Genomic DNA, 72089 nt, shown 5'->3' on the forward strand with positions numbered 1-72089 from the left:
GACACCCACTCCCCAATAATGGGACTTATGTTTGTAATATGCTGTACTGCATGGCTCTTGTAAGGGGCATTGCAAGTTGCTCCGTCCTAATTTTTGGCAGCTTTTGCTTGGAAAGCATAAGCAAATACTATGGGAGACCCACTCCCCAATAATGGGACTTATGTTTGTAATATGCTGTACTGCATGGCTCTTGTAAGGGGCATTGCAAGTTGCTCCATCCTAATTTTTGGCAGCTTTTGCTTGCAAGGCATAAGCAAATACTATGGGACACCCACTCCCCAATAATGGGACTTATGTTTGTAATATGCTGTACTGCATGGCTCTTGTAAGGGGCATTGCAAGTTGCTCCGTCCTAATTTTTGGCAGCTTTTGCTTGCAAGGCATAAGCAAATACTATGGGACACCCACTCCCCAATAATGGGACTTATGTTTGTAATATGCTGTACTGCATGGCTCTTGTAAGGGGCATTGCAAGTTGCTCCGTCCTAATTTTTGGCAGCTTTTGCTTGCAAGGCATAAGCAAATACTATGGGAGACCCACTCCCCAATAATGGGACTTATGTTTGTAATATGCTGTACTGCATGGTTCTTGTAAGGGGCATTGCAAGTTGCTCCATCCTAATTTTTGGCAGCTTTTGCTTGCAAGGCATAAGCAAATACTATGGGAGACCCACTCCCCAATAATGGGACTTATGTTTGTAATATGCTGTACTGCATGTGACGCGCCCCCTGGGCCGTGTGTACACGTGTGTGGGATACCCGGTGCCGGGTCTCTGGGGTCTGTAGTCTCCGTGGCGGTGACCCGGTCCTGTGGCTCAGACTGGTCAAACCAGTGGCAGTCTTTCTTAGGTTTTGAGGTTAATTGTCCGACTGCGCCACCCGTGGATTGCGGTCAGGGAGTACCACCGCTGCAAGGCAGACCGCTGAGGCTGGTGTTGTGTGCACAGCAGAGAATGGGATAACTCCCCACGGGAGGAGTATAGCCTCAGGGCAGTGAGTGTGGATGATGTGGGTGATGGTGCACGAGCGCAGCAGGAACGACTCAGAGTCTTTGCAGTGCAGTTCAGGGTCTTTACTGATGATTATAAGGTAGACCCTCCCGGGAGTACTGGCTAGCATAAGAGACCTGGTCAGTCTGTGAGCAAGCAGGAGTTCCCCTGGCCAGGTGGAGTTGTAGGCCTCCCCGTCTGTCTGCACTCTTCCTGGCTACCTTGCTGTAAGCGGGTAGAAGTAGCCCACGTTCCTGAGTGTACCGTGTAGTGCTCACCCGTATGGCTGGTGACTTGGGGCCTTATGTTCGCCTCCGCTCCACGACGGCGGTGCTGGTCCCTTGCTTGTGACTTCTATGGCCAGAGGACCTGAAATCCCCTGCTGGCTAGTTTCTGCTGCTGGATATATAAGTCCTCACAGCCTCGGACTCCTGGGTCCGGTTCCTATTGTCTTCTGCCAGGGCGAGCTCTGCTCAGCTTCCAGCCCCTGGTCTTTAGCTCCTAGCTCCTACAGAGCTCCTTGCTGTTACTTTCCCTTGCTCTCACTCTGACTCTGACTGTTCTCTGTTCTCTGACTCACTCAACCCCGCCCCAGATCCAGTTTATAAGGGCAGAATTCTCCCCTCCCAGGACTGGGGCAGGAGGATGTTGCATGTTTAAGGGATCCTGACCAGGAAACCTCCCACTTGCTCTCCGACGTAATATCTCTATTACTGTGGTGACCAGACCCCTGGGGTGCCACACATGGCTCTTGTAAGGGGCATTGCAGTTCCTCATAATTTTTGGAAAGCCTTCCATTCACTGCTTAGGCCAACAGTGCACAGGAGACCCAGTTGCTATAAATGGAAAAAAAGGTTTAGTTAACGCCCTCTGACCTCCATGTCATTTCCAAGGGGCATTGGAGTGCCTCGAAATTTTTGGTAGGCATTGCACTCACTGTATACCCTATAACTGTGTAGCCGAACCGCTCCTTTTGTTACAGAAACATATCCTACAAGACATATCTGGTTGACTGGCCTGATATTGATGTGAATGGTCCCTGTTCCTCCTGCTCTTTCTCCTTTGCCACTACCTCATCCATCATTTATCACCTGAAGCTTTGTTTTAACGGGAGTCATAGAACTTGGATAGTAGCAGGAAAACATCCAGCAATCCTCGGAGGAGGTAGGATATGCGCCAAAACGCTGACCACCTCAGGCCTAGCCGCTACTACATACATGCGCTTGCATTACAACAAAACAAAGCAGATGCTAACTTCTATCATCCTCATCAAGCTCCTCACCTTGGCACTCTCAACTCCCCTGATGGAGAAGCCAGGGCCCAACGGAGGAGTCTGATAGTCCGGTGGGCTCGGCCAATGCTGCCCTAAAGCAGACCAGGCTAAGAAAAGTGTGGGAAAGGTTACTGGGACAAAAAGGGGTGGCTGGGGACCGAGTATGGACACCCGGCCACCCCCTGGAGGCTGGGGAGCAAGCGGGGACAACTGGCAAAAGGGGTGGCTGGGGACTGAGTATGGATACCAGGCCGCCGACACAGCCATGGCGTGGTGGCCAGATTCCGCCTCCACATGCCTAAAAGGCCCAATTTAAAGTGCAAGCAAGCAGTATGGTATTGCAGCCTGGGGGTGGGTGGGTGGGTGGCAGGCTGTATACTTGCGCTTGCATTGCAAGGAATGGGAGAGGTACAATTGAATACTGCCCTGGGACAAGGACTTGAATGGGGATAGTTGCAAGTCTGCAACGACAGGTGCAAGGTGGGAGGCATCTTCGCATGTACCATGAACAGGGGTTTGGCATGCACACACTACAGCAGAATAGGCTCTCCTTCCCACTAAATGCACTGGGGAGGGCACAGGTAATGTTTTGGTATACGCGCTTAATCTTATGTATAAGGCACACCAGGACAAATAGGTGCGGCTGGGGACTGAGTATGGATACCTCGCTGCCGAAGCAGCCATGAGGTAGTGGCCAGCTTCGGTCTCCTCCAAACTAAAAGGCCCCATTTCAAGTGCAAGCTAGCAGTATGGAATTGCAGTCTGGGGGTGGGTGGGTGGCAGGCTGCACACTTACACTTGCATTAAAAGAAAACATAGCAGATGTTAACATCTGTCATCATCATCATGCTCCTCACCTTGGCACTCTCAACTCCACCGATGGAGAAGTCAGGGCCCACCGGAGGAGTCTGGTTCTCTGGTGGGCTCGTCCAATGCTGCCTAAAGCAGGCCGGGCTAAGAAAAGTCTGGGGGGGGATGTTCCAAGGAGAAATAGGGGCCGCTGGGGACCGTTTATGGACACCCGGCTGCCCCCAGGCGGCTGGGGACCGTGTGTGGACACCCGGCCGCGGGGCGGCTGGGGACCAAGTATGGACACCTGGCCGCTGGGCGGCTGGGGACTGAGTATGGATTCCAGGCCGCCAACACAGCTATGACGTGGTGGCCAGATTCCGCCTCCACATGCTTAAAAGGCCCAATTTCAAGTTCAAGCAAGCAAGCAGTATGGTATTGCAGCCTGGGGGTGGGTGGTTGGCAGGCTGCATACTTACGCTTGTATTGCAAGGAATGGGGGAGGTACAATTGAACACTGCCCTGGGACTAGAACTTGCATGAGGATAGTTGCAAGTCTGCATCTTCTGATGCGGCAAGGATCACTTATGATGGGCACACTTTTAGACAGTGACCTGGGAGTCAGAGATGCTTCCAGTGGTCTTCCCCATGCTGTTCCCATGTCTTTTCAGCACTTTATGCATGTGTCACACAGCACATGGCCAGATAAGGTTGTAAAATGTTAAAATGACATTTCCCGGTCAATGCATTTGTCATAGTTGAAAGCAATACAAAAGTGCAAAAACGCATAAAAGATGCTACTTGTGAACATAGTGTAACGGGTCTGGGAGGCGGAACCTCTGAGCTACTATACAAGGGGGCGGCCCTTGTAAGGGAGCGGGCGGCAGTCTCTGGATGAACGGACAGGGAGATACGGCAAGTGATCAGGGCAGTCTCTGGGTAAAGGGTAGGTACGACCTGTGATGGCAGAGCCTCCGGGTAGGCTAGCAGGCAGATGGTAGATGTGTGCTCCCAGGTGAGCAAGCGAGAGTCTCTGGAATAACAGGTGGTCACGGCACGTGACGGCGGAACCTCCGGGCTGGCAAGCAGGCAGGTAATGGAGAAGCGCTCCCAGGTGAGCGGGCAAGAGTCTCTGAAGTAGCTGATGGTCACAGCACGTGACAACGGAGCCTCCGGGCTGGCAAGCAGGCAGGTAACGGAGAAGCGCTCCCAGGTGAGCGGACAAGAGTCTGAAGTAGCTGATGGTCACAGCACGTGACAACGGAGCCTCCGGGCTGGCAAGCAGGCAGGTAACGGAGAAGCGCTCCCAGGTGAGCGGACAAGAGTCTGAAGTAGCTGATGGTCACAGCACGTGACAACGAAGCCTCCGGGCTGGCAAGCAGGCAGGTAACGGAGAAGCGCTCCCAGGTGAGCGGGCAAGCTGGTCCATAGACAGACTGACCGGAGTTGTAAGGCAGACCGTCGGACCTCAGGAAAGTAGGCAGGTAGCTGATGTGCGCTCCCAGGTGAGCGGGCAGGCTGGTCCTTTAGACAGACTGACAGGAGTAGTAAGGCAGACCGTCGGACCTCAGACTGGCAGACAGGTAACAAGTATTCAGGCAGGAATCAGGCAGGTAACTGGCAGGAAACTGGCAGGTAACTGGCAGGTAACTGGCAACGGGACCTGAGGGCTGAAGCACAGGTGAGACACAGGTGCAAACAACATTGCTCGGGCACCTCCATTTTGGAGGAGGTGCCTTATATATGATGAAGTCCTCCGGCCATTGGCCGGGGACTCCTTAGGACGGCGCGCGCGGCCCCTTTAAGAGGAGAGGAGCGCGCGCGCGCGCGCCCTAAGCACAGGGGCCGGGAAGGAGCGCGCGCTGAGAGCAGAGCGGGAGGAGGACGCCGGGAAGGAGCGCGCGCTGACAGCAGAGCGGGGAGAGGACGCCGGGCACGGAGCAGAGCGGTGAGGGGAGCAGCGTCCCTGCCTAGCAGAGGGCAGGGACGCCAGCGCTACAGTACCCCCCCCTTTAGGCCCCCCCTTTTTTAGGCCAGACAGAAATTTAGCTAGGATGAGAGGGGCATGGATGTTCTCCCGGGGCTCCCACGTTCTCTCCTCAGGACCAAACCCCTTCCAATATACCAGAAAAAAGGTCTTTCCTCTTACCCTTTTGGTGGCAAGAATGTTCTCTACCTCAAACTCGTCCTCAGCAGAAACCGGAGCAGGAGGCGTACCTGTAGACTTGGAAAAAGAGTTAAGTACCACAGGTTTGAGGAGAGATACATGGAAGGAGTTAGGGATCCGTAAGTTGACCGGGAGTTTCAATTTATAGGCCACCGGGTTGATCTGACTGATGACCTCCAGTGGGCCGATGAACCGAGGCCCTAACTTATAGGAAGGGATCTTGAGCCGGACATATTTGGACGAGAGCCAGACTTTATCCCCAGGACGGAATTGAGGAGGGTCCAGACGTTTTTTGTCAGCGTGTCTTTTCATACGCTCGGAAGACTGAAGGAGTGCGGATCGGGTACTCTCCCAAATGGAGGAAAATTTGCTAACGAGAGATTCCGCAGCCGGGTTGTCCACCGAGGTGGAGACAGGAAAAGGAATCCGAGGATGCTGACCAAAGACTACAAAAAACGGGGATTTGGAGGAGGATTCGCTCTCGTGATTATTGTAAGAGAACTCGGCCCATGGTAGGAGATCCACCCAGTCAGAATGGTGGGCATTAACGAAGTGCCGGAGGTAACTGGTCAGGTTCTGATTGATCCGCTCCACTTGACCATTGGACTGTGGGTGGTAAGCGGAAGAGAAGTCCAGGGAGACGTCTAGTAGTTTACAAGTGGCTCTCCAGAAGCGTGAGGTGAACTGTACCCCACGATCCGACACGATGTGGAGGGGCAGGCCATGAAAACGGAAGATGTGACGAATAAAGTCTCTAGCTAGCTTGGGTGCAGACGGGAGGCCTGGCAGGGGAACGAAATGAGCCATCTTGGAGAAGCGGTCAGCGACCACCCAAATGACCGTACAACCGGCAGAGAGTGGGAGGTCAGTTATGAAGTCCATTGCAATATGCTGCCAGGGGGCAGCAGGTACTGGGAGCGGAAGGAGGCGACCGGCTGGCAGATGTCTCGGAACCTTGTTGCGGGCGCAGGACACACAGGCAGAAACAAAGTCTATTACATCCTTGTGCAGGGTAGGCCACCAGTAGTGCCGGGAAATAAGCTGGAGGGTCTTCTTCTGACCAGCGTGGCCAGCCAGTTTAGACGAGTGACCCCAGTGAAGGATCTTCTCCCGATCAGGTACTGATACGAACGTCTTTCCGGGAGGAAGACGATTTAGACTCACGGGAGCCACCTGCATTACTCTGGCGGGATCGATGATATGTTTCGGATATTCCTCGAGATCAGATACCAGAAAGGATCGAGACAAGGCGTCCGCCTTGACGTTTTTGTCAGCCGGGCGAAAATGAAGGACAAAATCAAAACGAGCAAAAAACAAGGACCACCGGGCTTGGCGCGGGTTAAGTCTCTGGGCATGCTGGAGATAAGCCAAGTTCTTGTGGTCAGTGTAAATTATTACCGGGTGAAGAGCCCCCTCAAGCAGGTAACGCCACTCCTCCAATGCCAGTTTGATGGCCAATAACTCTCGATCTCCTATGGAATAATTGCGCTCTGAGGAGGAGAAGAGTTTAGAGAAGAAGCCGCAAGTTACCATCCTCCCGGAAGAAGATTTTTGAGTAAGTACCGCTCCAGCTCCAGAGGAGGAGGCGTCCACTTCCAGGAAGAACTGCTTGTTGCCGTCCGGGCGATGCAGCACCGGGGCGGAAGAGAAGGCCTGTTTTAAGGAAAGAAAGGCTTCTTCTGCTTCGGGCGGCCACTCTTTGGGATTAGTACCCTTACGGGTGAGTGCGGAAATTGGGGCAGTCCGGGAAGAGAAGTGTGGTATGAAGAGGCGGTAGTAGTTGGCGAAGCCCAGGAACCGCTGAATGGCCTTCAGCCCCTCCGGTCGAGGCCATTTCTCGATGGCAGACAGTTTCTCTGGATCCATTCGTAGGCCGGTCTGAGAAATAATGTAGCCCAAAAACGGAAGCGAGGTCTGCTCAAAGAGGCACTTCTCGTATTTAGCGAAGAGGTGATTCTGCCTGAGCCTGAGCAGGACCTGACGAACGTCCCTCCGGTGAGTCTGGAGATCCGGAGAGAAGACCAAGATGTCGTCCAGGTACACCACTACGCAGGAGTAGAGAAGGTCCCGGAAGATGTCATTGACCAACTCTTGAAAGACGGCAGGAGCGTTACAGAGACCAAAGGGCATTACCAGGTATTCATAGTGGCCGTCCCGGGTGTTGAATGCCGTCTTCCATTCATCCCATTGACGGATACGAACCAGGTTGTACGCCCCACGGAGGTCTAGTTTGGTGAAGATTCTAGCCCCCCTCAGACGATCAAATAATTCTGGAATGAGCGGAAGGGGGTACTTATTCTTCACCGTGATCTGGTTTAGGCCTCTATAGTCTATACAGGGACGGAGAGAGCCGTCCTTCTTTTTAACGAAAAAGAAGCCTGCTCCCGCCGGGGAGGTAGATTTCCGGATGAATCCCCTGGCCAGATTCTCCTCAATATATTCGGACATCGACCGGGTCTCAGCAGCGGATAAAGGATAAATACGCCCACGGGGAGGAGTAGTACCGGGTAACAGGTCGATGGGACAATCGTATGGTCTATGAGGGGGTAATGTCTCTGCCTCCTTTTTATTAAAGACATCAGCATAAGACCAATAAGGAATTGGAAGTCCAGGTAGATTAGCTGGGGTAGGAGAGGGACGGACGGGATGGACGGGAACCAGGCAGGTCTTATGACAGTCTTGTCCCCAGCGAAGGACTTCTCCGGTTTGCCAGTCAAGCACGGGTGCATGTCTCTGGAGCCAAGGCAGACCTAGCAAGAGGGCGTGAGAGAGTCCAGGCAGAACATGAAAGGAGATATTCTCAGAATGCAGCATTCCCACCTGCAGAGTAATGGATTCGGTGATGAGTTGGATGGGGCGTGGTAAGAGCCCCCCATCCACGGCAGCCACAGACAAGGGTACAGCCAGAGGTTTGGTGGGGATGCGGTATCTCTCTACCAGGGACTGTGAAATAAGATTCCCGGCTGCTCCAGAGTCCAGTTGGGCTAGTTCGAAATAACGGTTCTCCCCGTAGATGATTGAAACTGACAACAGCAGGGATGGAGAGGATTTATTCTTGTCTAGGTGGACCTCTCTGAGCGAACCTAGACACAGGCGTTTCCCGACCTTTCCGGGCAGGCACGGATCTGGTGCTCCTTACTGCCACAGTAGAAGCAGGTCCCCTCGGCACGGCGTAAGTCCTGACGGGTCTTGACCATCTTGGTCTGGTCGACCTGCATAGGCTCAGGAGGGTGTACCTGGTTAGAGACAGAAGGAGTGACGGGTTTCTGAAAAGTAGGAGCTAGACGTGGTAACCTCCTCTCACGGGTGACCTCTCTGGCACGCTCCTGGAACCGTAGGTCAATCCGGGTGGCAAGAGTTATTAAGTCACCGAGAGTGGTAGGAGTGTCCCGACCGGCAAGTTCATCTTTAATACGGCCGGACAGACCCTCCCAGAAGACGGAAACCAGAGCGTCGTTATCCCAGGTCAGCTCCGAGGCAAGGGTACGGAACCGTATGGCATATTGGCCCACGGTGAGACTCCCCTGACGGAGGCGTAGCAACGATGATGCAGATGAGGTCTTCCGTCCGGGTTCGTCGAAGACTTTCCGGAAAGCCGTGAGAAAAGCAGGCAAGTTGGACACCAGGGGGTCTCCTCTCTCCCATAGAGGATTTAGCCAGGCCAGGGCCTCCCCGGTGAGATGGGACATGATGAAGGCAATTTTGGCCCGGTCGGAGTTAAACTGGTAGGACAAAAGTTCAAAATGCAGGGTGCACTGATTTAAGAAGCCCCGAGCCTGGACGGAGTCGCCTCCGAAGCGAGGAGGTGCAGAAAGCCGGGGTCCGGAGTAGGATACCATGGCACTAGTGGGCAGCGGAGCCGCCGGATTGCAAGATATGGCACTGGCGGAGGTTGTTGGTGGATCAGACAGAGTGTTCAGGCGAGTATTAACATTCCGCAGGTGACCCAGGATGGACTCCTGTTGGGACCTCTGACGGGACAGTTCAAGACAGAGGTCCGAGAGCGAGGGGGCTTGGGTGCCACCGGGTTCCATGGCCCGAGCAAACTGTAACGGGTCTGGGAGGCGGAACCTCTGAGCTACTATACAAGGGGGCGGCCCTTGTAAGGGAGCGGGCGGCAGTCTCTGGATGAACGGACAGGGAGATACGGCAAGTGATCAGGGCAGTCTCTGGGTAAAGGGTAGGTACGACCTGTGATGGCAGGCTAGCAGGCAGATGGTAGATGTGTGCTCCCAGGTGAGCAAGCGAGAGTCTCTGGAATAACAGGTGGTCACGGCACGTGACGGCGGAACCTCCGGGCTGGCAAGCAGGCAGGTAACGGAGAAGCGCTCCCAGGTGAGCGGGCAAGAGTCTCTGAAGTAGCTGATGGTCACAGCACGTGACAACGGAGCCTCCGGGCTGGCAAGCAGGCAGGTAACGGAGAAGCGCTCCCAGGTGAGCGGACAAGAGTCTGAAGTAGCTGATGGTCACAGCACGTGACAACGGAGCCTCCGGGCTGGCAAGCAGGCAGGTAACGGAGAAGCGCTCCCAGGTGAGCGGACAAGAGTCTGAAGTAGCTGATGGTCACAGCAAGCTGGTCCATAGACAGACTGACCGGAGTTGTAAGGCAGACCGTCGGACCTCAGGAAAGTAGGCAGGTAGCTGATGTGCGCTCCCAGGTGAGCGGGCAGGCTGGTCCTTTAGACAGACTGACAGGAGTAGTAAGGCAGACCGTCGGACCTCAGACTGGCAGACAGGTAACAAGTATTCAGGCAGGAATCAGGCAGGTAACTGGCAGGAAACTGGCAGGTAACTGGCAGGTAACTGGCAACGGGACCTGAGGGCTGAAGCACAGGTGAGACACAGGTGCAAACAACATTGCTCGGGCACCTCCATTTTGGAGGAGGTGCCTTATATATGATGAAGTCCTCCGGCCATTGGCCGGGGACTCCTTAGGACGGCGCGCGCGGCCCCTTTAAGAGGAGGGGAGCGCGCGCGCGCGCGCCCTAAGCACAGGGGCCGGGAAGGAGCGCGCGCTGAGAGCAGAGCGGGAGGAGGACGCCGGGAAGGAGCGCGCGCTGACAGCAGAGCGGGGAGAGGACGCCGGGCACGGAGCAGAGCGGTGAGGGGAGCAGCGTCCCTGCCTAGCAGAGGGCAGGGACGCCAGCGCTACACATAGCCGAAGGTGTGGAGGAGTATTTTTGTTTTTGGTCATTTATTTTAACTTATACACAAGTCTTTTCCCTGGAAAGGATGTTCCTTAACATATTTCACAGGAAAAAAGTTTCACTTTCGTTTTTGAACATTTTATTGTGAGCCCGTAAAAGTAGCTTAATACCTCTGACCACGTTGTTGACATCAGTGACCTGGGGGTCAGAAATGCTTCCTGGGGCGATCCCCATGCTGTCCCCATGTCATTTGAGCACTGTCACTATCGTTTTGGGCACTTGTTAGGCTTTTAAAAGACTGCCGGGGGTGCCACCGCAAAAATGCTCGAGTCTCCCATAGACTAACATTGGGCTCGTTGCTCGGGTCGAGCACCCGAGTATCACGGCAAGCTCGGCCCGAGCTTCGAGCACCCGAGCATTTTAGTGCTCGCTCAACACTAATCTTTATGTGTAATGTGATTTACTTGATGGTAATCTACACACATTCTCATGCTCCCATCCTTTTTCCTAACTAGCACTAGGGGAGCTGCCCAGGGACTACAACTATCCCTTATTACCCCCGCCTTTCTCATGTCCTGCAACATTTCCTTTGCCTTCTGGTAGTGAGCCGGTGGTATAGGCCTATAACGTTCTTTGATTGGGGAATGGTCACCTGTGGGGATATGGTGTTGAACCCCCTTAACCCTGCCGAAGTCAAGTGGATGTTTACTGAACACCTGAGAGTATTCTTGAACCATCCGGTGTACACCCTGTTTTTGATGGTCAGGAGTGGTGTCTGTCCCAACATGGAGCTGTTGACACCAGTTCTCCACCTGGGTTGCAGGGTCATTATCCTCCACTTCATCTGGTGAGGTTAAGGACTCCGCCTCGTGAATGCAGTTGTTATTGACAGCATGTCATTTGGCAACAGTGGCATAACGTGGCAATCTGACCTCATCTTCCCCAATGTTGAGAAGTCGGACGGGAACCCTCCCATTACGTACATCTACCACTCCTCTAGTGGTTAAGAACGTGGGTCTGTGCTCGGAGCAAAGGGGTTCTACTACTGCCTGGTAGCTCTGTCCTCTAAGACCTATAGCAGCTCTACACCAGATAAGCATTTCACTCATTGGGGGGATTACAATGGTATTGGGTCCGTCACCCGCACGTTACCGATTTCACCATCTGTTAACCTTACTTGCTGTTGATACATCAGGACTCGGATCTCCTTCTGCAGCACCCTCCTCTGTCTTGGTCTGGCAGTGTCGGCTATCTGTTGGAGCAAGAACACAACTTCTCCCAAACAGTTACCAACAATGTTAGTGCCTAGTACCATATACGGATTGGTGTAATCAGGATTAGTCTCTACTACAATTAGCCCCTGGTCCTTCAGCTCCACTCTCCCCACCTTTACAGTCACATTCTTAACCCCGATTAGGTTAAGGGGAAGTCTGTTTGAGGCATAAACAGAAAGATTTGGAGCCGGTGGACGTAGGTCGTCCATGGACCAGAACCTCTTGTAGAGGACATCAGGCATGATGGTTACCTGAGATCCTGTGTCCAGCAGGGCGTGCGTCGGGATCCCGTCCTGTACAATGGACAGGAAAAGTCTTCCTCCGACGAACCTGTTGTACCAGTCTGATGGGCCTGGTGAGTTTACTCCTGGGTGTCGGCCCTCGGACCCAGGGTTTTCTCGTTTAAAGGACAATTCTGGGCGATATGTCTGGTCTTGCGGCAGCGGTAGCAGGTAGGGTCCTTCGGTGGACGGCGCTGGTCACTGGTCCTCGGCGAGGGTGGTGTTGGTCTCCTCCTCCTCCTCATCCAGGGGACATACTCAGGGCTATCGGCTAACAGGATCTTCCCTCCTTCCTCGGGCTCCGTCCGCAGCTGCAGAGCACTCAGCACAGTGGTCAGGGTTTTGCTCAACTGACGCACTTCAGAGCGCAGACTGTCCAGTTCTCTAGGGGACGTTGCTGGAACCATAGCTTCAGCAGCCACTGGGGAAAAGGTGGGTGTAGCAGGTACTGGGGTAGCCCCACCCTGGTAACTTTGGATGGTATTTGTTTCCAGGGGCTGCAGTCCTTTTATAGCCATGTCCTTAAGATTGTCAAAGGTGGACCACCAGGGACCAGGGACCACCAACGCACAGTCCTGCTCTCCTCTGGAGACCTCAGTCGCCGGACAAACTGTTCCTTCAGCATTTTGTTCTCATTTTCTATGCTGGTTGGACTAACCTGGTTCAGAGCCCGCAGGGCCCCTTGTAGGCGCCAGGCTTAGTCCCGAACATTGTTCTCCGGTTGTTGGGAACAGCTGTAGAACCTCATCCGGAGGTCCGCCTCAGTAAGATCCTCAAAGACAGTCTGTAGTTTTTGAAAGATTGCGGACCCTGACTCCTGGTCTGCGGCTGACCATGTTTCCACTTCCCGTTCCGCAGCACCGGTCAGTTGTCCTAATACAACGGCGGCTCTTTGTTTGCCTGTCATAGAGTACATGTCTAAGATACCGCATATCTTCCGTTTGAATCCAGACAGGGTATCTGGTTTGCCGTTGTACTGAGGGAGCCACTTTACCCCAGGAATGTACGGTAAAGTCATAGGAATGACAGGTGTTACAGGCGCTGCTGGTGGAGCAGCCGCTTCAGCCTGCTCATCGTCGGGTGCGGGTTGAACTTCAGGGACGTTGGCCGGTATCCCGGCGTGCTGCTGTTCATCGGACATCTTGGCGCCCCCCTAGTTAACCGTGGCCTACCTTCTAGTTTTTCTTCCGGTAGGCCGCAGCTCCGCAGATGACGGTCGTCTTCAGGACCTTGCGTCGCTTGCGTCCTACGTCAGAGCATTCAGCGACGCTCCTTACAGGACCTGGCGCTTCCTGGTTTAATGTCGAACCGTGGGGCGTGTCCGGAGCTTAGCGCTCTATTGCAGGTACGCCCCTAATTTTCCCGCGGTTACGCCCTTCTTCTCTCTCGGCGGCCCAACAATGGCGGCAACCTTCACCACAACTTTACGTACACAGTTCAGAATAAAGGCGCACAGTACCCGGTGGCAACGGGCATAACACTCCGTCGTTGCAGTGGGCACGCGATCCTGTTCGTGACACCAGGAAAAGAGATGACTCGCCCAGGGGGATGGGGATGACTCGGTACACGGACCTGTACCTTTGGGATGTCGCGGTGGTCGGGTCCCGGGCCCGTACCCTGGGGTCCCTTTTTAAAAGCGTTGATAGATGGTTATACTGGGTTAATAGTTTTGTCAAAGTTCGTGATGCCACCTGTGGCTTCTGGTGAGAATCACCAGCGCTGTGCAGTCCACTGAGGCCGATGATAAGGCAGCTCGATGGTATAGCTCACCACAGGTGGAGCTAGGCCTCAGGGCAGTGTATGAATGGGGATGCAGGACAGGCGAGACCCAGCCGGGTCAGGGCAAGAACATGACAGACACGATAGTCACTTCAGTACCTTTTACTGATGGAAATTCAGGCTCATCCCGGAGCACTGTAGGGTGAAGGGTGCACGTCAGGATCCTCCCCAATGAGCAGGTGTAGGGCCTCCTGTTACTTGCCTCTGCGTAGTAAGTTTCTGACCTGCCTGGAGCTAGGCCTAACTTTGTCTCTGTCCTGCGCTGGCTGACCTTGTGGTAGGGCCTTTTCTTGGAATACACGCTCCTCGGCTTGCGGGGCCTATGTGTCTCCCAGCTCTGTTACGTATCAGCACTTTAGCGATCCTGGGACTTGTAGTTCTCCAGGGATTCCGGTTACGCCTTACTGGGTCATAGAGGTCCCGTGGGGTAAGCTTCGGACCCGGTGTCCGGTAAATTCTTCGGGGTGAGCTAGATAAGCTCCTCTGCCCCCTATGTACTAACTCTCCACTCGCCTTCGGCCTACTCGGGCCCTCACTAGGCTATACACACTAACGGCAGCTTGCCGTGCTTCACCGATCTTATGGCGCCGGCACACCTAAAGCTCACTATTCCGAGCTACAACTGAGTCTGGACTGTGCTCCACTGCAGGCTAACCTCTCTCAGGCTTCTCTACTGCAGGAAATCTCTCAACAGACTAACTAGACTCAACTGCTGAACCAGACTGACTGCTGCCTAGCTCCACCTTCCCTATTTATCTATCCCTAACAGGCTCCCTCTGGTGGTCTGAGGTGGAAGGTGGAGATATGTGAATGGTTATGGGGGCTTCTTGTGGAGGAATCCATCAATGCACTCTTCCAGGATCTGTGATACCAAGCACAGCTGGGCGTCACATAAATACAGTCATAGCCAAAACTTTTGGCAACCTTGAAATTGTTCCAGAAAATGTAGTAGTATTTCTCCTAGAAAATTATTGCAATTACCCATGTTTTGTTATGGACATGTTTATTTTCTTTGTGCATATTGGAACAACACGAGAGCAAAAGGCAAATTGGCACTTTCAAAGGTGTCAATACTATTGGTCATGACTGTGTCTCAGTTCTGCTGGCTCTGCAGGGAATGGTTATGAATCACAGCAATGGTTATGAATTACAACAGGTTCCAGCAAAAACAGAGCCCACATGAGTCAGTAATGGACAACTCCCTCTGAAACTAATAGTAGATCCTATGCTGCTGAGTTTTCTTGTTTGTTTGTTTGTTTGTTTTGGGGGGGGGGGCAGGCAGGCTCTTGCTAACCTTTTTAAAATGTTTTTTCCAGGAATTTTTTACATTCCCATCAGTTTTCCCTTTGTAAAAATAATTAAATCAGTGTTACTCTCTTTTTGGGTCCAGCGATGCCTCTTCGCTGCTGCTCCTGGTCTTTATTCACTGGCTGACATGATGATGTCACAACAATTGCAACAATGATGTCATGACTGCAGTCAGCCAATGGTCTCAGCAGTCTTGTGACCCAACTATTTCGGCATCACTGTTACGTGTTCTGTAGTTATTATGTCCGACCTGCAGCCTGTCAACAAAGTCCAGGAGTAACTCCAAAGAGGCATCACTGGAGCAGCAGAGGGTGAGTAATGCTAATTTTATTGTTTCTACCTAGAGCAAGCTGATGAAGATAACAGCATATTACTGGGAAGAGCCTGTAACATGTTGCATTCCTATTAGAACTGTCCTTCCTTATGACTAAAGGTAGAGGGCATTCAGTACTATGATCTATGATTTACTATTAAAAGTAGTGATAGAATTACACTGCTAGCTACTAATAACATACAACTGGTTGAGGTTCAATCCACATTTCTATAATTGACATATGAATTATTGAATGTTCCATCACACGATCCTGCATATCATTCAGTATCGGCATTTGAATCATTGGTCTTCGACATTTAGCTATATTTCTGTATTCATGGGTTTTTGAAGTTATATACAGGCAAGAGATGGAGCAAATATGTGTGCTGACTATTAATATAAATGATCTCTTTGCACGGCATGTAGACTCTCCGCACTCTGATCTCTGACCGTCTGCTTCCAGTTTGAATTATTAATTTGGCTTTGAAGAATTTCTTCCTATAACATTTCACACACTCAGCTTGTTAGGGAAAGGTTATTCAAAGGGCCCAAAGGGGATATTTTTGTTTTTTTGCATTTGAAGTACAATCATATGTTTACTGGGTGTAGAATTACTACTACATCCAATTAAAACCAGAGGTGCATGGATAATCCATGGCTTCACAAGCATTTTTTTGCTGTTCATTGAATTAGCTGAATCCATGTGATGTAACAATGCAGAGATTTGGTTCATGTCTTAGTTTTGTGAATCACACTTCACAAGTGAAAAAATAGCAGAATGCACCATAATGCTCAAAGTCTTTAATATCCCTTTAAGTTTTAATAAACATAATATATATTTATCAACTATACCACTGTCATCACATGGATTAACCATGCTTAGCCAGAAGATCAAAATACAAGCACATGAACAGTGACAAATCAATATTTGTATCTCAGATTATCAATACAATTGTAAAAACTGTTGTCTTTTTTTTTCATAAAATGCACAAAGTAACATTTGTTACTAAATTCATCAGCAACCCAGCAATTTTACCCACTAAATCCTTATAAAAATTTTAGATTTAAAGCGGATCTGTCACCAAATGTAACAATTCAAGCTGCATACATTAATAAATTGTTTTATTAGACCTGATGAGGCTGGTGTACTTACTTTGAAAATCCATGTCTGAATCATTATAGGTACATTGCTGAGTCCATTGTGCATTAAAAATGCTCTCCAAGAATGTGTTCAAAAGGCCCCTGTCACATAATTCAAAAGGCAGCATGTATTAGTCACATGTCAGGATGGACTGAAGCCTGAAGTAACACAGCGTCCAAGACCAGTGTTTCAACTGACAGAGGAGCTGTATATTAAGCAAACATATCTCAATGAGCTGAGAAGAAGTGCTGTGACATCGGTAGAAATAAATCTCCTAGGATGACTGAGCAAAAAGGATTTTTTTCTTCATCCTCAGTCCTCCGTGCTCAGTCAGCCAAGAAAATGATTTATTTCTTCTGTCATACTTTTCTGAAAGCACCGGAATGTGTACTTACAATACAGTTCCTCTGTCAGTTGAGGCACAGGTCTCGGGAGCAGTGTTTCTTCAGACTGCAGTCCATCCTGGCATATGACTAGGTGGGGCTGCCGTTTGAATTATGTGACGGGACCATTTTTTAACATTCTTGGAGAACTCCTTTAAAGCGAATCTGTCAGTTTTTTGTTATGTAATCTGAAAACAGCAGGAGGTAGAGGCTGAAACACAGAATTCAGGGATGTGTCACTTGTCAAGGTGTGTGTTGTTGTTTACTGTGAAGGATATATCACTAAGAGATCAACATTGCCGGACTAGTCATGCAATCTTTGATCTCAGAGGAGGTAGCAAAAGCCTGCTGATGGATTCCTCTTAAATGATAAAAGCACATTTAAAAACATCTTTTTTTTGCTTCAGTACATCTAAATTAATAAACAACATGGCTTCTTGGCTACAGACTATAGACAACTGCCAGTTACCAATGCATTTTTTTCTCTAAAGTAAATGGTGAGGGTTGAGTTGGTCATGGTTATGGCTATGAAAGCTGAGTCAAGATGTTATCGTCAATAGTTAGAATATAACAGTCGTTAAAGAAAGAAAACTTCATAGCAGCCCAGGCACAAAAGCTACTTTCATCATGTGAAATACGTTTTTTTTATAAATATAACTATTGGACTGTGGTCGCTATTCACAGGCAAGAAGGAAGGACAGACATTCAGAGAATACAAAAAAAAATGATTCCCATTGATCAAAGTGAAAAAGAGATTACATACACTTCTGTTTTCATTGGGACCTTTCAGCTCTCCTGACATGTCTGGTTGAGTGACTACATGTATTCCCCACCAAAATACAATGTCGGAGCATTCCTCTTGGAAATATATCATTAAAATACAACTGGGCGTTAACAATGTCCTCATCAAAGGGGTTTGTCCCTGTACAGTCTAGGTGCTAATTTATTCATACATTTCCAGGAGAAATAACAAAGAAACAGCACAGAGTTTTAAGAGAACATGCTCCAGAATTGTTATTTTATGGAAAAGCAAGTATTTACTACAACATATGTGTCAGGAAAGACGGAGGGAGCTGTCAAAAGAGCTAACAGCTCCTTTTTTAAAGAACATCATCAGCAATCTGCTACATCCAAATTTCCTAGACATTACAATGATTGCAAGTGCAAACCATAGGCAAATGCATCAGAAGTGGACCAACCCATCTGTAAGTTGCATCTCTGCTATTACCACCATCTGGTTTGTCAGGGGACAACAGGATATCTTATTCTTGTGTTTGAAATTATTTTGTTCTCTCTTCAAAACATAATACAATCTATTTTCAACATATTTTTAAAACACTTCCTATGGTTATATCTTTTTTACATAAGTGAGTTGTAAACTTATGAGAAATAAGTGAAAATTTGTAATACACTAAATAAAAGACAGGGAAAGAGGTAGGCCGCAGCTTCTCACTCAGTATTAAGGTGCATAAGGTGGTGGTGGGGGATGATCTCTTATATCACATGTAAGGCGGAGGTGTTCACACTGTGCAGTAACTGAGGCAGTGACCCAAGCAAGTCCAACATAAGCAGCTTTTATTCAGCAGACTCACAGAAAAGTCCTCCGGTTCGCAGCCGGGTTAACAAAAGTCCACAACAAAGGTTGCCGGGGACAACGGCCGCGCCGGGCCGTTCAAAGCCTGACGGGTGCAGAGCCTTCCCAGGCGTGGGTTCAGCTACTCACAGGCCCACAGAGCTTTCCTGCTATGCAGGTCCCAACACTGAACAACACTAATTCTTAATGCAGGGTTTTTAAAGGACCTGTAGCAAGAACCACTGGAAAACCCAGGTTGGAGGGAGGAGGCCGCCCCACCGCCTTCCTGTAGCCTCCTCCAAGAAATGAAGGTCTGCCGGGTTTTACGTAATCTGCCTTAGCCAGATAGCCTGACCAGGTCAATGCTCACCTTCATTCCTGCATTGCAGCTGCAGCTGTGTCTGTGACTGCAATGCACTCCAATGGGTTTAATAGATCTCTGTACACATTCTGGGGGATATATACTGTCCCTCGTATACGATCCCAGTCACTGCCTCACATATCCCCCCCTGTATTCAAACTTGTGGGGTTGAACATTTGTCACCATAAAGGGTGCCCGGGAAAGGGCATCAGCGTTTGCCTGCGACTTCTACAGAGAAACTGAAAATTTTGCAGTGACAGAAACCACCTTCGACACTTCATTTAATTTCCGGAAATCATTACAGGAGAGTAATGATTCGTCTTGTTTCGGGATCAGTACGATGGGGCTAGCCAATTCACTCCGTGATTCCTCGATGACTCCTTGACGCGCCCCCTGGGCCTAGTGTGGACGTGTGTGGGTTACCCGGAGCCGGGTCTCTGGGGGTTGTAGTCTCTGTGGCGGCGACCCGGTCCCGTGGCTTAGGGTGGTCAGGACAATGGCAGTCTTTTAGGGGTTTTAGGTTAATTGTCCGACTACGCCACCCGTGATTGCGGTCAGGGTGTACCGCCGCTGCGAGGCAGTCCGCTGAGGCTGGTTTGGTGTGCGCAGCAAAAGATGGGATAACTCCCCACGGGAGGAGTATAGCCTCAGGGCAGGGAATGTGGATGATGGGAGTGATGGTGCGCGGGCGTCCCAGCACTAGTAGTGCTGGTGCGGCGATGAAGCAGGAACGACTCAGAGTCTTTGCAGTGCAGTTCAGGGTCTTTACTGGTGATATTAAGGCAGACCCTCCCGGGAGTACTGGCTAGCATAAAGGGCCTGGTCAGGCTGCAAGCAAACAGGAGTTCCCCTGGCCAGGTGGAGTTGTAGGCCTCCCCGTCTATCTGCACTCTTTCTGGCTACCTTGCTGTAAGCGGGTAGAAGTAGCCCATGTCCCTGAGTATGCTGTGTGGTGCTCACCCGTATGGCTGGTGACTTTGGGCCTTCTGTTAGCCTCCGCTCCTGGATGGCGGTGCTGGTCTCTTCCTTGTGACTGAGCCTCCGGGCTTCTATGGCCAGAGGACCTGGAATCCCCTGCCGGCTGGTTTCTGCTGCTGGGTGGATATCAGTCCCCACAGCCAGATTCTTCTGCCAGGGTGAGCTCTGCTCAGCTCCAGCCCCTGGTCTTCAGCTACTGCTCCTACAGAGCTCCTGCTGTAACTTTCCCTGCGTCTGGAACTGTCTCCAGGCTCTGACTCAACTAATCCCGCCCCAGACCCAGTTTATAAGGTCAGACTCCTCCCCTCCCAGGTCTGGGCAGGAAGTGTTGCATGATTAAGTGCTCCTGACCAGAGAAACCTCCCACTTGCTCTCAGATATTTCTATTACTGTGGCAACCAGACCTCTGGGGTGCCACATTCCCCCCTAGTAAATTTTAGTACTCCGGGACTAAACACATTTTTAAGAAAACACAAATACAGGGTATAAACAATAATACAACAACATATGTACAAGAAGCTTTAGTCTTTAGAGGTCACGGCGTGTCCGTAACCGGGTGTCCATATCACCCAACAAGGTAAAGTCTTGGCACAGAGTAGGGGACCTGTCCAAAGCAAACCCCAAGCGTTGGCCTTGGGCGTGGCTGCAAAGCTGAGGCTAGCTACTTTGGGCCACAAGGAGGCCACGCCAGACAGGTTTTCTCTTCCGCGGCCATCTTCGCAAGAGGCACCAAGGTGCAACTATCTACAGTGTAGTTCCGGTTACTCAGTGTTCATAACCTGTCAGTCCAAATAAACCTGCAGGGTAACTAGAGAAACATAATTAGTAACCAGGCAACAAACATAAACCATTTTCAACATTTACGTATGTACAGGTAAATATACATTACTGTTTAGATTCTCCAGCGAGAGGGCATTTGTCCTCTAGTGCTCCTGGTGGACCTACGTAACCCACTATCTGGCTCTGCACTACAGGGTGTAGGAGGTGTTGCGGGTAGGTCTGGCAGCTTTCTGCGTACTCTTTGGCTCACTAGGGGCACGGCAGGCTCACTGCTAGCAGAGGGTTGATTCTCCTGGGCTGCTGGTATGGATTCTTCTGCCTCCTGGGCCGGCTGCTCTTCTGACACTACTTGTTCTTCTGTAGGCTCTTGAGGGGCTGGCTGGAGAAAGGTGAGGACGGGTACCACGACTGCGTTGTTGATCTGAGTCCAGGACCGGGGAAAGTCTCCGAGTACGGTACTGATCATTTCTTCCCTTTCCTCTGCGGGTTGAGGGTTTTCTTGATCTTCTTCAGGGCTTTGCAGCTGCTCCGGACACTTCTTCAGGTGGTCTCTGGAGACAATAGCTGTGGTCTCTCCTCCGTCCTTACTGATGATACATACTTTTGGGTTCTCATGACTTGAGGGCAGTACGGTGTACGGGTCCTTCTCCCACTGGTTGTCCAACTTGTGGAGCCGCCTGTTTCTCTTCAAGACCTGCTCTCCAGGTACCAGGGGAACAGCGGGAGCATACTGGTTATAAGCCTTCTCTTGCCTTTCTCTTGCTTGAGACAGACTTCGCTCGACGCTCTCCTGTACTTTCCGATACTGCTGCTGCCGTTCTGTATCCCAGTCTGCCTCTGGTGAGGTGTCCTCAGGTGTCAGGACTCCCATATCCAGGTCAATAGGCAGCTTACCAGGTCTTGCTCTCATTAGGTAAGCCGGGGTACAGTTGGTGGAGCCTACCGGGATGTAATTGTACAAGTCCACCAAATCGGGCAGTTTTTCAGGCCACAGACTGCGTTCCTCCAGGGGCAACGTTTTCAGCAAGTCCATCACCACCTGGTTCATTTTCTCACATAGTCCGTTAGTCTGAGGATGATAGGGCGTTCTTCTTATCTTCCTGCAGCCATACAGATTGCAGAACTCCTGGAAGACCTCCGCTTCGAAGGCTGGTCATTGGTCCGTCAGCACTTGCTCCGGATACCCGTGTGGACGGCAGAAGTGCAGTTGGAAGGCTTTGGCTGCTGTTTGGGCCGTTAAGTCCTTGACAGGGACCACCACCAGGAACCGGGAGTAGTGATCTACGATGGTAAGGGCGTAGACATACCCAGATTTGTTTGGAGCCAGTTTCACATGGTCCAGGGCTACCAGTTCCAGTGGCTGCCTGGTGATGATGGGCTGCAGGGGACTCTTCTGGCTGGCATGGTCCTTTCTTCTTAGGTTGCACGGGCCACAGTCTCTGCACCACCTCTCGATGGCTCCTCTCATGCCTACCCAGTAGAACCGTTCACGCAAAAAGAACTCCAGCTTTTTCCATCCGAAGTGTCCTGCTCCATCGTGGTACGCCTCCAGAACCATAGCCACGTCTCGTCTTGGGACCACTACCTGCCAGGTCAGCTCATGTGTTCTAGAGTTGACCATTCTCCGGCACAGCTTCTCCTTGTAAAGAAACAGCCGGCTTTTCTCCTTCCACAGTTGCTTGGTCTCCTCTGGAGCGTCTGGGTCAAGACGGGCATCAGCCTGTGTCAGCATTTCCTTCACCAGACGTACTGCGGGATCACTATCTTGTGTCTCCGCCCAGCTGTAGTGGGGTAAGGGATTGAACATGGCAGAGCACCTGCCCCTTACACGGTGGGAATGCAGGGTAATCCCATGACGGTGGAACGCAGGGAGTTCGACTTCTTCCAGTTCTTCTGGATCTTCCTCTACGTCCGGTAAGTTTGGCATTCTGGACAGGGCATCCGCGTTGGCATTTGAGCGTCCCACCCGGTATTTGATGGTGAATTCTTAGTTGGACAGGCGGGCCATCCATCTCTGCTCCAGGGCACCAAGTCTTGCAGTGTCCAGGTGTGTCAACGGGTTGTTATCCGTGTACACGGTGAACTTGGAAGAAGCAAGGTAATGCTTGAAACGTTCGGTCACTGCCCACACCACTGCCAGGAACTCTAGCTTGAATGAGCTATAATTCTCAGGGTTTCTCTCTGTGGGCCGTAGTTTTCGGCTGGCGTAAGCGATTACCCGTTCTTTCCCCTGCTGGATCTGGGACAGTACGGCTCCTAGCCCGATGTTGCTCGCGTCCGTGTGGAGGATAAAGGGCTGGCTGTAGTCAGGGTACGCCAGGATTTCATCCCCCGTGAGGGCCATCTTCAGCTGGCAGAAGGACTCCTCTTCCAGCTTTTACCATCTGAAGGGCGACTTCTGGTTTTTGGCCTTCCTGGATTGGCCTATCAGGAGGTCCTGCATAGGGGCTGCCATTTTGGTGAAACCGGGAATGAATCGAGGAACTGCCGCACTTCCTTTATGCTGGAGGGTCTTGGCCAGTCCTTAATCACGGTGATCTTATCGGGGTCGGGAGCCACTCCGTCAGCACTCACCACGTGTCCCAGGTACTGCACCTTTGGGTTCAGGAGGTGACACTTGGAAGGTTTCACCTTTAGGCCGTAGCTTGCCAGGGCGTCAAAGACTTCTGCCAGGTGTTTCAGATGGTCCTCGTAGGTTTTGGAATAAACGACGACATTGTCCAGGTATAACAGGACCGTCTCGAAGTTCCGGTGTCCCAGACAGCATTCCATCAACCGCTGGAAGGTTCCTGGTGCGTTGCAGAGCCCGAACGGCAAACAATTGAATTCACTGAGACCCATCGGGGTGGTGAACGCAGTCTTCTCCTTGTATACCTCTGCTACAGGAACCTGCCAGTACCCGCTAGTAAGATCCAAAGTGGAGAAGAAGTTAGCAGATTTTAATGCAGCTAAAGATTCTTCTATTTTAGGTAACGGGTACGCATCTTTGTGTGTGATACGGTTGACCTTTCTGTAGTCTACACACATTCTCATTGTGTTGTCCTTCTTTTTCACTAGAATTAGTGGAGCTGCCCAGGGGCTACAGCTGTCCCTGATTACCCCAGCCTCCTTCATGTCCGCAACATCCCCTTTGCATGCTGATAGTGTGCAGGGGGTACAGGTCGGTATCTCTCCTTTATGGGTGGATGGCCTCCTGTTGGGATGTGATGTTCTACCCCCTTTACTCGGCCGAAGTCTAGCGGGTGTTTACTAAAGACTCTTTCGTACTCCTGAACCACCCGGTAGACTCCCTGTTTTTGGTGTGAGGGAGTGGAGTCAGTACCCAAATGCAGTTGCTGACACCAGTCCTCCATCTGTTTCTTAGAGCCGTTACCTTCCTGTGGTTGAGATGGAGGCAATGGTTCCACGGCCCTTACAGAATTTTGGTTTATGGAGAACAATTTGGCTAGCGTGGCATACCGGGGCAGGTATACTTCTCCCTCCCCGATATTTATGATGCGGACGGGCACTCTCCCATGGCGTACATCGACCACCCCCCGTGCTGTCAAAATGGTGGGCCTACTGTCTGAGTAGACGGGTCTACCATTGCTTGGTAGTCTCTACCTCTTAGACCAATAGCTGCCCGGCACCAGATCATCATCTCACTTTTCGGGGGCATGGCAATAGGGAACAGGTCACACATTCTCACGCTACCTATCTCACCACCAGATAGTTCCACTTGTTGCCGCTTCATCAGTGCCCGGAGCTCGTTTTGGAGCACACGCTGCTGGCTGGAACTGGCGTTCTTGGCAACCTGCTGTAAAATGAGAATCACCTCTGCAAGACAATTTTCAATCATGTTAGTTCCCAAGGTTATTCTAGGGTGGCTCTCATGACGGTCTATGTCCACAATAATCAGTCCTTGTGCCGCCAGTTCGACCTTACCGACCTTAATGGTCACCTCCTTGAATCCCACCTGCGGCACGGGCTGACCATTGCTGGCGATGATACTCAGGTCGTCATCTGGGTAGCGGGTTATGTCCGAGTCATTCCAGTACCGCTTAAAGAGCACGTACGGGATGGTAGTCACTTGTGATCCAGTGTCCAGTAGGGCACTCATAGGAATGCCATCCAGTACCACAGGCAATACCGGACGTCCCCCTACGTATTTATCATGCCAGTTCGATGGGCCTGAAGATCTTATGCCTGGGGGTTGGCCCTCTTCCCCAGGTTGTGCCCGTTTAAATGACAGTACTTTGTCATGTGTCCCGGTTGATTGCAGCGGCGGCAGATGGGTTGTCCGTCCTCGTTGTATCTGTCGCTGGGTCTTCCTCTGGACGTAGGGATCCTCCTCTGTTGGCGCCACGGGACGTCTTCCGGTCCGGATGCCAGCTGGATCTTCCCTGGAGGGGAAACCTGTAAAGACTGCACCGTTCTGGTTAGTGCGGCTACGCTTTTGGTTAACTCTTGCACCTGATGGTGCAGGTCTGTAGCCGGGTTGTTATCCAAACCCTGCGCACCAGCTCCTACAGACTCTGTAGACAAGGGCGCTGCCTCCTGGTGATAGGTAATAGCAGGACGCCGGTGGTTTACAGCGCTACCCGGTGCCAGTTCTCGGAGAACCCGGATGGCCCTGTCTTTGAACTTTGCAAAGTCTAAACCAGGGTTCTGCAAGGCCATTGCACGTAACTGGGTTCGGTGGGCGTTGGACAGCAGACCCTCAATGAATTGCTCAGTTAACAGTTCATCTGCATTCCGCACACTGTCAGGGTCTGCCTGTTTAATGGCTCCCAGGGCCTCTTGCAAATTCAAAGCATAGTCTCTTATACTGTCTTGGGCCCGCTGCTTGCACCCATAGAATTTCATTTTGATCTCTGCTGAGGTACGGGTATCAAAAGTGTCCCTCAGACGGGTTAAGATTTCTTTTACAGTCTCCTTCTCCTGGACTGACCAGGACTTTACTTCACGTTGGGCTGCCCCGGTTAGCTGGCCTACCAATATGCTCACTTTTTGTCCTTCTGTCAGGGGGTATACCTTAAACAGGCTGTACAGTCTCTCTTTAATGTCGCTTAGGGTATGCGACTCCCCTGAGTACTGGGGCAGCCTGGCCACTCCGGAGATATAGGGCATTGTAAATGGCATTACTGCGGCAGCGGCCGCGCTGGTGGTAGAGGGTCCCTCCGTATCCGTCATCTTCCTCCCCCCTAGTTAAGTGTGGCCTACCTTCTGTTGCTTCTTCTCCGTAGGCCGCGGCTCCGCAGACGATCGTCAGGGTGGAGGACCTTGCGTCACGCTCTGGTGACGTCAGTGTCGCTCTCTCTCCCTTCCAGGACCTTGCGCAGTATCGATGCGAGGGGCGGAGCTTCAGGTCTCGCGCGCTTTCGGCGTCCACGCCCCTCTTCTTCCCGCGCGGCGTCCCGAAGATGGCGTCCAATGGCAAGAAAACGACTGCGGATGGCGGGAAACTTTTGAAGATGGCGGGAAACTTTTGAAGATGGCGGGAAACGGCTCCGGAGGGCGGGGGCCTTCACCACGACAGGTATGACAGTCTTTTGAAGGCGCGCAGTACCTGGTGGTTGCGGGCACGAAATCCTGCCGACTACGCCAAAGCTGTCTCGCCCCCTGGGCCTAGTGTGGACGTGTGTGGGTTACCCGGAGCCGGGTTTCTAGGGGGTGTAGTCTCTGTGGCGGCGACCCGGTCCCGTGGCTCAGGGTGGTCAGGACGATGGCAGTCTTTTAGGGGTTTTAGGTTAATTGTCCGACTACGCCACCCGTGGATTGCGGTCAGGGTGTACCGCCGCTGCGAGGCAGTCCGCTGAGGCTGGTGTGGTGTGCGCAGCAAAAGATGGGATAACTCCCCATTGGAGGAGTATAGCCTCAGGGCAGGGAATGTGGATGATGGGAGTGATGGTGCGCGGGCGTCCCAGCACTAGTAGTGCTTGCTGGTGCGGCGATGAAGCAGGAACGACTCAGAGTCTTTGCAGTGCAGTTCAGGGTCTTTACTGGTGATATTAAGGCAGACCCTCCCGGGAGTACTGGCTAGCATAAGGGGCCTGGTCAGGCTGCGAGCAAACAGGAGTTCCCCTGGCCAGGTGGAGTTGTAGGCCTCCCCGTCTATCTGCACTCTTTCTGACTACCTTGCTGTAAGCGGGTAGAAGTAGCCCACGTCCCTGAGTATACTGTGTGGTGCTCACCCGTATGGCTGGTGACTTGGGGCCTTCTGTTAGCCTCCGCTCCTGGATGGCGGTGCTGGTCTCTTCCTTGTGACTGAGCCTCCGGGCTTCTATGGCCAGAGGACCTGGAATCCCCTGCCGCCTGGTTTCTGCTGCTGGGTGGATATCAGTCCCCACAGCCTCGGACTCCGTTGTCTGGTTATCAGATTCTTCTGCCAGGGCGAGCTCTGCTCAGCTCCAGCCCCTGGTCTTCAGCTACTGCTCTTACAGAGCTCCTGCTGTAACTTTCCCTGCGTCTGGAACTGTCTCCAGGCTCTGACTCAACTAATCCCGCCCCAGACCCAGTTTATAAGGGCAGATTCCTCCCCTCCCAGGTCTGGGCAGGAAGTGTTGCATGATTAAGGGCTCCTGACCAGGGAAACCTCCCACTTGCTCTCAGACGTAATATTTCTATTACTGTGGCAACCAGACCCCTGGGGTGCCACATCCTAACTGCAGCATTTGTTTTACCTCAGCCGTGATGGCTTGCCTCTGGGCTTTGGGTACCTGGTACGGTCTCATTCGTACCCTTACCCCAGGTTCGGTTACAATGTCATGTTGGAGAACCCCAGTCCTACCCGGTAGCTCTGAGAACACATCGGTATTCTGCTGCACCAGCAAGCGAGCCTCCCGTCGCTGCTGTTTAGTGAGAGCATCACTTATCCTGACCTCTCACCCGGACGCAGCCCTTGCAGAGGGTACACGTACTACCACCCGATCGCCCTTGTTAAAAGACCTGACCGTGGCTCTTTGATTATATGTGCACCTGCGTGCTGCCTGGGCATCTAACAGATGTTCTTTCATGATGGGCATGACCGCCGCGATCCGGTCCTGCATACTAGCCACGTATTCAATTATACTCCTATGTGGAGTCGGCTCTTGTTCCCATGTCTCTTTGGCTATGTCTAACAGACCCCTAGGGTGTCTGCCATACAATAACTCAAAGGGAGAGAACCCTGTGGAAGCCTGGGGTACCTCACAGATGGCGAACATCAAATAGTGCAGTAACATGGCCCAATCCCTTCCGTTCTTAGAAACCACCTTTTTTAACATGGACTTGAGGGTTTTATTGAACCGTTCTACTAGCCCATCGGTTTGAGGGTGGTATGCCGAGGTGCGCAATTGTTTTATTTTTAGCAGTTTGCACAGTTCTCTCATCACCTTGGACATAAAAGGGGTCCCTTGATCCATCAAGATCTCCTTAGGTAGCCCAAGGTGACAGAACATGGCAAACAGCTCCCGTGCAATCAGTTTTGCCGAGGTGTGGCGTAGCGGTATATAACCTCCGGGTACCGGGTGGCACATTCGACGACCACAAGTATATATTGGTGGGCACGAGCGGATTTTACAATGGGCCCTACCAAGTCCATTGCAATCCATTCAAAAGGTACCTCTATCACTGGCGGAGGTACCAATGGGCTACGGAAGCTTGCGGTGGGTGTGGTCAGCTGATATTCGGGGCAGGATTCGCAGTACTTTTGGACCTCATCGTAAATCCCCGGCCAAAAGAACTGCTGCAAGATACGCTCTTGTGTCTTTTTAACCCCTAAGTGTTCACCCAGCAGGTGTGAGTGTGCCATCTCCAGAACAGCCCGATGGTACGACTGAGGTGCCACTAACTGTTCCATGATCTCATCCCTGATTTTATCTGCCCTATAGAGCAACTCACCGTTGACCACCATGCGTGGAATCACAGTATCTGCACCTGGCTATTGAGCTACACCATTTACCTCTAACACCCTTTCCCGAGTCAGGGTGGGATCCTGTAGCTGAGCTGCCCAAATGTGTCCCGGGACACTTCCAGCTCGGGGATCAATGCGGTCTCCTCGACCTCTCCTGCCAGCACCTCTAGGGGAATCCTACAAAAGGAGGAGCTCAAGAGCAAAAAAGACGATCTATAGGTCATTTGTAATATATAAAATTATAAATCTTTATTTAAGCAGGATAATTGAAGAGAGGTGAGAAAACAAACATGTGTACATTTAAAAACAACACCAAATCGCGTGCCACATGTGTATGGACCACATATTAAATAAATCAGGTTCTCACATGAATAGAGAGTAGGGTAACTGGCACACCAAAGAAAGAGGAATCAGTGTTACCAATTCCACGGTATATATCAGTATATAAGCACGTAATTGACGCGCCCCCTGGGCCGTGTGTGTAGGGGAATACCCGGAGCCGGGCCTCGGTGTAATGCTGGGGGTTGTAGTCTCCGTGGCGGCGACCCGGTCCCGTGACTCAGGGCGGTCAAACCAGTGGCGGATCTGTCTCTTTGGTTTTGTGATGTTTAAATGTCCGACTACGCCACCCGTGGATTGCGGTCACTGAGAACCGCCGCTGCGGGGCAGACCGCTGAGGCTGATGTTGTGTGCGCAGCAGAGGGTAGTATAACTCCCCACGGGAGGAGTATAGCCTCAGGGCAGTGAGTGCAGATGGTGGGGGTGATGGTGCGCGGGAGCAACAGTAATGACTCAGAGTCCAGTGATGCAGTCCAGGGTCTTGCCTCACAGTTTTACACTCCAAGCCACTTCTGCAGGTAATGGCTGCCCACAATTAACCACGTTTCTGTCCAGCTGCCTCGGGCCTTGGCGGGCAAACATATGTTCCGTTTCCCTGGGTCCTATATGGTGCCTTCCTAACGGGTGTAGTGAGGGGCCGTGCACGTTCAGTGCCACGGCCTCCGGTTACTAGCTGAGGGTAGTTGCTCTCCTTCACTAGATGAGGGATCCGGTTCCCTTTTCTTGGCCTGACCCCCCTACTCTGGTAGCAGCGGGCATGCGGTGGCGGCTGGCCGGTTCGCACCCCTGGGATCCCTTCAGTCTTCTCCTAGAGCTTCCTCTGTTCTTCTCCCTTCCTTCCTTCTCCTCCAGGCCCAGGCCTTAAGACTTGGCCTGCCTGCGGGGCAGAGCCAATGCAGAGCCTCTGCTCCCTGCCTCCTTCTTTCTCACTTTCTACTCCTTTTCTCTCTCTCCTCTAAGATGGTGCCCACCATATATACTCCCCTATACAGTGCACCCGGGATCTACTCTCCCCACCCACAAACTACCGGGTTCCCCCTTTCTAGGCGTTCCCTCCCCCCACTCCAGCCAGGGACAGTTGTGCTCACACCCGGGAGCATTGTCGCCCTGTCCCCCGGAAATGTGGTGTAGTGCATGTGGGTGTTAGGATCCTGAGCCATACTCCATCCTTACCTGGAAGTGAGATATCACACCTCTGGGTGAGATGCAATACCTCTGTAGCGACCGAACCCTTGGGATGCTACATAATGTCTTACCAAATTAAGAAGGTGGCCACAATAGGGTCCTGCACATGGGCGTCCTGACGCGCATTTCGGCGCTAGCCTTTTTCAAGGGATGTCACGCCAGTGATTACTGCGATCCTTAAATGCAGTCCATTTCTGGTCACATGGTCAAATGTGTTCCATAGGGAAAGCCTATCCCTGAAATGATGCAACCCGCGTCACAGTATCCATGGTGGCCACCCCCGCTACACAGGGAGCCACCGCGATAGCCTGGAGTTGACGCAAGGTGTAACCAAGGGGACCGGTAGCGTCGGCATCACAGCAGAAGCACTGAAGAGATGCCAAAGGCCACCGGACCCATCGGGACAATGGTACCCCTGCGTACAGGCACCACAGACCACTCCCACGGTAGTATCAAACAACCACACATATAGTACATAATATCCCACATCGTATTAACAATTGGCCAGAAACATTATATCGCTCACATATAAAACATCATATTGATAGGGTGTACAGATACAATATGTACATTATTTACTAATATAATAATAAGGGTTCAAATGACATAGAACCTAAATACCATTAATACTAATAAACTGCACATCTTGAATGGAACATGCGAACAATCCACCAATAGGTATGATTTTATATAGGTACATCTATATAGGGATATGCATCGAGCATATATATAGCAAAGATGCCAAATCTACCAAGCATTAAGGTTCAATTCCATATTATAAATGCTCAAACATACATATACCAAGGATAAGACCAAGGATAAGACGCATGTAGCCCATGCAATACCTGTACAGAGATCAGCATAGATAACAGTAGTAAAAACATAGTTATATGTGCACATTATTCCTCCACATCCTGACCCCATAAATAACTCATAATTGAGCATCAGAAGGTATGACCACCTCTTACATATAAAGTTAGGAGAGTGGGTCCAAATATATAAACATAGTACTGCAATAATAACATTTTCTAACAATGTGCACTGGATCCAACGTTAGAAACATATGTAGAGTTTTTCATCCTATAGTATTCACTGAAGTGATGACATGGGAGATCGATCAGAAATTTTCTCATACACATAAGAAATCAGAGTGTAGTTTCAGGACCTACTAAGAAAACAATAATTAAAATCACATACAAACAAAGACATTCAGAGATAAAAACATATCTGAATCCCCGATGGCAAAGAGGAGAGGTTCCCACCAGGACTGCATCAGAGAAATGGGGCAAAGCTGTTATGTTCATTAAGACCCATGGGATGTAAGGTATTTAAGGTCCATATCCACCTTGATTCAGCCTGTGCTAATCTTACAGAGATAGGACCACCACATATACAAACTTCAATTTTATCAATGCCTTTCACTCTAAGTACTAAGTGGCATTGCAATTATGGTGTAATTTAAAGTGTTTGTGGATTGTTTTCAACATGGATTTGTCTGTTTGGTTAGCTGCCGTCAATATTCCTAGAACATGTTCTCTGACACGCACCTTAAGTTGGCGAGTCGTCATACCGACATATATCAGGCCACAAGGGCATGTGGCATAGTATCTGACGTTGCGTGATTGACATGTAATAAATTTACTGAGGTTAAATCTCTTATTACCGCTAGAGTCAACAAATGAATCACTTCGATCAATATTGGGCCAAGCTATACAGTGTCCACAGGAGACACATCCACGTTTAGGGGCTACCCCATCTAAAAAGGTAGGTGTTACCCCTCCCCTGTAATGACTGCGAACTAGGTGGTCACGCAGATTTTTAGCACGGCGAAAAACAATATTGGGTTTGGCCGAAATATATTTTGCCAGTATAGGGTCTGCTCTTAAAACTGGCTAAGCTTTTGTGAGGGCCCTTCTTACAGCAGGAATCTGGGTATGGAACTTAGTAATGAACTTCACCATATCGCCTTGTTTCTTCTCATGTGTACCATATAACAAGTTATAATGGGATGCATGTTTTGCCCGATTATAAGCCCTCTTTATAGTCCTACGACTGTATCCACGTTCCAGAAAATGCTTCTTAAGTTCTGAAGCCTGTTTCTCAAAATCCTGATCATTGGAGCAGATTCTGCGAATGCGCAGAAACTGCCCCACAGCAACAGATTGGATCATATGTGACGGATGGGAAGAAGAGGCATGTAATAATGTATTTGTAGAAGATGGCTTCCTATAGATACTAGTTTGGACGGTATTGTCAAGATCTCTAATTAAAAACACATTGAGAAACTCAATTTTATCTGAGTTACATTGATAAGTAATGCAGATATTAAGTGCATTGTCATTCAGTACCCGCATGAACACATCCAGATGGTCTTTTGACCCCTTCCAGATCAAAAGGATATCGTCGATGTACCGAGTCCATGAAAGGACGCAGTCCATCGACAACCCGTGATCTGGCAGGGGGAGGTCCCTCTCCCACAGCCCCAGGAACAGGTTGGCATATGAGGGGGCAAAGGCCGTCCCCATAGCCGTCCCCTGGAGCTGTAGGTAGAAGGACCCCTTAAACAGAAAAAAATTATGGGTCAAAGTAAATTCTAATAATTCCATAATAAGGGCCCTCATATCATTGGATAATGGGGAACCTTGGAAAAATAATTTTGTGGCATTAAGACCATCAGAATGTCTAATGCTGGTATACAGCGACTCAATGTCTGCCGTTGCCAGCATTGTATCAGAATCCAAGTACAGACCGTCTAGGGGAATCCTATCAGGGTTACACACTGTCCCTAGGTTGGACACCCCTATGGCAGGTACCCCTGACTTGGGTTCTTCAGGTACAGCGCCCGTAATAAATTTTACCGGGGAAGAGGGGTTTTTGTTTTTCCACAGAGTCCAGAACAGGGGCACGTCTCTTCCCAACACAGTCCCATAGGAAAGAGTTTTTACCACCCCCACCACATGTTTCTTGTCCCCACATGGCGTGGACAACACTACCTCCGCAATTGGGTATTCTCGGAGGTCCCAATGGATACACACAACCCCAACGGTCCGTCCACTGGGGTTGTCTCCTGCCACCAGCGACTCATGTACCAAAGTCACTAGGCTCCCCGAGTCTAAGAGGGCCTCCATTGGTTACCCATTAACCAGTACCTGGCACATTGGGGTTCACTGTCCGAGAGGGCGGCACTCACAGAGCAGGCGGTCTGGGTGTACAGTGAGACCCGGTGGTTATACCCGCAGTCCATGGGCTCTGTAATCAGGGGGCAGTTAGCAACCACATTTACCGGCCCCTGACACCGCCAGCACCTAATGGCGGAGGTACTGTTAGATCTTGTGACCGTTTGGGAGGGAACCGGTCTCCTGCCACTCTCACTCCGGGGTTCCTCATCAGCACGGGTACGGTGTTGACTGTCCTCAGCAGAGGGACGCGACCCCTTTCCCGGTCCCTGGTTTGGCAGGGTCCGGCGTGACAGCCGCGAGGGGGCAGAGTCCCATATAAAGTCATGAGTGGCCGAGTACCACTCGATCAGGCTGACCACCTGGTCGAGGGTGCCGGGGTCCCCTTGCCCCACCCAACGTTGGATAGCGGCCGACAGAGTCCTCACCAGCCGGTCGACGTCCACCCTCTCCACCATCTGGGCTGGAGACAAAGACTCAGGCTGGAGCCACCTCCTTACCAGCTTCAGAAGGTCATAAGCCTGAGACCGGGCGGGTCAGGTCTCCACAAAGGCCCATGAAAATACGTGCTGAGCCCTCACATATATATTGACCCCCAGTCGGGCAATGATCTCACCTTTGACCCTCTGGTAGTCCTGGACGTCCTCCCGACTGAGGTCGAAGAAGGCCTTCTGGGCATTGCCGACCCAAAACGGAGCCACCACTTCGGCCCACTAGCCGGCTGGTAGGTTTTCCCGCTCTGCTGTGCATTCATAGATGGACAGGAAGGCTTCCACGTCATCCTCCGGTCCCATCTTCCTCAATGCTGAGCGAACCTTGTCCCGGGTCTCTCAACGTTCTGGGGCTCTCGCAGAGCTGTGAGCTGCTGCACGATCAGCTCATTGGTGTGCTGCTGCTGCTTGAGCTGCTCCTGCTGCTGCTTGAACTGCTCCTGCTGCTGCCGCTGCGTGAGGACCAGTTGCCTTAACAGCTCCTCCATTTTGTCCACGGGGTTGGGCTGAATGGTGGCTGGCCGGATTGTGGTCATGCAGCTGCTGGTGGGGTATGCATCAGTCACAATGCCCGCATTCTCCACCAAGCTGTAAGGCGGCGGTGTTCACACCGTGCAGTAACTGAGGCAGTGACCCAAGCAAGTCCAACATAAGCAGCTTTTATTCAGCATACTCATGGGTAAACAGAAAAGTCCTCCGGTTCGCAGCCGGGTTAACACAAGTCCATAACAACGGTTGCCAGGGGCAACGGACGCGTCGGGCCGTTCAGAGCCTGATGGGTGCAGAGCCTTCCCAGGTGTGGGTTCAACTACTCACAGGCCCACAGAGCTTTCCTGCTATGCTCCTAGCAGGTCCCAACACTGAACAACACTAATCCTTAATGCAGAGTTTTTAAAGGACCTGTGGCAAGAGCCACTGGAAAACCTGGGTTGGAGGGAGGAGGCCGCCCCACTGCCTTCCTGTAGTCTCCTCCAAGAAATGAAGGCCCTGCCGTGTTTTACTTAATCTGCCTTAGCCAGATAGCCTGACCAGGTCAATGCTCACCTTCATTCCTGCATTGCAGCCGCAGCTGTGTCTGTGACTGCAATGCACTCCAATGGGTTTAATAGGTCTCTGTACACATTCTGGGGTATATATACCGTCCCTCGTATACGATCCCCGTCACTGCCTCACACACATCATAAGTAGATTTTACACATACCTGCAAAGGAAAAGAAAAGTATACAGTACATTTAATACACATCTTCAGTTAGCTATTTTTATTTCAACAATACTTTCACTTAAAGCAGTTGACCTACCATAACAACTCATCACCTATCCACAGGATAGGTGATTGTCACGATTCCGCCACTCTCTGTGTCCTAGGATCCCAGTGAGTGCCAGCTCAGCCTCCATATGGATATCAGGGGCGTGTCACACTGTCAATATTGTGAATGGTAGCTTAGCTGTCCTATGGATAGCAGGGGCGTGTTGGGCTCTCAGTATTGTTTGACAGCTTAGCCACCCTATAGTATGCAGGGGCATGCTGAGCTGTCAGTATTGTTAACAGGATTGCTTAGCAGCTCAATCTGGCCGGGCCTGCTGGGTTTCCTCCAGGTGTCACCCTAAGGCTATGTGCCCACGTTGCATTTATGAAGCAGAAAATTTCTGCTGCATAAATGCAAGTCCTCTCCCGGAAAAACGCATGCGGAATTCCGCACGCGTTTATCGCGCATTTTTCGCGCGTTTATCACGCGTTTTCCACATGCGGAATTGCCTTGCGTTTTTTATGCATTGGACAAAGGCAATTCCGCTTGCGGAAACGCAAAATTAAATGACATGCTGCGGATTTTTGAACGTGGCATAAACGCTGCGGAAAAATCCGCAGCATGTGCATAGAACTTGCGGAATCCCATTGGGGACCATGGGGTGCGGATATACATGCGTTTTTCAAGCGTTTACGCTGCGGAAATTCCGCAGCATATACGCTTGAAAAATGCTACGTGGGCACACAGCCTCAGACTTAGTGCCCACGATGCAGAAATGAAGCAGAAATTTTCCTGAGCAATTCTGTATCTCCTTGGCAGAAAAATGCATGCGTATTTGCCATGCGTTTTTCCAATGCATTGCACAGTATAGGCAAATACACATGCAGAAACGCACAAGAATTGGTCATGTCCGTATTTTTTCTGCGAGTAAAATCTGCGCAGAAAAAATACGGACCATGTGCACAGAACTTGTAGAATGTCATAGGAAGTCATGGGATAAGGTATGCAATGCATTTCTGGAGCGTTTACGCACTGCAAATACGCACCAAAAATGCATCGTGGGCACATAGCCTAAGGCTGTGTGCCCACGAAGGCTGTGTGCCCACGATGCGTTTTTCAAGCGTTTGCGTTGCGGAATTTCCGCAGCGTAAACGCTTGGGAAATGCTTGGTAAACCTTCCCCCATGGTCTCCAATTCAATTCCACACTTTCAATGCCCATGATGCACATTTTTCCGCAGCGTTTATGCTGCACTCAAAAATCAGCAGCATGTCCATTAATTTTGCGGAAGCGCTGCGCTTTCGCCGCCATTGACTTGCATTAGAACGCGCCAATTGCGCAAGAATGCATCTGTACTTGCGTAATTGGCGCGTTCTAATGTGCGGATGGTACCCAAGTCTGGAGGAGAGGAGACTCTCATCCAGACCTGGGTACCATAGAATCTGTAAAAAAAATAATTAAAAAAAAAAATTAAGTTTATACTTACCTTCCTATGTCCTCCAGGTGTTTTGTCCACGCTGTCCGGTTTCTTGCAATGCTCGCGCTGTTGTGAAGGACCTGCCATGACGTGACTGAGTCATGTGACCCATCACATGACTCAATGACGTCACCGCAGGTCCTTCACACCACCGCGAGCATTGCAAGAGACCGGACTCAGCAGAGATGACACTGGGAAGACACCGGAAGGTGAGTATAATCTTTTTTTTATTATTTTTTACCATTCTTATTCTTTTTTTTAACTATTACTTGGTCACACTATATAAATCCATGCCAGTTGCATGGATTTATATAGTGTGACCAAGTTGTCAAGCACTTTTCCAAGTGATGCTAAAATAGCTTGGAAAAGCGCTTGATAACCCGCATGCAGAAATGCATGCAAAGACGCTTGACAAACGCTTCTACCTGGCGGGAAAAACACATGTAAAAAACGCATGCGTTTTTCCTGCCAGGGAGAAGCGTAAAAAATATGCAGCATTTCTGCATCGTGGGCACATAGCCTAAAGGTGATTGCCTGGATATTTAGCTGGCTGATAATGGTTAGACCATTGCCAGCCGTAGCTTTAGCTTGGTGGTGTGTGTGCCTTGCTCTCTAGTGAGCTCTGTTTTTCTGATATTTTGCTGCCCGACCACAGACCTTGCCTTTGACCATCCGTTTACCCGCTAACTCCCTGTAATTCTGACTGTGACCTGTTTACTCCTTTGTCTTACCCCCTGTTTATGATGATCTTGGTATTTGACCCCAGACCTCTAGACTCCCCTGTCTCACAGCACAAGAATGTTAAGGAACATTCTGTTCTGTATATTGGCTTGTATGTAAGGCAAAATTTAAAAAGGATTTAAAAAAAAATTAAATAAGTAAGCCAAAATTGAAATTTTTATAAAAAAATTCAGTATAAAGTCAGTACAATTTGTGAAAGAAGCAAGAACTTCCAAAAATTAGATGGAAGAGGGACTCAGATACACCTTGTATTAGACATAAAGGAGGGCCTCATACACATTCTGCTCAAATTGTCATGTAGTGGTACTCCTATACTCATAAAGGCTATGCACTAAATGCAAAGCCTTTCAAAAATTAGAAGCAGAGTCATCCATACACCCTTGAAGGAACCAACTGTAGTGCCTCATTCTAATATTGTGAACAAAGTGTAGTTGTGGTACTCCTACACCCATAAAAGCTCTGCACACAGTGAAAAGCCTACCAAGTATTACAAGCAGGGTCATCCATACACCCTTGAAAGCACAAACTGGAGTGCTTCATAAAAAATTTAAGATAATGCAGTTTTGGTACTTCTACACTCATAAAGACTCTGCACACAGTGCAAAGCCAGAAAAAAAATATAAGGAGCGTCATCTATACACCCTTGAAGGCAACAACTCGAGGGCTTTATTCAAATATTGAAGATTAAAAACACTTTATGTGTTTCTATCATCTGCTGGTGTGGAAAAGTTGGGGCTAATCCATGCTTTGTTCATTTTTACCAGAGTGAGCCTGTCAGAATTTTCTGTTGACCCGCAAAAGCGCCTGTCTGTTATGACCCCCCCAGCGGCACTAAAAACCCGGTCAGACAAGATACTAGCGGCAAGGCAGCACAACACCTCCAAGGCATAGAGGGACAGCTGATGCCAGGTGTCCAACTCTGAGACCCAATAGTTGAAGGTCGCAGAGGAATTAGGGAGTATGCAGGTTTTGTCGACCAGGTATCGCTCGCCCATCTTTTAAAAACTATTCTCTACTTGTCAAAAATACCCAGTCATCAGGGCCTGGATGCTGGGAGGGTGTCATGAAATTGAAATTGGCCCACGCCTTTGACATTGTACCCCTGCCTCTGCTGTACCTGGTATGTGTTTCCCTCGCCTCTCTTCCTTGGTTGGGCAAATAAGCTTGCCCACTGCGGCTAGCGTTGTCTGATGAGAATTTTTTCAATATATTTTCCACAATGGCCTTCTAGTATAGCACCATTTTAGAAGAACTCTCTGCCTCAGGAAGGAGAGATGCAAGGTTCTCTTTGTAGCATGGGACTAGCAGGGTGAACAACCAGTACTCTTTTTTGGCCAAAAAAAATATAATGCGAGGGTCAAGGGAAATGCTGCAGTACATAAAGTCAGCCATATGTGCCAAGCTCCCTACAGCCAACACTTCACTGTCTCCACCATGAAGACGACTCTCCATCTCCACCACCTCACTCTCTTCCTCCTTATTCCCCACCTCAGCCCATCCACGTAGGCGAGACAGGACAAAGCTTGTGTGGGCAATAGCCTCTGTTGTGCCAGCAACAAGTTCTTGTTCCTCCTCCTTGTAGCACCGGTGTCTCTGCCTCCTGCCGGGCAGAGACCCTGCTTCCCTCACCGCCATGGTCCTGGTCCGGCATCCTCCAGCTCCCCTGCTGCTGTTGCGCGCACCGCGAGCAGCTTCCCGGGCACTGTCTTAGGGCGCACGCGCGCTCCTTCCATCGTTAAGGGGCCGCGCACACCGTCCTAAAAAGTCCCCGGCCAATGGGCGGAGGACCTCTCCTATTTAAAGCACCTCCTCCAAAATGGAGGTGCCTGCACAAGGTTGCTGTTTGTGTGCTAATGTGGCACCCCAGTGGTCTGGTCTCCACAATAATAGCAATATTATGTCTGAGAGCAGGTGGGAGGTCTCTTGGTCAGGGATCTTATGCATGCCACACCTCCTGCCCAGTCCTGGGAGGGGAAGAACTTCCCCTATATAAACCTGGGGCTGAGGCAGGGTTAAGAGAGAGAGAGAGAGAGAACAAGAGTAGAGAAGAGAAGCAGCATAGGAAGAAACAACAGGAGCTCTGTGGGAGCAGTGCTACAAGGAGTCAGGGGCTGGCAGCTGCAGAGCTCGCCCTGACTGAGAAGTTATCACCGGACCCGGAGTCCGAGGCTGTGGGGACTAATCCTTACCCAGCAGCAGAAACCGACCGGCAGGGGATTGCAGGTCCTCTGGCCTAGAAACCCGAAGGCACGGTCACACGCGTGGGACCAGCACCGCCATCGTGGAGCGGAAGCCATTAGAAGGCCCCGAGTCACCGGCCATACGGGTGAGCACCACACGGTACACTCAGGGACGTGGGCTACTTTTACCCGCCTCTAGCAAGGTAGCCAGAAGAGTACAGTTAGCTGGGAAGGCCTACAACTCCGCCTGGCCAGGGGAGATCCCATCTGCTCAAGGACTGACCAGGCCCCGATCGCTAGCAAGTACTCCGGGAGGGTCTATCTTTGTCACCAGTAAAGACCCTGAACTACACGCATCGTCTCTGAGTGGTTCCTGCTACCCCCATCATCCACGTTGGCTGCCCTGAGGCCATACCCCTCCCGTTGGGGGTTATACCATCTACGCTGCACTATCCTACCACCGGCCTCAGCGGTCTGCCCTGCAGCGGCAGCTCCATAGCTGCATTCAACGGGTGGCGTAGTCGTCCTACATCTACTGCTAATATACCGCCACTTAGTCTGACTCCCTGGGCACGGACCGGGTCACCGCCACGAGACTACTACCCCTATCAGATCCGGCTCCGGGTAGTCCCTGCGTGCACAACGCTACATCACATAGGCCCAGGGCGCGTCAGCTTTTGGCGTAGTCGGCAGGATCTCGTGCCCGCAACCACGGGGTACTGCGTGCCTGAAAAAGACTGTTCAAACTTACCAGTGGTGAAGATTCCCGCCATCCGGCGCCATCTTCAGCCTTCTTCCCGCCAACGGTGAAGATTCCCGCCATCCGGCGCCATCTTCAGCCTTCTTCCCGCCATCGGTGAAGATTCCCGCCATCCGGCGCCATTTTCAGCCTTCTTCCCGCCTTCCGTGGAGTTTTCCCGCCGTTGGACGCCATCTTGAAGACGCCGCGCGGGAAGAAGAGGGGCGTGGACTCCGAAAGCGCGCGAGAACTGAAGCCCCGCCTCACGTCCGGACGTTGCGTAAGGTCCTGGAAGGAGCCCAGCAGACGCTGACGTCACAGGAGCGCGACGGAAGGTCCTCAACCCTGACGATCCACTGCGGAGCCGCGGCCTACGGAAGAGGATCATCGCAAGGTAGGCCACGGTCCACTAGGGGGGAGGAGGATGTCGGATACGGAGGAGAGCTTCACTGCCTCAACCCCCGCCAGCGCCACCGCTGCTGCAGTCATGCCTTTCACCATGCCCTATATCCCGGGAGCAGCCTGGCTACCCCAGTACTCAGGGGAGTCACATACCCTGAATGACTTTAAAGAAAAGCTGGATAGCCTCTTCCAGGTGTACCCCCTCACAGAGGAGCAAAAAGTGAGCATCCTGGTGGCCCAACTAACCGGGGCAGCCCAAAGGGAGGTAAAGTCCTGGCCACCTGGGAGGAGGACTGTCGCAGGGATACTAACCCGGCTGAGGGACACCTTTGATACCCGCACCTCAGCCGAGATTAAGCTTAGATTCTATGGGTGCAAGCAGCGAGCACATGAGAGTATAAGGGACTATGCACAAAACCTACAAGAGGCCCTGAGAGCCATTAAGCAGACCGACCCTGACGGCGTGGGAAACGAGGACAGGCTGTTGACCGAACAATTTATAGAGGGACTATATTGCAATGCCCACCGAACCCAGTTGCGGGCAATGGCCTTACAGGATCCTCATCTGGACTTTGCACAGTTCAAGGACAGAGCCATCCGGGTGCTCCGAGAACCGGCACCGGGTGGCGTTGTGACCCACAGGCGCCCTACTACCGCTTACCACCAGGAGGCGGCGCCCTTGTCGGCAGGGCCTGTGGGAGCTGACGCGCAGGCTTTGAACAATGACCCGGCTCCAGACCTGCACCATCAGGTCCAAGAGCTAGCTAAAAGCGTTGCTGCGCTAACCCGAACTGTGCAGTCTTTACAGGTTTCCATTCCAGGGAAGATCCAGCTGGCATCCGGACCGGAGGACATCCCGTGGCGCCGACCAAGGAGGACCCCACCGGCCAGAGGAAGACCCAGCGACCGATACAACGAGGACGGACAACCCATCTGCCGCCGCTGCAATCAACCCGGACATATGGCAAGGTACTGTCCTTTAAACTGGCACAACCTGGGGTAGAGGGCCAACCCCCAGGAAAAAGATCACCAGGCCCATCGAACTGGCGCGACAAATATGTGGGAGGACGTCCAGTCTTGCCTGTGGTACTGGATGGCATCCCTATGAGTGCCCTACTGGACACCGGGTCACCGCCACGAGACTACTACCCCCATCTGATCCGGCTCCGGGTAAGCCCCCGTGCACGCGATGCCACACGACACAGAAGGCCCAGGGGCGCGTCACTAACACTCTCCTCAGCCCTCAGGTTCCAGTGCCCACCTGCTTGTCTGTCAGCCATGCCTGCCAGCCTGTCTATCAGCCGTGCCTGCCAGCCTATCTTTCAGCTGTGCCCGCCAGCCTGTATATCAGCCATGCCCACCAGTCTGTCTATCTGCCTCCTCCTCAGCCTCCACCTTCTTATTATTACCCAATCCACGCTGAGCAGATGAGATGAGGTTGGGCTGGGTAGTATCTCTCTGTCTCATGTCTTCCTCCATCTCCACCTGGTCTGCATGCAAAGCTTCATGTTTAATTGTCAGCAGCGACTGTTTAAGTAGGCACAGAAGCGGGATCGTTGCACTGATTATGGCATCATCGCCGCTCACAATCTTTGTGGAGTTCTCAACATCTTGGAGAACCACACAAATGTCAGACATCCATGTCCACTCTTCAGTTGTATAGTGTGGAGGGTGACCAGAATACCGACGGGCATGTTGGAGCTGGTATTCCATAACTGGCCTTGGCTGCTACAAAGCCTTTCCAGCATGTGCAGTGTGGAGTTTCAGCATGTGGTTATGTTGCACACCAGTCGTTGAGCTGGCTGGAACTTGTGTGTCACCCTGACCTGGATGCCACAAGTGTAATTAAAGCTGTGTCTGAGAGCAAGGGGGAGGTTCTCTAGTCAGGGGAACATTAGCATGCAATGCCTCCTGTCTCAGGCCAGTAGGGGGAGCTGGCTGCCCCTATAAAAGCTGGTACTGAGGGCAGGGTTAGGGAGAACTGGACGACCTGCCTCAGCACTGAGAGGTGTCCCAGAGCAGGGACAGAAAGTTGCACTGCACCTAAGAGGAAGTGTGGCAGGAGGAGAGCCACAAGCCAGAGACAAGAGGCGAAGAGAGCCTGTCCTGGCAGAAAGAGGACTTAATCTACCAGACTTTGGTGTCTGAGGCTGGAAGGATTCCACATCCCCCAGCAGAGAACCAGTCCGCAAGGGACTGTACATTCCTTGGCCTAAGAAGCCTGGAGGCCCTGCCACAACCGAAGGGACCAGTAAAGCCGTACAAGGCTGGGAGCAGAAAGGAAACCACGTCGCAGGCCATACAGGCGAGAATACACGGAAAGCTTGGAAACGTGGGCTGTTACCCTATAACGAGGAGATAGCCAGAAGGAGCGCAGAAAGCACGGTAGGCCTACACCCTCACCCTGACCAGGGCCAATTTCCCCGTTGCTTTCAGACATCCAGGTCCCCTCCTAGCTGGGACTGTTTGTGGGTCAGTTTACCTGTTTAGTAAAGACCCTGGACTGCAACCTGTTGTCTGTGTGCTCCTTGCTTCTCCAGCACTATCAGCACTGGGACTCTCACTACCATCACTCCCACCATCCACTACACTGCCCTGGGGCCGCACTCTTCCCGTGGGGAGTCACACTACCCTAGCTGCACACCTTATCAGCCCCAGCGGTCTGCATGCAGCGGCGGTTCCTAATAACCGCAAATCCACGGGTGGCGTAGTCGGACATAATCAACAACACGTAACGGACTACCACTGGCCTGACCACCCTAGAGCCACGGAACCGGGTTGCCACTACTACTCCCATCGTTCCCCCTATTGCCCGGATCCGAGTGCCCCACGGCCCAGGGGGCGAGTCAGCTGTGGCATAGTCGGCAGGATTTCGTGCCCGCAACCACCGGGTACTGCGTGCCTGAAAAAGACTTTTGTAACTTACCTGTGGCGAAGTTTCCCGCCGTCCGGAGTCGTTTCCCGCCATCCGGAGCCGATTCCCGCCATCAGACGCCATCTTGGACCGTTTCCCGCCGTCTTCTGCCGTCTTCCCGCCATCCGCAGCTGTTTCCCGCCATCGGACGCCATCTTCAGGACGCCGCGCGGGAAGAAGAGGGGCGTGGACGTCAAAACCGCGCGAGATCCGGAGCTCCGCCCCACGCACCGACGCTGCGCAAGGTCCTGGAAGGGAGAGAGAGCGACGCTGACGTCATCAGGATGCGACGCCAGGTCCTCGTCCATAGCAGCAGCAGCGGAGCCGCGGCCTACAGAAGAGGATCGTTGGAAGGTAGGCCACGCTTAACTAGGGGGGAGGAAGATGTCGGACACAGAGGCGCCCACTACCACCAACGCAGCTGCAGCAGCGGTGATGCCTTTTTCCCTGCCCTACATCCCTGGAGCGGCCTGGCTGCCCAAATACTCAGGGGAGCCCCATGCCCTAACTGACTTCAAGGAAAGGCTATACAGTTTGTTCCACATTTACCCCCTGACAGAGGAACAGAAGGTCAGCATATTAACAGGGCAGTTAACTGGCGCAGCCCAGAGGGAGGTAAAATCATGGCCCACTGAGGAGAAAAGGACTGTGAAGGGTATTCTGGCCTGGCTGCGGGGTACCTTTGACACACGTACCTCCGCTGAAATTAAAATGAGGTTCTATGGCTGTAAGCAGCGTGCACAGGACAGCATCAGAGACTATGCCCTAAATCTGCAGGAAGCCCTGAGGGCTATTCAACAAACTGACCCAGGCAGTGTGCAGGAAACGGATAAGCTGCTAACAGAACAATTCATAGAAGGTCTGCTGTCTAGCGCCCACAGGGCCCAACTGCGCCTCATGTTCTTTCAGAACCCCGACCTGACCTTTGCCCAATTTAAGGACAGGGCCATAAGGGTGCTCCGTGAATCTGCAACCAGTGGCGCTATAAACCCCCGGCGCCCTGCTATCACCAACCACCAGGAGGCGGCACCCTCCTCTATGGATCCCGTGGGGGCTGATGCACAGGCCCTGAACCAAGCCCCGTCGAAAGACCTGCACCACCAAGTCCAGGAGCTGACCAGGAGCTTCGCGGCGTTGACCAGGACCGTCCAGGCGTTGCAAGTGGACCCGTCAAGACCCATCGAGCTGGCTTCAAGTCCGGAGGATGTCCCGTGGCGTTGACAGAGGAGGATCCCGTCGTTCCAAGGGAGGCCCACAGACCGCTACGCAGAGGATGGACAGCCCATTTGCCGTCGATGCAACCAGCCCGGACACATTTCCAGGTACTGTAATTTAAACGGGTCCAACCTGGGGCAGAGGGCCAACCCCCAGGCATAAGATCACCAGGCCCTTACAATTGGCGTAATAAGTACGTTGGGGGGCGCCCGGTTTTACCCGTGGTGCTGGACGGTATCCCCATGAGCGCCTTGCTGGATACTGGGTCGCAAGTAACCACAATCCCTTATGTACTTTTTAAGCAGTATTGGACTGATGCTGATATCACACGGTATCCAGACAGTAACTTGAGCATCATCGCCAGTAATGGCTTACCCGTGCCACAGATGGGGTTCAAGGAGATGACCATTAAAATTGGTAAAGTTGAACTGCCGGCACAGGGAGTGATTATTGTGGACATTGACCATCATCAAAGTCACCCTAAAATAACTGTGGGTACTAACATAATTGAAAATTGTCTTTCAGAGGTAATTGTAATTCTACAACAGGTGGCGGTGAATGCTAGTTCCAGCCAACAGAGAGTCCTCAACAAGGAGATAAAAGCCCTGATGAGACGGCAGCAGGTAGAACTGTCTGGTGGTGAGATCGGTAGCGTAAGACTCAGTGATCCATTCCCCATTTCCATGCCTCCCAAAAGTGAAATGATGATCTGGTGTCAGACTGCAATCGGGTTGAGAGGTAGAGACTACCAAGCCATGGTAGAACCCGTGTACTCAGACAGCAGGCCCACCATTTTGACAGCCCGGGGGGTGGTTGATGTCCGTCATGGGAGGGTGCCCGTCCGCATCCTCAACATTGGGGAGAGGGAAGTACACTTACCCAGATACGCTACACTCGCCAAACTGTTTGTTGTCGAACACAAAGCTATCAGGGCCGTGGAACCCTTGCCTCCATCTCCTCAGGCGGAAGGTAATGGCTCCCAGAAACAAAAGGAGGACTGGTGCCAGAAACTCCACGTGGGTGCTGACTCCACTCCCCTGCACCAAAAACAAGGAGTCTACCGGGTGGTACAGGAGTACGAGAGAGTCTTTAGTAAGCACCCGCTAGACTTCGGCAGAGTAAAGGGGATAGAACACCACATCCCCACAGGGAGCCACCCACCAATAAAAGAGAGGCACAGACCTGTACCCCCTGCACATTATCAGAACGCAAAGGGCATGCTAAGAGTGATGAAAGAAGCTGGGGTTATTAGAGACAGCTGTAGCCCCTGGGCAGCCCCTTTTGTTCTGGTCAAAAAGAAAGATGGCACCATGAGAATGTGCGTGGACTATAGACAAATCAACCGTATCACTCACAAAGACGCATATCCGCTGCCTAGAATAGAAGAGTCTTTAGCCGCACTAAAATCTGCTAACTTCTTTTCTACTTTGGACCTTACTAGCGGGTACTGGCAGGTTCCTGTGGCAGAGGCTGACAAGGAGAAGACCGCCTTCACCACCCCGATGGGACTGAGCGAATTCAACTGCATGCCTTTCGGGCTCTGCAACGCACCAGGGACCTTCCAGCGGCTGATGGAATGCTGTCTAGGGCACCGAAACTTCGAGACGGTCCTCCTTTACCTGGACGACGTGATCGTCTATTCGAAGACCTACGAGGACCATCTAAAGCACCTGGCCGAGGTGTTCGAAGCCCTGGCAGGCTATGGCCTGAAGGTGAAACCATCGAAGTGTCACCTGCTGAAACCAAAGGTCCAGTACCTAGGGCACGTGGTAAGCGCGGAAGGAGTGGCCCCCGACCCTGACAAGGTCACGGCAATCAAGAGCTGGCCAAGCCCCTCGAACATCAAAGAGGTGAGACACTTTCTCGGGTTGGTAGGCTACTACCGAAGATTCATCCCCGGGTTCACCAAGATGGCAGCTCCTATGCAGGACCTCCTGATCGGACAGTCCAAGTCCAGAAGTCAAAAGCCACCCTTCAAGTGGGATAAACCGGAAGAGGAGTCCTTCCGCCAGCTAAAGATGGCCCTCACAGGGGACGAGATCCTGGCCTACCCTGATTATGGCCAGCCTTTCATTCTCCACACAGACGCCAGTAATGTAGGACTGGGAGCCGTACTGTCCCAAAACCAACAGGGCAGAGAACGGGTGATCGCATACGCCAGCCGGAAGCTGAGGCCCACCGAGAGGAACCCGGAGAATTACAGCTCCTTCAAGCTAGAATTCTTGGCGGTGGTGTGGGCCGTGACGGAACGCTTCAAGCATTACCTGGCCTCCGCAAAGTTCACCGTGTACACGGACAACAACCCGTTGACACACCTGGACAATGCAAGACTGGGTGCCCTGGAACAGCGGTGGATGGCCCGTCTCTCCAACTATGACTTCGTGATCAAGTACCGGGCAGGCAAAACCAACGCCAACGCGGACGCCCTATCAAGAATGCCTCACTTACCTGAAGGTGACGAAGACCCAGAAGAGCTGGAGGAGGTAGAACTCCCCGCGTTTCACCGGTATGGAGCCGCTCAACACTCTCACCGCGTGAAGGAGGAGGATCTAATAACTGTGATGATGAATCCCCTACCTCACCACAGCTGGGCCGAGACCCAAGATAGTGACCCTGCAGTCCGCCTGGTGAAAGATCTGCTGACCCAGGAAGACGCCCGCCTAGATCCAGATGCCCCAGAGGAAGCCAAGCAGCTATGGAAGGAGAAGAGCAAGCTGTTCCTCTACGAAGGCAAGTTGTGCAGAAGGATTGTCAACCACCGGACGCACGAGCTGACCTGGCAAGTCGTGGTCCCAAGGCGGGATGCAGCTATGGTCCTGGGGGCTTACCATGACAGAGCGGGACACTTCGGTTGGAAGAAACTGGAGTTCCTACTAAGAGGAAGGTTCTTTTGGGTCAGCATGAGAGGAGCTGTAGAAAAATGGTGCAGAGACTGTGGCCCTTGTCACCTGAGGAGGAAGGACCGCACCAGCCAGAAGACACCCTTGAGGCCCATCGTCACCACGCAGCCTCTTGAGCTGGTAGCTCTGGACCACGTCAAATTGGCTCCAAGCCGGTCAGGATACATCTATGCCCTGACAATCGTGGACCACTATTCCCGTTTTCTAGTGGTGGTCCCGGTAAAGGACTTGACAGACCAAACAGCGGCCAGAGCCTTCCAGCAATATTTCTGCCGTCCACACGGGTATCCGGAACAGGTCCTGACAGACCAGGGTCCAGCGTTCGAGGCTGAAATCTTCCAGGAGTTCTGCAACCTCTATGGCTGTAAGAAGATTCGGACAACGCCTTACCACCCCCAAACCAACGGGATGTGTGAGAAGATGAACAATATAGTTATTGATCTCCTGAAGACGTTGCCCCTGGAGGAACGCAGCCTGTGGCCAGAAAAACTGCCGGACCTGATAGACCTATACAACAATATCCCGGTGAATGCTACAAACTGCACCCCGGCTTACCTGATGCGAGCTAGACCAGGTAAGCTGCCCGTAGACCTGGAGATGGGAGTCCTAATACCTGAGGACACCTCCCCGGATGCGGACTGGGATACGGAAAGGCAACGGCAGTACAAGAAGGTACAGGAGAGTGTGGAGAAGAGCCTGGCCCAGGTGAGAGAGAGGCAAGAAAAACTCTTCAACCAACACGCCCCTGCTGGTCCTCTAGAACCTGGTGAGCAAGTCCTAAAGCGGAAGAGAAGGCTACATAAGTTGGACGACCAGTGGGAAAGGGAACCCTACACCGTACTGCAGTCTGACCACGACAACCCAAAGGTGTGCGTAATCACCAAGGACGGAGGAGAAACCACTAGTGTCGTCTCCAGAGACCACCTCAAAAGGTGCCCCGAGCAACTCCGTAGTGCAGAAGAGGATCAGAGTGATCTTGAACCCGCAGAGGACAAGGAAGAAATGATCAGCACCGTTCTTGGAGAGTTCCCTCAGTCCTGGACTCGCATAAATGATGCCATAGTGGTACCCGTCCTGCATTTCCTGCAACCGGCCCAGCAACAACCAACACCAGAGCCGGAAGGTGAAGAGGAGCAAGCAGTTCCAGAGGCAGAAGAGCCTGTACCAGCAGCCCAGGAGAGTCAACCCTCTGCTGACAGTGAGCCTGCCATGCCTGCGGTAAGCCAAAGAACCCGCAGACAGCTGCCTGCCCTACCTGTACACCCAGCTGGTAGCTGTACCCCTAACGCTAGTGGGGAAAGCCAGGTTGGTCCACCACCAGACAGTGGGTTAAGGAGGTCAACCAGGAGCACAAAAGGAAAGATACCCGCTCGCTGGAGAATATAGAGTGTACTAAGATTGTAAATAACCCTCTTGCCAAATGTTGAAATGTTTGCCAAGTTACCTGCATGTTTATTAATAGTGTGTTTCAGTTTCTTGCAGCTACCGTAAGGACTCACAGGTTATGGACTTTTTATAACCGGGACTTTGTATGGACTGCATTCTGAGCCTAACCCAGGAATGAACTAAGACTGTGAAGGACTTGGGGTAGAACAGACCCCCACCTGGTTAAGGCTCTCGTTGTTTTTGGTGATATGGACACCCGGTCACAGACCACACTGTGACCTTAAGAACTCAATTTGTGCGTCGTCTGTCTATTAATGTTTTATTGTTATGCATATTGTCTTTGTTTATTGTTTAGTCCCGGAGTACTAAATTTCACTAGGGGGGAATGTGTCACCCTGACCTGGATGCCACAAGTGTAATTAAAGCTGTGTCTGAGAGCAAGGGGGAGGTTCTCTAGTCAGGGGAACATTAGCATGCAATGCCTCCTGTCTCAGGCCAGTAGGGGGAGCTGGCTGCCCCTATAAAAGCTGGTACTGAGGGCAGGGTTAGGGAGAACTGGACGACCTGCCTCAGCACTGAGAGGTGTCCCAGAGCAGGGACAGAAAGTTGCACTGCACCTAAGAGGAAGTGTGGCAGGAGGAGAGCCACAAGCCAGAGACAAGAGGCGAAGAGAGCCTGTCCTGGCAGAAAGAGGACTTAATCTACCAGACTTTGGTGTCTGAGGCTGGAAGGATTCCACATCCCCCAGCAGAGAACCAGTCCGCAAGGGACTGTACATTCCTTGGCCTAAGAAGCCTGGAGGCCCTGCCACAACCGAAGGGACCAGTAAAGCCGTACAAGGCTGGGAGCAGAAAGGAACCCACGCCGCAGGCCATACAGGCGAGAATACACGGAAAGCTTGGAAACGTGGGCTGTTACCCTATAACGAGGAGATAGCCAGAAGGAGCGCAGAAAGCACGGTAGGCCTACACCCTCACCCTGACCAGGGCCAATTTCCCCGTTGCTCTCAGACATCCAGGTCCCCTCCTAGCTGGGACTGTTTGTGGGTCAGTTTACCTGTTTAGTAAAGACCCTGGACTGCAACCTGTTGTCTGTGTGCTCCTTGCTTCTCCAGCACTATCAGCACTGGGACTCTCACTACCATCACTCCCACCATCCACTACACTGCCCTGGGGCCGCACTCTTCCCGTGGGGAGTCACACTACCCTAGCTGCACACCTCATCAGCCCCAGCGGTCTGCATGCAGCGGCGGTTCCTAATAACCGCAAATCCACGGGTGGCGTAGTCGGACATAATCAACAACACGTAACGGACTACCACTGGCCTGACCACCCTGAGCCACGGAACCAGGTTGCCACTACTACTCCCATCGTTCCCCCTATTGCCCGGATCCGAGTGCCCCACGGCCCAGGGGGCGAGTCACTTGCATGCGCTGGTGCTGCACTTACAGAGAGGCGGCAGCTGTAGCTGACTTGCGGAAATGGGCGCTGACGCGGCGTACCTTGACCAGAAGCTTTGGCAAATCTGGGTAGGTTTTCAGAAACCTCTGAACTACCAAGTTTAGAACATCAGCCAAGCATGGTAAGTGTGTAAGATTGCCAAGCTTCATAGCCGCCAACAGGTTATTATCACACACGACCATACCTGGCTGGAGATTCAGCATCGAGATCCACAGATGTGTTTGTTCTGTTATTCCTTTCAATAACTCTGCTGCACTGTGCGGTTTGTCTCATAGACAAATTAGCTTCAGCAGATCCTGTTGCTGCTTCGCTGAGGCAGAGCTTCCGACTGATGTGGACGACGTGCTCTGAGATAACACATCAGAGATGGAAGATGAGGAGGAGCAGGAGTGGGTGCAGGAACTAGTGTAGGAGGTGAAGGAAACCCTCATAGAAGTAGGGTCAGCAATCCTCTGCATCGGTAGCACATGTGCCATGCTAGGGTGGGACTTGGACCCAGCCTCCACAATGTTCACCCAGCGTGCCGTCAGGGAAATGTAGCATCCCTGGCCACAAGCGCTTGTCCACGTGTCTGACATTAAGTGGACAATCCCAGTAAGTGTTTTGGTAGGTGATGCTCCGGGACAGAAGTGACAGCTGCCGCCATGAGTTGACGGAAATCCCTCCCCCTCAACACTGCTGGCCTCGCTTTGTATGCCAGCTTCCCAGGTTGGGTCAGTGACTTTGTCATCCACCATCTCATCTTCCACCGCCACACACTGGTCCTCCTGACTTGGTGACTTAACAATAACGGACTTGTCGGCAACTGTGTCTCATCATCATCTAACTCCTTAGACAAAATTTGCCATTACCCACCGTCATCTTCTTGTGACCGTGACTGCTCTAAGTTTTCACTAAACAGCAAGTCCTCCTGTCCCTCTTAGAATATGCAGGGTGAGAGCCAAAATCAAGAAATGATGATGTATAGTGCTCCTCAGAGTGTCCTAGTGTGGGATCACTGGTCTACTGGGACACAACATGGTGGGAGGAAGGAGGATCAGAGTGAGTACTCCAGACTCTTGGGTGGTTAGAAAGGACCAAGCAGAAGACTGGGTGGTGCTGGCGAGCATGTTGGAAGCATTATCTGCTATCCAACTGACCATCTGTTCATACTTGTTTGGCTTCAGAATTGATGTCGCGTGCCTCCCTGCAAAGTGGGACAGGAAGCTATGTGTCGTGGATTGGCGTGTCGCTTGTGCTCCAGCAACAGGTGCAGTTGCACCGGCCCCATGTCCCCGCCTTCTGCGTGCACCATCATAAGTACTTCTACTTCCCCGTCCCTTACTGCACGCCTTACACATTTTGTAATTGCTAGGTCTCTGGAAACCAAGTTTCCTTGATTAACTGATTCATTGATTAATGTAATAAAAAAAATGTGGTCAACTGTAGCAGGTCAAGCGTTTTTTTTAAATTTTAAACCACCGTAATTTTACACAAAGCAGGTTAAACTGTAAGGATGACAACAGTCAATTTTTGGAATAAAAAATTGGATCAACTGTAACAGGCCAAGCGGTTTTTAAAAATGTTACCCCACCATAATTTTACACAATGCACATTAAACTGTATGGATGACAATAGTAAATTTTTGGAACGAAAAAATTTGGTCAACTGTAGCAGGCCAAGCGGTTTTTAAAAAATTTAAACCACTGCAATTTCACTAAAAGCACGTTAAATTGTATGGATGACAATAGTCAATTTTTGTAACAAAAAAATTTTGTCAACTCTAGCAGGCCAAGAGGTTTTTAAAAATTTCAAACCACTGTAATTTCACACAAAGCACATTAAACTGTATGGATGACAATACGGTCAATTTTTTCACCCCCCCCCAAAAAAAATGTGGTCAACAGCAGCAGCAGCAGCAGCTATATATTTAGCAATGGACTTCAAAGCCCTAAACCCTGCCTAGAGGCTTTATTCAGCCACTCTCTTTGTTCCAGCAGCTGTCCCTATGTGAGGGGGTGGTTGAAGATTCCCACTCCACTCCCATCTAAAGCTGTTTTAGTAGATATGATTACTTGTGCAAACATAAAAGATGTTATTGGTGTTTAGCAGATATAAACTACATGTATAAACATAAGAGATCTTATTTGGGTTTTGGCCATTAGATGGCAGCGGTTTGCACATTTATACTACTGTCAACTGTGTGTCAGTTGGCACACAGGGAAAGACGCCCGGTTTGAGACGCCCTAAGTGACAGTTGAAAACTGAAGGATTTCTGAGGGTTGAAGGCAGCCATCTTAGAGCGCAGTTGTTAGAGACAGTGAACAGAAACAGACGTGAGAGGGTTCCTGTCAGAGACAGACTGTTCCTGTAATTACTGTCAGAGAAGAAGAAACACTTTGGGGGACAACTACGGTTGGATGCAGAGTTGTATTCCCCCCAAAAGCATCGGCTGTGACGTGAATGGTCTTCTGCTAGCCTGTCAGGCTAAAACTGCGCTTCAGGCGACAAGCCCAGGATCCACTCCACGGTCTCCCAGCTAAACGGCCGTTTGGACAATCAGACAGCCTTTTCAGTGATCAGTTAATGGCCGGTAAGTGCTGCGCTCAGGGGAGAGAGAGTTTGGCGCCAAACATAAATTCTCAGTTAGAGACATTGTTTGCTAATAGGGCTGTGTAAATATTAGCTAGATACTCCCCTCAGTGGGTGAGCTTCTGTATAGATAGCGTATCATGTAAAGTTATCACACAAGGAAAAGACTTCACAAGCAATGTCACCGGGAAAACATTTGTTGTCAAACATTTTATCAACTGTAGATCCAAGGGAATCATTTATATGGCCAAATGTGTCTGTGGAATGGAGTATGTGGGGAAAACAAGGAGGGAATTGAGGAGAAGAGTGGGGGAACATCAAAGGGATATCATCCTGAAAAGAGACACCCCCCTGGCGAAACATGTGAATAACGCACACCCGAATAGCAGGGATATGATACGATTCATGGGAATTGACAAGGTAATGGTCCCGCCAAGAGGGGGTGACTGGGACAAACTGATTCTGCAAAGGGAGACGAAGTGGATCTTTAGGCTGCGGACAATGGCTCCTCACGGCCTCAATGAACAGCTGTCTTATAGGTCCTTCCTATAAGTTTAGGGTGAATTAGGGAAAGGAGTGTAGGGACAGCCGTCGAGGAGTGGGGGCGCCATTTGCGCAGGTTTTTAGGGTGCCAACCTCCACTGCCAGGTAGGGTGATGTTGTTTTAGTTGCTCAATAGGGCTTTTTATAGGTCCCCTGGCCCCCCTCTTTTCTCTCCCTCTAATCCTGTGAGGTGCGGTCCCTCCCATTTCTCTCCATTTTTCTCCATATTCCCCCCTTTTTTTCATAATTTCACCTTGATTTCCTTTTTTATTTTCATAATAATCTTTTGTTTGGGCTTTAAGTGCGCTCTCGACCTGGGCCGTGGCACCACTGTGCGGTTTTGACCTATGAGGTATTTCCAGCTCATGAACCATTGGGGCAGAATATACGCGGTTAGTATATACCGCGGTACATACGGTATGGGCCTGGATGGGTGTCAGCTACTGTATAACTTGGACATTTGCCCTGGCCTGGGGTACTTATGGATGGGAGGGCTTCATGTCACCATCCAACACAAGATGTCAGTTGGTTACCTTGTGTGCCCCTTAATCGTCGCTCCGTAGTGTGCGGTTTTCCGTGTTTGTGATGCGCACACCGGATGTGACGCTGCGTTCCACATACCGGATGTCAGCTGACCGGAACCGGAAGTGACACGATCGCGAGTATAGCGCGACTAGGATTTAAAAGAGGACTTATCAGAGTGTCAAATGGCGCTGTCTGGTGAATGAGCTGCGCGATTGTCGGCAGCGTGCATACCGCATGTCTTCTCTTTTTTCCCCTGATGACTAGCTAAGGCAAAGAAACGCGTCGGGAGCGGTATATTGTGATGGGCTGGTGACCCTATGAGACTTGGTCTGCCCCCATTATATGGAGCTATCTTGAAGTCTGAGAGCAGGAACGGATCTCAAAATTGGTGAGGATGTTCCATTTCTATACATAGCAAGGTTAAATGGTTACCACTGATGGGGTTAATGTTTCTGCGTTCTCATATATTGAGACACAATAAGTTGTTATAGTGTCCCGTAGGCTCCATCATTTTCTTTTTGCCACACTTTCTTGGTTGCGTCGGAGATACAATATGCTTATATGACATATATTTATATCTTTGGACGCAACAATATATGGAAGTATTTTGGCTATCTAATACCACAGACAGTATATCTGTGTTTTTAGGTCCTTGTATATTGCACATATTTTATCTAGTGGTAATAAATGTTAAGTTTTAAATTTCTATAGCACTACACCTGCTTGTGTTTACATTTATTTTTGTGTAGTTATTTCTAAAACCCCTACTGCTGTATCTTCATAACTGAATTGTAATTTTAGAGAATTGTTAAGTTTGTGAATCTCTGCACTGCACCACTACAGGGGCTGCCTCTTGCACTCATCTAATTACACCCTTGCTCTGGGAAACTCCCGGTTACCGCATTAGGCGGAACCACAGGTCACGCAAATTATAGTGTATCTGATAGAACATACTGGGCCTCTTGCTTGTGCAGCGCAGGGTTCCTAGCTGATCTGGGCTAGGTGTGTGTGATATTTATCTGTGTTTCTTTCTTACGTTTCCGGGGTAACATTGTCTTTGTTGTTAGTAAAAATTAGTTTCTTAACAAATTGCCTGTTCGTGTTCTTTGTCTTCTGCCCGCTGTATTCTGGGAGAGACCACCCCGGTACACGGTCTACAACTAGGCTAAATGCAGAATGTATTGCATAGAAACAGAAGAAGAACAAGATTAGCCCTTAGAAAGACTTTTAGTATGATGGTTCACCATAAGCACCAGTATCACCACTAGAAGACTCTAATTAATGAAACTGTGCATGCACACATGGGTAACTACTCTCTCCCTCCAATCACAACTGTCCCTGAGCTGTGCTATGGCATCAGTGTGCCAAGCATGGCGGCGCCAGTCCTTTTATAACCTCTTATAAGGTAATGCGTAGAAATAAGCGGTGTTAGACAAGAACTGTTCGCCAATCTCAAATTCGAGCTGTTTTGGGCGGTGTTCGAGTCGTTCGACGAACGCGAACGATTTGCAAAGAATTCGGCTGTTCGAGGTTATGTTCGATAACTGTTCGTGCACCAAAAGCGTAACTGGATTTTTTCACATCATGCAGGGATTGTCTGTCACTCACTGTAATGCCACAGCCATGGTGGTTGTGGCATTACAGTGGTTGCCCAAATCGATGGGAACAGTGCTCACAGTGAAACATGAAAAGCCGGCAATTCAGCAGCGGCATACACCGGTACCCGACAATTTAGAACAGAAAGAATAGAGCATCACACATAGATTAGATAGATAGAAACATGTCAGTCACATATATAAGAAGTACAGTGACAGTGTTGGTTACTGTACTTGGCATTTAGTGTTAAAGGATTTATTAAAAAAAAATAATAGTGTTTTCATGCACCTGTCTCTTTAAAAAAGCCGGCCGGCAATTCAACATCGGTACCCGACAATTTAGAACAGAAAGAATAGAGCATCACACATAGATTAGATAGAATGAAACATGTCAGTCACATATATAAGAAGTACAGTGATAGTGTTGATTACTGTACTTGTCATTTAGTGTTAAAATAAAGGATTTATTAAAAAAAAAATTGGCGTGGAGTTCCCCGTAATTTTAGTCTCTAGCGGAGGTTAAGCAGACGGCTGAGGCAGATGTTTGAAGCCTGGGAAGGGGGTAATACCCACGGAGCTTGCCAGGCTACTAATATCAGCCCCCAGCTGAATACCTAGCCTTTACTAGCTATTAAAATGGGGGACCCCAAAAAAAATGACGTGGGGTCCCCCCTATTTTAATAGCTAGCAAAGGCTAGGCAGACAGCTGAGGGCTGATATTAATAGCCCAGGAAGGGTGCCATGAATATTCACCCCCTCCTAGGCTAGAAACACCAGCCGTCAGCCGCCCCAGAAATGGCGCATCCATAGGATGCGCCAATTCTGGCACTTAGCCTCGCTCTTCCCACTGCCCTGTAGCGGTGGCAGTGGGGTAATAGGGCTGGGGTTTATGTCAGCTTATAATGCCAGCTGACATCAAGCCCAGGTTAGTAATGGAGAGGCGTCTATAAGACACCCCCATTACTAACCCCATAGTCTAAGTTAAAAAAAACAAACACCCAGAATAAAGTCCTTTAATTGAAATAAACACACAATTATTTAATGTTCTAAATTAAACCATACTTACCGTCACCCCGATTCCAGCTGAAACCAATGACTTCTGCAATAAAAGTAAAATAATAAACCAACCTCATCCTTACCTTTCCATGGTTCCAAGGATGGCTTCAGCTCTGCTACATTCACATGACAGGCTGGATCGCAGCCGAAAGCTGCCATCCAGCTTGCCATACCGCAGACACTGAGAAGCGCAGGCATGCTTGCGCTCCTCAGTGTCTCGCTGTGACGGCATCCAGATGAGCCGAGTTCATGTCCAATGAACTCAGCTCACCTCATGCACATCACTGACAGCGTGGGAGAATTCTCCTGTGCATGCGGTGAGCATGAGAGAATTCTCCTGCGCATGCGGTGAGTGCAGGAGAAATCTCCCATGCTGTCAGTGACGTGCATGAGGTGAGCTAAGTTCATTGGACATGTCCAATGAACTCAGCTCACCTCATGCACGTCACTGACAGCATGGGAGAATTCTCCTGCGCTTAGCACTTGAGCAGGAGAATTCTCCCACGCTGGGATGGCATTGAGATGACAGGTTGTGTCTGAATTATGACAAGCTGGATGGCAGCGCTCAGCTGCGATCCAGCCTGTCATCTCAATGCCATCCCAGCGTGGGAGAATTCTCCTGCTCAAGCGCTAAGCGCAGGAGAATTCTCCCATGCTGTCAGTGACGTGCATGAGGTGAGCTGAGTTCATTGGACATGTCCAATGAACTTAGCTCACCTCATGCACGTCACTGACAGCGTAGGAGAATTCTCCTGCACTCACCGCATGCGCAGGAGAATTCTCTCACACTCACCGGATGCGCAGATGCGTTATTGAATCAGAATTCAAAAATCGTAGTTTCGCAATGTTAATGGAGTGTCAAGAAATTAAGTTTGGCATAAAGTTTTGCGACCAAATATCCCATTTAAATTTATATTTATTCAAGTCCTTCTGTCTAAGGGCTATATTGTATTCATAGATATTGTGGATAGAAACTCTGTCTATTACATCTGCTATGGTTGGAGCTTCAACTTGTTTCCAACGTGAAGCTAACAACAATTTAGTAGTTATTAAAATGTGACAAATTATGTGCCTTAGATTGTTGGGGAAAGTATCTATACCTAGCAGCAGAAGAACCAATTGTGGATTAAGGGAAACTTCTGTCCAAAGATTATTGAGCTTAGGACAACCCCAGAAAATATGTGAGAGGGTCCCCATCTTCCCGCAACCCCTCCAACAGTCGGATGATGTCGATGGTGAGATTTGATAAATTCTCTCCGGTGTCCAGTACCATCTAGACAAGATCTTATAGTGGGACTCATGTAGAGAAGCACACAGAGTGTTCAAGTAAATGATGTCTAGAGAGAAGAGAGTTGTGATATGTCTTTTTGAACTTGGAGTTCTTTTTCCCAAGTTATTATCTTTTTAGTCTTTAGTAGTTCAATGTCATCATTGTAAATCCTATACAGACGGTTTGTCACCCATTTGGAGCTATCGAAGGGTTTAGATAAAAGGTCAATAATGAATTGGGGAAGAGAAAAGAGAATGTTTTTTGAAGTCAGGAATAATTGTAATTTTAACCATGTCGAAATTTCTTTGTTAGGTAAAGTATATTTATCCTGGAGGGATTGAAAAGTAATAAGATTATTATTCAGAATTATATCTTGGATTACTGAGATACCCAATTCCAACCATGTACTCAATTGCAGCTTAGCGATTAAAATTTGAATTGGAAGAGAATTAAGCTGTAAATCTTTAAATTTTGACTTTGTTTTTTTGAGCAGATTTCTCCAGGCGGTGATAACTGCCTTGAGTGTCTGAAAATTTGGTAGAGGTTTACTAGGGTCTAAAAGATAAGCTGTGATAACTAGCTTCAAGTCACTGTAATTTATTTGGGCCTTTTCCAAGGAGACCCAGGGAATAGGATTGTCTTTTAGTAACCAACCATTTGAGAGTTTCAATATCGTTGCTTGATAATAACTAAAAAGATTTGGGAGACCCAATCCACCTCGTCTCTTATGTTTTTCTAAAAGAGTGATTGATATTCGTGGCTTGTTTTTGTTCCAAATAAACATTCTGAGTTCTGTTTGAAATCTATTGAACCATTTTCCAGGTATAGGCAATGGGATACATCTAATTACATATAAAAATTTATGAAGGGCCATCATCTTGTAGGTAATGATTCTCCCCAGCCACAATAGGTCTATTTTACTCAGACGGAATAATTTGGTTTGGAGGGATTTATGAAGGACCGACAGGTTGTTATTGACCACAGATGATGGAGATTTTGTCAGAATTATACCCAAGTACGAAATCTGCTGCGGTTGCCAGTAAAAGTCGAATTGTACCTTCAAGGCAGTGGCCAAGTTGTCTTCTAAGTTGAAAGTCATACATTGAGTTTTTGAAAAGTTAATTTTATAAAACGAAACATTAGCAAAAATTTTTATCAGGGAATTTAAACGCTGTAGTGACAAAAGGGGGTTTGAGATAGTAAGCAGAATATCGTCTGCAAAAAGTGTGACTTTCGAGCATGTTTGTTTAAAGTTAATACCTTCTATAAATGGGTCAGACCTAATTTTTGCAGCTAGGGGTTTAATAAATAGGGCAAAAAGTATAGGCGAGAGGGGACATCCCTGTCTAGTGCCATTAGATAAAGGAAACTAACGGAAGGAAAATTATTTTTGTACACCCGGGCCGATGGATTCGAATACATAGCCTTAATGCTGTTGAATATCCTGCCTTGAAATCCAAATTTTTCAAGAGTTTTAAATATATAAGACCAGTTCACCCGGTCAAAAGCTTTCTCCGCATCTAGGGCCAACAATACTGCTGGAGATTTCTTTCTGCTTATAATCGAGATAATATTAAGGGCTCGTCTTGTGGCATCTGATGTCGATCTTCCCTGAATAAAACCCACCTGGTCTAGGTTAATTAGTTTGTGAACAAAATTTTGAAGTCTTTGAGCCGCTAATTTAGCCAATAATTTGGTGTCACTGTTCAAAAGAGAAATAGGTCTGTAATTTTTTGTGTCGTTCAGATCACCTTTGGGTTTGGGGATGACGATCACCAAAGCCTCCAGCATCTCAGCAGGCAAGTGGCCCTCAATCGCGGATGTATTTGCTAATCTAACTAGAGGATCTTCCAACAAGTTTTCAAAGCACTTATAAAACTCATTTTAAAACCCATCTGGGCCAGGTTATTTCCCATTTTTAAGGTTTTTAATTAGAGAAGAAATTTCTAATTTAGTATATGGGGAATTCAATTCTTCCAGCTCAGACTTAAAAAGGGAAGGGAGGTTTATGGAATTTAAAAAAGAGTCTCTCACTTCACATGAGGGGTTAGAAAAGTTGGGATTATCCTTAAGATTATATACATTTTTATAAAAATCAGCAAAGATGTCTGTGATTTTCTCAGGATGTCTAACTAAATGGGCATTTTTATCTATAATTTGACTAATGTTTGTCTTTTGTCTAAAATGTTTAAGTCTTGCAGCAAAGGCTTTAGATGGTTTATCGGTTGATGAGTAATGGTTTGCTCTAATTCTTTGAGTAACTTTGTCGAATTCTTCAGATAAAAGGGTTTTGAGTTTCTGCCTCAATGTCAATATTTGAGATTGCAAATCTGGGGAAGGGTTATTAAATAATTTTTCTTCTAAAGCTATAATTTCTTTAGTGATTTCAACTGTTTTGTCTCTATTGTTTTTCTTTAATTGGGAATTTAGTTGGATAAGATGACCCCTTAGTACCGCCTTAAAAGTCGTCCAAAGTAAATAAATTGGAGTATTATCAGAATCATTCTCTCTAAAGTAATGCTTAATTGATTGTTCTATTGCACATCTGTATTTAGGATGGGTAAATAAGTACCTGTTGTTTCGCCACAGCCTATTCTCTACTAAGACTGGGCAAATAATTATTTCAGATAAGACAGGTGCATGATCAGACCATAACCTTGGCTCTATCCGCACAGATTTGAATTTGGTTAAAGAAAATATGTCTGTCAGGATCAGGTCAATATGGGAGTATGAGTTATGCCTTCCTGAGTAATGGGTAAACTCTATAGAAGATGTGTTGAGGCATCTAAATACATCATATAGCTCATTCTTATTAATCCACTTGTCTAAATTAGAGAGAAACTGCCTTGATCAAGTTGAGGAGTCCATTAAGGCTTTAGGTAACATGTTAAAATCCCCAAACAAAACCAATTTGCCCCTCTTGGTTTGGTGAATAAGCTTCATTATTTTGTCCAAAAAGGTTATTTGACCACTATTAGGGACATAAACATTAACTAGGGTGAATTCTACACCATTTATTTTACATATTAAAATTAGATATCTTCCATCTTCATCGGCTAATATCAGAAGTTTTTCAAAAGTTACTGTGTTTTTTATAAGAATTGCTGCACCTCGTTTTTTCTTTGGATTGGAGGCATAGAAGATGTTGGGAAAGTTCTTATTAGTGAATTTGGGCTGGTTGGCTGCTGCGAATTTGGTTACTTGAAGACCAATAATATCTGCTCTAGAGACTCTTATCTGTTTCCATACTAGATATCGCTTTCTTGGGCTATTCAGACATAGGCGAATTATAATGAGGGCAATCCGGGCTACCGCCCGGGGCTGCAAGGGGCCCGCGGCTCCGGGCGGGGTGTCTAATGCCGGATTGACCTCATTATATGTGCGGGCCGCCGCGGCACATACCGGTAGCAGTGGCGGGAGGGGGGGCCCCGGACCGCTCACCCAGCAGCGGCCGCCGCTACTTCTTCATCGGCCGGGCCAGCACTGCAGCAGTTAACTTCCCTGTGCTGGCCCGGCCGCGTCACTGCTAGGAGACACGGCCCTGTGCGCGACCGTGTCTCCTAGCTGTGACGTCACGCAGTCAGAGCAGACAGGAAGAATGGAGCCGGGGGATGGTGAGTCTGTGTGTGTGTGTGTGTGTGTGTGTGTGTGCAGGCAGATATCATTGTGTGATGACTGTTTATATGTATTTTTGTGTTTCAAATGTGTTTATGCGTGTATGTATATGTCTATATATGTTTGTGTGTGTGTGTGACTGCATGCGTGACTGCGTGCGGCCTCCTGCTGAGTATAGTTGGCGCCGTGCGGCCTCCTGCTGTCTCTGGGGGGGCGCCGTGCGGCCTCCCGCTGTGTATAGATGGCGCCGTGCGGCCTCCCGCTTTGTATAGATGGCGCCGTGTGGCCCCCTGCTGTGTATAGATGGCGCCGTGCGGCCCTCTGCTGTGTATAGATGGTGCCGTGCGGCCTCCTGCTGTGTATAGATGGCGCCGTGAGGCCTCCTGCTGTGTATAGATGGCGCCGTGCGGCCTCCTGCTGTGTATAGATGGCACCGTGCGGCCTCCTGCTGTGCATAGATGGCTACGTGCGGCCTCCTGCTGAGTATAGATGGCGCCATGCGGCCTCCTGCTGTCTCTGGGGAGGCGCCGTGTGGCCTCCCGCTGTGTATAGATGGCGCCGTACGGCCTCCTGCTGTGTATAGATGGCTACATGTGGCCTCCTGCTGAGTATAGATGGCGCCGTGCGGCCTCCTGCTGTCTCTGGGGGGGGCACCATGCTGCCTCCCGCTGTGTATAGATGGCGCCGTGCGGCCTCCTGCTGTGTATAGATGGCTACGTGCGGCCTCCTGCTGTGTATAGATGGCGCCGTGCGGCCTCCTGCTGTCTCTGGGGGGGCGCCGTGCGGCCTCCCGCTGTGTATAGATGGCTACGTGCGGCCTCCCGTTGTGTATAGATGGATACGTGCGGCCTCCCGCTGTGTATAGATGGCTACGTGTGCTCAATATTGAGTCATACAATTAATGTAAGGCTATGTGCCCACGATACAGAAATGTTCCGGATTTTTTTTGAGCGTTTCTGCATCTCCCTGGCAGAAAAAACGCATGCGGATTGTACATGCGTTTTCCTGCCAGGGACATGCGAATGTGAAGCGTTCTTCACTTGCATTTCTGCATGCGGGTTGACAAGCGCTTTCCAAGCGATTTTAGCATCACTTGGAAAGTGCTTGACAACTTGGTCACACTATATAAATCCATGCAACCAGCATGGATTTATATAGTGTGACCGTAAAAGAATGGTAAAAAATAAAAAATATATACTTACCTTCTGATGGCCTGCCGACGTCAGCGGTCGCGTGACCCGTCACATGACTAAATGACGTCATGGCAGGTCCTTTTCAGACCATCGCGAGCTGCCGGCAAGCCAGGACGCATCGGATAAAGACACCGGGGGCCATCAGAAGGTAAGTATAATATTTATTTTTTATTTTACTCTTTTTTTACAGGTTCTATGGTACCCGGGTCCGGAGGAGAGTCTCCTGTCCTCCGCACCCGGGTACCATACACACATTGAAACGCATGGATTCCGCATCTACAGATGCGGATTCCATGCGTTCTAATGCAAGTCAATGGCGGCGAAAACGTCGCGCTTCCGCAAAATAATTGGTAATGCTGCGGATTTTTACGCAATGATAATCCGCAGCGGAAATTTCCGCAGCATGTGCACAGCATATGCGGATTATAACTGGGGGACATGGCAGACCTTCTACCAAGCGTTTTTTAAGCGTTTCTTCAGCGGAATTGCTGCTGCGGAAACGCTTAAAAAAAGCATAGTGGTCATCTTATTTTTAATGAATTTTAGATCTTCCCTTAGAGTACTTTGCTCCTTCCCCAACTTATCAATCATTTTTTGTATCCAGTCTCATGGATTTCTTAAAAGCTGTAAACAGACTCTTGAAAGATGTTTGGTCTAATGGCTGCTCCCATTTGAAACTTTGAAGAGGATCATTTGGGTCAGTATAGGATGAATCGTCTTTCCTAGATCTCTGCTTATCCGGGCTTACAGTAGGTGAGGAGGTCTCATCCTCTTCAGAGCTCTCCTCCGTCACCTGCTTTGTATGAGATGATTTCTTAGATTCCCTCTCCTTCCTCTTTTTTGAGGATGACTGAGATTCAATGAACATTGAGTCGTCATCAGATATTTCTTTGTCCTGAGACCGGGTGTTCTTAGCAGAAGTTTTATATGGAGATCTTGACCTGTCCCTAGGTTTGTTGTTGGGAATAGATTTAGGTTTCAATGAAGACATTATGTTAATTGTGATCCCTCACAAGATGAAATTGGAAAATAATTACCAAACAATTAGGACAGAGTGGTTCAGATAAATTGCAGTTCACCAGAGTCTTTATGCTGTACTAAACTATCATAGCAATGAGTATTATGAATTAGGAGAATAAGGAATGAGTGAAAATCCTAGCTAGAGCGATAAGATTTAAAATCTCAACCTCTAAAGAGATAAAACAACCTATAAAATAAAATAATAATATATATAATATATAATACTATAATAATAATAATATGTTTTCACAAAGAAGACATGAGAAAAAAGATCATAAGAATCTAAAGACCCCTGACTGCAGTATCAAAAATCAGCCACCAGAGCCCGCCACTGAGGCGAAAAATTTAAGAGAGAGAAATATAGCTTTCATACATCCAGTAAATTAGTTATATATAAAGTAGAGATATTTCTAACAAATAAATGTATGTTATTAAAAACAATTACCTTAGGTATTACAATAAAAGTAGATAATATCAGCTGTCTTCAGAAATTAGCTAATCAAATCTGCTCATTTTTCTCCCATTCACTATTACACACAGTATGAAGAGAAGGCAACATCTTACCTACACCAAGAACCACGGCACCAAGACATGTACATATATATAATAATAAAGAAAGCTTTGTAGCAGTGTTAGCAATGACAGAGGAAAAATCACCACACACACAAAAAATATATATATATAAACACTGGTTTCCCTCTTCAGATCTGCGCAGCTCGTGTTCGTTGGAAACCCAATGATTTCATTTGCTCACGGAGAGTCCTCTCGTCTCTGTACCGAAATTGCTGTTTATGATGATAATCAACTATCGCGGCCAAAGATATTAATAAATATTTTTCAAGAACTGTAATATCTCTTGTTAGTCATACATTTGTAGATCTATATCAGGAGTAAAAGGGATGTCAAGTCCATATGTAGTCTTTTCAGTTAGATCATCACAGTTTTACATAAAATGACGGAGTTAAGAACCGTAAAGCACAAGATGGCGGCACCAAAACTCAGTGAAGATCCCACAGTCATGCAATAAATGGTACATATGTGTAACAGATTTAAATAAGACTACTTAAATCCTTTTAGATCATAAAACCTCTGTTATCACACAAGATGGCGTAGTTGAATATGATGAAGTACAAAAATGGCGTCATTGTAAAATTTGTGACACAGCAAAAAAAAATAAATAAAGGTACTTATCCGATCAAGAGTGGCGAATCTTCAAAGCTTCTATGTAGTACGAGATGAACCCCAAGGTCAAATCAAAGACCAGGTGATGAAATAATGAGGTAATAAGATCTCAAGATAGCTCAAATCTTTAATCTTCCCTCAGGAAAATTACTCAGCATAGTTGTGAGGTAAAGTTTTTCAGATAATATCAAAGAAGGTCTCAAAATGTTTCTGAAGCATCCTGATTTAGTTTAGTAGCTTTTTATAAGAGTTCAATGTCTTTGAAAAGGCATTTCATCTCAGTTGCTTATTCTGAGGCAGGAGCACAAGAAAACACGTACCTACTCTAGATCTACTTTAGATCTACTTTTAGAATCTACTTTAGATCTAATCCTTATAAACAGGGAGGAAATGGTTGAGGAGGTAAAGGTGGCTGGGACCCTAGGAGGCAGCGATCATGCTATTATAGAATTTTGGATAACTAGAGGAGGAAGACATGTGAAGACTCAAACTTCAAGGTTAGATTTTAGAAAGGCAGATTTTAAGAGACTCAGAAAGAGAATAGGAGGGATCCAATGGCTGGATGTCCTTAAGGACAAAAATGTCCAGGAAGGATGAAAAATTTTTAAAAATGAGATTCTCAAAGCACAATCGTTAACAATCCCGAAAAGTAGGAAGAATGGGAAGCATTTAAGGAAACCAGGATGGATGAACACAGAACTTAAACACATGCTAAAAAGAAAGAAAGAAATGTTTATTAAATGGAAAGAGGGAGGCATATCTAAAGAAGATTATAATGCAGTCTGCAGATCCTGCAGGGCACGTATCAGGTTAGCTAAAGCTGACAATCAATTAAGGCTTGCAAGAGATATCAAAAGCAATAAAAAAGGATTTTGGGGGTATGTCAAAAGTAAAAGAAAAGTCAAAGATGCTATAGGATTTTTACAGGATGAAAATGGAGGAATGGTAAGAGAGGATGTTGAGAAGGCCGAACTTTTTAATTCCTATTTTGCATCTGTTTTCTCTCAGAAAGAAAATGTAACATCAACTGATCTTCACTGTCCTTTTAAAGGAATAGAGGAATCCAAGTTATCTGTAAACAGAAAGATTGTGAGGGAATATTTAGCTAACATAAATGAGTTCAAGTCTCCAGGTCCAGATGAATTACACCCCAGAGTACTGAAGGAGATCGTAGAAGAAATTTTAGAACCACTCTCCATAATCTTTGAAAATTCTTGGAGAACAGGAGAAGTCCGAGAAGACTGGAGAAGAGCAAATGTTGTTCCTATCTTCAAAAAGGGGAAGAAGGTGGACCCAGGGAACTATAGGCCGGTGAGTCTGACTTCTATACCAGGAAAGATCTTTGAACAAATTATTAAACAACATGTATGTAAGTACATGGATAAGAATGAAGTGATTAACCAGAGTCAGCATGGGTTTGTAACTAACAAGTCATGTCAGACTAACTTAATTTCCTTCTATGACAGAATCACTGACTGGGTGGATCAGGGAAATGCTGTAGATATAGTATATCTTGACTTCAGCAAAGCATTTGACAAAGTATCTCACACCATCCTTATTGAAAAAATGACCAAGTATGCAATGGACCAGGCAACTGTTAGGTGGATTCATAACTGGCTTAGTGATCGGACTCAAAGGGTGGTTGTAAATGGCTTCACATCCAGCTGGATGAATGTCTCAAGTGGGGAACCACAGGGCTCCGTCCTGGGACCTGTATTGTTCAACATCTTTATCAATGATTTAGATGAAGGAGTTGAGGGTAAACTGATTAAATTTGCTGATGACACAAAGCTAGGAGGGATAGCTAATACTAGAGAAGAGAGAGAGAGGATTCAAAAAGACCTAAATAAACTGGAGCAGTGGGCAGCAACCAACAGAATGGTTTTTAACAGGGAAAAATGCAAAGTACTACATCTGGGCAATAAAAATGAAAAAAGCATATACAGAATGGGAGGACTAGAGCTAAGCAACAGTACATGTGAAAAAGACTTAGGTATACTAATAGATCATAGACTGAACATGAGTCAACAGTGTGATGCAGCAGCAAAAAAGGCAAATACAATTCTGGGATGTATTAACAGAAGCATACAGTCTAGATCACGTGAAGTCATTATCGGTCTTTACTCCTCTTTGGTCAGACCTCATCTGGAATACTGTGTACAGTTTTGGGCACCACATTTTAAAAAAGACATAGACAAACTGGAGCAAGTTCAGAGAAGAGCGACCAGAATGGTGACTGGTCTGCAAACCATGTCCTATGAGGAACGGTTGCAGGATTTGGGAATGTTTAGCTTGCAAAAAAGAAGACTGAGAGGAGACTTAATAGCTGTCTACAAATATGTCAAGGGCTGTCACATTGTAGAAGGATCATCTTTATTCTCATTTGCACAAGGAAAGACTAGAAGCAATGGGATGAAACTAAATGGGAGGAGACACAGATTAGATATTAGAAAAAACTTTTTGACAGTTAGGGTGATTAATGAGTGGAACAGGCTGCCACGAGAGGTGGTGAGTTCCCCTTCAATGGACGTCTTCAAACAGAGGCTGGACAGACATCTGTCTGAGATGATCTAGTGAATCCTGCTTTGAGCAGGGGGTTGGACCAGATGACCCAGGAGGTCCCTTCCAACTCTACCATTCTATGATTCTATGATTCTATGATTCTACTCCATGACTAGCAGGCCATGCCCCCCTCCTTTAATGTTCTAAATTAAACCATACTTACCGTCACGCCCATTCCAGCTGAAGCCAATGTCTTCTGCAATAAAAGGAAAATAATAAACCAACATCATCCTTACCTTTCCATGGTTCCCAGGACGGCTCCAGCTCTGCTACATTCACATGACAGGATGGATCGCAGCCAAAAGCAGCCATCCAGCTTGCCATGCCGCAGACACTGAGAAGTGCAGGCATGCTTGCACTCCTAAGTGTCTCGCTGTGACGGCATCCAGATGAGCCGAGTTCATGTCCAATGAACTCAGCTCACCTCATGCACGTCACTGACAGTGTGGGAGAATTCTCCTGCGCTCAGCGCTTGAGCAGGAGAATTCTCCCACGCTGGGATGGCATTGAGATGACAGGCTGGATCGCAGCTGAGTACTGCCATCCAGCTTATCATCCTTCAGAGACACTGCAGTGCGCAAGCATGCCTGTGCTCTGCAGTGTCTATGAAGGATGGCATGCTGGATGGCAGCGCTCAGCTGCGATCCAGCCTGTCATCTCAATGCCATCCCAGCGTGGGAGAATTCTCCTGCTCAAGCGCTGAGCGCAAGAGAATTCTCCCACGCTGTCAGTGATGTGCATGAGGTGAGCTGAGTTCATTGGACATGTCCAATGAACTCAGCTCACCTCATGCACGTCAGACATGTCCAATGAACTCAGCTCACCTCAGGCACGTCACTGACAGTGTGGGAGAATTCTCCTGCTGAAGCGCTGAGCGCTGAGAATTCTCCCACGTTGTCAGTGACGTGCATGAGGTGAGCTGAGTTCATTGGACATGAACTCGGCTCATCTGGATGCCGTCACAGCGAGACACTGAGGAGCGCAAGCATGCGTGCGCTTCTCAGTGTCTGCGGCATGGCAAGCTGGATGGCAGCTTTCGGCTGCGAGCCAGCCTGTCATGTGAATGTAGCAGAGCTGAAGCTATCCTGGGAACCATGGAAAGGTAAGGATGAGGTTGGTTTATTATTTTACTTTTATTGCAGTAGACATTGGCTTCAGCTGGAATGGGCGTGACGGTAAGTATGGTTTAATTTAGAACATTAAAGAATTGTGTGTTTATTTCAATTAAAGGACTTTATTCTGGGTGTTTGTGTTTTTTTTAACTTTGACTATGGGGTTAGTAATGGGGGTGTCTTATAGACGCCTCTCCATTACTAACCTGGGCTTGATGTCAGCTGGCATTATAAGCTGACATCAACCCCAGCCCTATTACCCCACTGCCACCGCTACAGGGCAGTGGGAAGAGCGAGGCTAAGTGCCAGAATTGGCGCATCCTATAGATGCGCCATTTCTGGGGCAGCTGACGGCTGGTGTTTCTAGCCTGGGAGGGGGCCAATATTCATGGCACCCTTCCTGGGCTATTAATATCAGCCCCCAGCTGTCTGCCTAGCCTTTGCTAGCTATTAAAATAGGGGGGATCCCACGTCATTTTTTTGGGGGGTCCTCCATTTTAATAGCTAGTAAAGGCTAGGTACTCAGCTGGGGGCTGATATTAGTAGCCTGGCAAGCTCCGTGGGTATTACCCCCTTCCCAGGCTTCAAACATCTGTCCCAGCCGTCTGCTTAATCTCCGCTAGAGACTAAAATTACGGGGAACCCCACGCCAATTTTCTTTTTAATAAATCCTTTATTTTAACACTAAATGACAACTACAGTAATCAACACTATCACTGTACTTATTATATATCTGACTGACATGTTTCATTCTATCTAATCTATGTGAGATGCTCTATTCTTTCTGTTCTAAATTGTCGGGTACCGATGCTGAATTGCCGGCCGGCTTTTTTAAAGAGACGGGTGCATGAAAACACTATTATTTTTTTTTTATAAATCCCTTAACACTAAATGACAAGTACAGTAACCAGCACTGTCACTGTACTTCTTATATATGTGACTGACATCTTTCTATCTATCTAATCTATGTGTGATGCTCTATTCTTTCTGTTCTAAATTGTCGGGTACCGATGCTGAATTGCCGGCCGGCTTTTTTAAAGAGAGTGTCTTCTGAGCAGTTTGCCAGCTTTTGGACACCTTTGAAGGTGTTTTCTATGTGTTTTTGCTTGCCTGCCATTGGTTTTAACAGTGTTCGACGGTGTTCTAAGGTGTTTGACGAACAGTTCCACGAACATCCCGGTGTTCGACGAACTGAACCGAACCCGAACACTACGGGGGTGGCTCAACACTAGTAATGCGGTCAGAAAATCACAGTCATGCGACTACCAAGATGGCTACGGCATTACAGTGACAGGCAGGCAATCTCCACATGTTTATTGGCTGTGTAACAGTCGCCAAACATGCGGGGTGGAGATTCGAGCAATCAATCCGAGAACCAGTCAATGCTCAACAAGTGCCGAGTATATTTAAGAACCCAGATACTCGAGTGATAGCCGATTATCACCGAGCTCGTTCTCTCATCACTAATAGGCATTAATGCTACAGTTCTTACCTATCGGACTGACAGAGATGGCCAAGTACAGACTTCAGATAACTCTGACAGTCCTGTAGGCAAAGAAAAAGGGAATGCTTGCTTGACCATTGCTCCATTCAAACAGGGATTTCACAATTCAATAATTTGGAATTGATGGGGGTCCTAGTTTTGAGATTCACAGAGTTTGAAAACTTATCTCCAATCATATGATTCTTTACTAACAGAGAGGTACGGATGTTTGAACATTACCCATAATATTGTTTCTGCAAGTGTATGGATAACATGGACAGACTGTTCAAACAAGTTATGTTACAGGCCATTAGGAATCTCTCTCTCTGCTCACACTTCCACAGAGGCCGTCCCTTTCTCGCAGTAGTCACACACTTCCTCTACATTGTGGCTTCACTGCTACACTCTAGAGCTGCTGCCCCTTCCTTGGCCCAGCTGTATAGATCTTGAATTAATTAGACTTCATTTCACAGCTGTAGCTGTCTCTACAGTGGAGTATCACTTCAGTCACATGCTATATTTCCACTAGTTGTTTCTTCATGTGGCTCCTCCTCACCCACTTTTAGTGGGGCCTCTCTGGTAGACTCTTTTATTCCTTGAAGGTAACCTCTCACGCTCTCCTTCGCAGCAGTCTCCTAACCACACCAACAGATAAAGGCTTCTCTGCTCACCTTTGCGATGACTTTCCTCCTCTCCAATACATACAGTGGGTACGGAAAGTATCCAGACCGCTTTTAATTTTTCACTCTTTGTTTCATTGCAGCCATTTGGTAAATTCTAAAAAGTTCATTTTTTTTCTCATTAAAGAACACTCTGCACCCCATCTTGACTGAAAAAAAACAGAATAACTGAAATATCACATTCAGTGATATCAAGTATTCAGACCCTTTGCTCAGTATTGAGTAGAAGCACCCTTTTGAGCTAGTACAGCCATGAGTCTTCTTGGGAATGATGCAACAAGTTTATCACACCTGGATTTGGGTATCCTCTGCCATTCTTCCTTGCAGATCCTTTCCACTTCCGTCAGGTTGGATGGTGAACGTCAGTGGACAGCCATTTTCAGGTCTCTCCAGAGATGCTCAATTGGGTTTAGGTCAGGGTTGGGCTGGGCCAGTCACGAATGGTCACAGAGTTTTTCTGAAGCCACTCCTTTGTTATTTTAGCTGTGTGCTTAGGGTCATTGTCTTGTTGGAAGGTGAACCTTCGGCCAAATCTGAGGTCCAGAGCACTCTGGAAGAGGTTTTCATCCAGGATATCTCTGTACTTGGCCGCATTCATGTTTCCTTCAATTGCAACCAGTCGTCCTGTCCCTGCAGCTGAAAAACATCCCCATAGCATGATGCTGCCACCACCATGTTTCATTGTTGGGATTGTATTGGGCAGGTGATGAGCAGTGCCTGGTTTTCTCCACACATACCGCTTAGAATTATCACCAAAAAGTTCAATCTTCGTTTCATCAGACCAGAGAATCTTGTTTCTCATAGTCTGGGAGTCCTTCATGTGTTTTTGAGCAAACTCTATGCAGGCTTTCATATGTCTTGCACTGAGGAAAGGCTTCCGTCGGGCCACTCCGCCATAAAGGCCTGACTGGTGGAGGGCTGCAGTGACAGTTGACTTTGTGGAACTTTGTCCCATCGCACTACTGCATCTATGGAGGTCAGCCACAGTGATCTTGGGGGTCTTCTTTACCTCTCTCACCAAGGCTCTTCTCCCACGATTGCTACGTTAGGCTGGACGGCCAGGTCTAGGAAGACTTCTGGTGGTCCCAAACTTCTTCAATTTAAGGATTATGGAGGCCACTGTGCTCTTAGGAACCTTGAGTAATGGAGAAATTATTTTGTAACCTTGGCCAGATCTGTGCCTTGCCACAATTCTGTCTCTGAGCTCCTTGGGCAGTTCCTTTTGAGCTCATGATTCTCATTTGGTCTGACATGCACTGTGAGCTGTGAGGTCTTATATAGACAGGTGTGTGCCTTTCCAAATCAAGTCTTATCAGCTTAATTAATCACAGCTGAACTCCAATGAAGGAGTAGAACCATCTCAAGGAGGATCACAAGGAAATGGACAGCATGTGACTTAAATATGTGTCTGAGCAAAGGGTC

The sequence above is a fragment of the Phyllobates terribilis genome, unplaced genomic scaffold, assembly GCF_046119375.1.
Source record: "Phyllobates terribilis strain yellow unplaced genomic scaffold, ASM4611937v1 Scaffold_2__4_contigs__length_985480577, whole genome shotgun sequence".
Taxonomy (NCBI): domain Eukaryota; kingdom Metazoa; phylum Chordata; class Amphibia; order Anura; family Dendrobatidae; genus Phyllobates; species Phyllobates terribilis.